Source organism: Humulus lupulus, chromosome 8, assembly GCF_963169125.1.
Source record: "Humulus lupulus chromosome 8, drHumLupu1.1, whole genome shotgun sequence".
Taxonomy (NCBI): Eukaryota; Viridiplantae; Streptophyta; class Magnoliopsida; order Rosales; family Cannabaceae; genus Humulus; species Humulus lupulus.
Genome location: NC_084800.1, coordinates 35,570,121 through 35,642,209, shown reverse-complemented (window position 1 = coordinate 35,642,209; position 72,089 = coordinate 35,570,121). Strand labels below are relative to the sequence as shown.

The following is a 72,089-nucleotide window of genomic DNA, read 5'->3' as shown; positions in this document are numbered from 1 at the left end:
GATAATAAGATGTTTAAAAAGGGTGCCACTGTTTTGATGAAGCAATCAAGTAAGTTCAGTAAAGAAGACGGAAGTCTATAAGACTTATAGTGGCTGCCCACTAGTGTGGGCTAGGTCAGAGTTGACCATTCAGATATGTTTTCCATGTTTCCGTCTTTCTCCTCCATATGTGTAATAAGTATGGCAGCTATGGCAACGATGAAATGAGTGTTATGATGAGCCTAGCTGAGATGATGGCTAGCCGGAGGAGAACCCATGGGATTCTATATGATATGTGTAACAAGCCCTGCAGGCATTGGCTGAATCAAACAGTGTGCACAAGAGATATTGGGCCCATAAAAATGTGAAACTAAAAGAAAGAGCATAAAAGTAAAGTTTGAAAGTGCATGAGCAATAAATGAAATGCATAAGTATATAAGTCAGCATATTAGTATATGTGCACTACAAACTCACGACATTCATGTGTATGTGTATGCATGAGATTTTCTTACTGAGCGTTAGCTCATTATGTTATTTTCCAACATTTTTCCAGGTGTGGCTTTAGCTGTTGAGCAACTTGTGGAGCACGGACTCAGTAGCAATGCAATAATGGTTTAGAGTTTTCATATGGCTGCCTTAAATTTAAAGTATTCATACGTGTAATAATTTCTTCTAATAAGTTTATATAAAAGTTTTAAATTTTTCTGTATTTCTTCGTATCATTTTATTTAATTCTTTTGGTCAAGTGCCTTACATACTCGTAAACCCTAGAATTACGAGTATGTGGCAGACGTACCCTACCTTAGGGACGTTACAAATGGTATCAGAGCTTTGAGTTTGTAGATGTCGTATACTCGTTATGTTATTAGATTTTGGGATCTGAAATGCTACTGAGTTCCGCCACAAGACAAGCCACACGTTAATGGTTAGTATAATTTATCCATATTTTAGTTAATGTATGTTAATGATGTTGTATAATTGTATTAGAAACTCATTGTGTGTTTGAGTTTCCATGATATAAGTATGAGTTTGGATTAAATGAATATTTTCATGCACGGTAGAGAAATTGAAGTTTGTTATTTATCTGAATGCATGCCTTTATTATTGATGTGATAAATAATTGATGATTTATCGATGTCGATGTTTGGATTGTTAATTGATATTCTCAAGCTTTGAAAGTGACCTATCAGTCCAGTTAGTGTGTTAAGGGTTAATATGTCAGGTTAGTGTTTTGGAGAGCAAAGTTTTAGGTTGTTGCTGAGAGCACACACAATAAGAGACTTTAGTGAAACAGTAGTAATATATAGAAAAAAAAAAAAAAATACATAATACATTAAGGATTGGGGTTTTGGACACGTTCTACCTCGTCAATCAACTTTTGTTGTTCAACTCTAAGGGTCTCCCCAGTAGTTTGCAGTGTCTGAAATTTTTCCTTCATATCGACTGAGTAGTTAGCAAGAAGTGTAGTTAAAGTCCCATTCTCCTTAACCAACTTCTCCTTCTCTCGAGTCAATGCCTTGTTGGCATTTCTAATGGTTATCATCTCTTGTTTTTGTGTTTCTATATACCTTTTCAAGTGGTCAACCTCTTGTTCTCTTGCAAGAACCCGTTGGCCTAGGTTTGAGACCGATGCTGCCGCCTGAGTGGTAAGAACTAAGGAATCTTTTACAGCTTGTAGGTCTGACCTATGGGATAAAATTATTTGGTCTTTAGGGGTGAGTATGCTTTGACCTATACTAATGGCCACCTTTTTATCGAGCATAGCTGAATCCTCCACCGTGACAAGGCCAGTATCAGAATAAAATTTGGGAAGCCAAACTCTGGGAAATTGAGTATTTCGTTCTGGGATGTGTACCGTAGGATACACCATTAGCTGTGGTAGGGGTGCAGAAATTTGTGGTGAAGATTCAATAGTGGGAAGATTTGGCTCAGGTAAAGCTAAAGTTAGGTCTAAGTTCAGCTGAGATGATGAGGATGCCATGGGTTGCTTAGCTTGAGTAATGGACGGAAGTAATAATGATTTGGTTTTCAAAAGCTTGAGATTGATTGTGTTTTAGTGTGTATGTGATGAATTTTATTTATAGAAAAATGTGTTGAACTGTTGGGTCATTGGATCCTTGAATTTGTTTGTTTTCAAGATAGATATCACAGATTTTATCTTGTTCAATGTGTTACGCTATCCTCTCTGATGATGAAAGTCAAACTTATTAGATGTTGTCGACATGGAAATCACTTCTATTGATTTTGCGATCCTGATTTGAACATGGAAACAATTTGTAAATTGTTGAATGAATCGAGGTGATAAATGTTATTTACTGAATTACTCTGTAGTGTGAATTACTTTCGGCGATTAAATTATAGTATATTAGCTGTTTTATCCCGAAAGTAAGATAATGTATTACTTGTGTGAAGTGATGACTGAGTATTATTGGTATAGGTGTTGAAATGAGACATGTCTAACTTATTAGACATGTGAGAATTATTCGTTTTAGTAGATGAAGTGGTGGATTGGTCAGTCAAGACTTATCCCATGTTTTATTCAATGAAGGGATACTAAGCTAAGTGTGTGAATTTCCGAGTGGCCACGGTTATTTGCATTCTAGCATAGTATCAATATGCCCTTTATTATTTTATACATTTGGAAACAATTTTGATTTTTAAATGTTTTCTTAGAGAAAGAATGAGAGTCAGGCTTTTCTGAACTGGTACCTAATGAATGGCCTATCTCACTATTTCTCATTCAGGGCAAGAAGTCGGTTTTGACAACGAAAGGGTTTCACAGAGACTTGGTTTTAAAGAATAATCTTCATCGGCTATATAATTGTTTTCTAGTTATCCAATTTTTTTTATGCCGAAAAACTTTCTATTGAACAAACTTGTTGCTCAATTTAGCATCTATTATCAAGGTATAACCAGTCAATTGCATCTGCTTAAAAAAAAAAAAAAAAAAATTGACTGTAAGACATGAAGATCAAGGATGTTTTCATGATGATGGTCATTTTCTCTTCTTACGTTATGTGGTTTGTGTTCAAAAGTATGGATGATGAGGATTCGTTTGTATTTTCGTATACATTCATCGTAATTTATACTATTGTTATAGCTTATTTCCTTTCTATCTATATTGTAGTCCTCATGTGAGGTGTTTACACATCCTCGCCTTTTTATATATGATAAGGATTACAAGAAGTCAGGAATAAGTTTTGTTTTCGGAGTGAAAGTAAGTGTTGTGTATAAAATCTTATGCTGTGAAATGTTGTTCTGTTTATTTGTAATGGTAGTTCTTGTCTCCGATTATCAAATTTTAGTTTGAAATTTCGAGGACGAAATTATTTTAACGGGGGAAGGATTGTAATATCCAACATTTTCATAATACATTTATTTATAATAAATCAGAGTTTTAATACATAAAATGTACAACTTTACAAATTTAAGAAATAGTAATGGAAAAATAGTGTTTAAAATATGATTTTATGTTTTTAATGAGATTAAAGAAAGAGAAATTTGAGTAGTCAAGTATTGGACCCAAATGTCATATAATTTTAATTGGGGATTTTTATAAAAATTAAGAAAGTTTGGCTAAAGGGCTTATTTGAAAAGAATTTTAGTATTTTGGGTCCAAGTGTAATTTTTAAAAATAAATAAATAAATAAATAAATAAAATAAAATAAAATAAAAGGCTTCAGCCTTTCATTTTACCCGAGCCCCCCCTCTCTCTCTCTCTCCTCAGAAAACCTCTCTCTCTCTCCCTCTCTCTCTCTCTCTCTCTCTCCTCTGCGTATTACTGTTGCCGACGACGCAGGAGTACTTTCCGGCCACCATTTTTAGCCACGCGCCGGACCGTTGGATTCAGAGGCCTCCGAACTATCGACCCACGCGGGAATCTAGAGCTCACTCGCCGATTAAACGCCTCAACCACTCGATTTAAGTTCGGCCACCCCGCGACTTCAAAGTTGCGATTCGGCCACCTCGGGCATCCGTTTGCCGATCCGTCACCACCATCGTGCTCCTCGTGTTGTGGGCTTCAAAACCCAATAACTTGTTCCTACATCTACCATAGTTGGGTGGTGGGCCCACCACGAGCCACCGCGATCCACCGTAGACCGACGGTCGAAACTTAGTGTTCGAGGTTCCGAAGTACGTTTTGAGTCTCAGAAAATCATCGTTTGACTTATTGTGGAACCCGATCATTTTGGTATAATTTCTTTAACCTATATATTGTGATTTAATTGTGATTGATTAGAGTAATTGTTATTATGTGTATTTATGGTATATAATTATATATTATTGATATATGGAATATTTTCTGTAATTTACTGGCTGTCTGGGATTATATATATTTTTGATACAGGTTTTGATTTTGGAATTGTCCACTGTATAGCCGTTGTGCTGTCTAATTTTCTAGAAAATATTAGATATTAAATCAAGTATAAAAATACATATTTAATTGATTTTATATTAATATGGAAATTATTATGATTAAGTAATTTTAATTATTATTGTTATTATTTTGTTAAGTAAATCAAGAATACAGATTCATATATATATATATATATGAAAAGTATGATTTATAGTAAACCTATTATCTAACCATTATTATTGTATATTAATATTTGAATATTAAAACAATATCAAATATTAGTTTCCTACAGTTATTGATATTTGTAAGACCAGTGAAGTTTGGAGAAAGTATATTTATTATATCACTGGAATTGATATTATGACTAATTAATAATAATATAAATATTTATATTTATATTATTATCATTATATTGATTATTACAACTTTATGTTAAAAATATGATTTCTTTTATAAAATGACTATTTGAATATATACATCCATATACGTATTGCTATTGAAGTATTTTGTTATTAATATCGAAATAAGTTTAATTATAGACGATAATTATTATTTTTGTTGGGATTATTATTATTATTATCATAAAGGTACATTATCTTATGAGCAAGGTTTAAAGCATGGTTTTATATGAAGAGTTATTTGCATTACGTTGATAATAATTTATTATTATCATTTATATAGTTTCTGGTATTATTAATATACACTATCAATAGTGTATATTTATGATTTTGATAGAATTTAATAAATGATGTGCCTTGAATAGGATTTGTATGGATTTGATTGATTGACTCTTGGTGAGGAATTTTAAAATAAGCTAAGGACCTAAGGTAAGTAAATCTCACCTTTTGTGCTTAAGTGTAAGATGCATGACTACATTGATTGTGTACATCTGACGAGTTAAGTATGGTATGATGATGATGCATATGATAAGTATGTGAAAAATGGTTATATGAACACCATAAGGGTGTTGTGTGATATGTAATTGATGAATTATGTGATATGTGAAAGATGTCTTACTTGGTTAAGAATGATATGAATTATGTGCAAGTATGTGTTCTTATGTTGATGGATATGTGGATTACTCTATGTTCATGATTTGTTATATGTTATGATATATGAAGCGTTTAAGTTTTTAGGCTGGAAACCTTAGACCTGAGCCATAGCTCTACGTTAAGGTATAACAACGCCACCAACCCAAAGCTTCATGTATTATGACTAAAGATGTTTTGAGTTATATGAGATGTGATACAATGCCTTGATTGAATACCATCAACACGAATCATGAACATGAACATTGGCATTTCAGCATCAGCATGTATGCATGGCATGTACAGTTATGTGATACATTATTATGTGATATAAGACCATGCATATGAATATGAGAAAAGTTATGAAATGCCTTGAAAAGTCTTATGTAAAGTTAAACATTTTAATGACACAAGGCTTAAGCAAAATGATAATAAGATGTTTAAAAAGGGTGCCACTGTTGTGATGAAGCAATCAAGTAAGTTCAGTAAAGAAGACGGAAGTCTATAAGACTTATAGTGGCTGCCCACTAGTGTGGGCTAGGTCAGAGTTGACCATTCAGATATGTTTTCCATGTTTCCGTCTTTCTCCTCCATATGTGTAATAAGTATGGCAGCTATGGCAACGATGAAATGAGTGTTATGATGAGCCTAGCTGAGATGATGGCTAGCCGGAGGAGAACCCATGGGATTCTATATGATATGTGTAACAAGCCCTGCAGGCATTGGCTGAATCAAACAGTGTGCACAAGAGATATTGGGCCCATAAAAATGTGAAACTAAAAGAAAGAGCATAAAAGTAAAGTTTGAAAGTGCATGAGCAATAAATGAAATGCATAAGTATATAAGTCAGCATATTAGTATATGTGCACTACAAACTCACGACATTCATGTGTATGTGTATGCATGAGATTTTCTTACTGAGCGTTAGCTCATTATGTTATTTTCCAACATTTTTCCAGGTGTGGCTTTAGCTGTTGAGCAACTTGTGGAGCACGGACTCAGTAGCAATGCAATAATGGTTTAGAGTTTTCATATGGCTGCCTTAAATTTAAAGTATTCATACGTGTAATAATTTCTTCTAATAAGTTTATATAAAAGTTTTAAATTTTTCTGTATTTCTTCGTATCATTTTATTTAATTCTTTTGGTCAAGTGCCTTACATACTCGTAAACCCTAGAATTACGAGTATGTGGCAGACGTACCCTACCTTAGGGACGTTACACTTTTGGTGGCCTGGCATGAAGAAAGATGTAGCCTAATATGTAGCTCGATGCCTTACATGCCAAAGGATTAAGGTAGAACATCAATGACCTGGAGGAGAACTGCAGCCCTTGGAAATACCAGAATGGAAATGGGAGCATATTGCAATGGACTTCGTTATTAGACTTCCACGAATAAGCAAAGGATATGATTCGATATGGGTCATCATCGATCGATTAACAAAGTCTGCTTATTTCCTTCCGGTAAAGGTAACGTACACAGGGGACCAGTTAGCGGAAGCCAATGTGCAAGAGATAGTACGATTGCATGGAATTCCAATTTCCATAGTGTCAGATAGAGACTCAAAATTTACTTCAAAGTTCTGGCAAAGCTTGCACAAGGCTATGGGGACAAGATTGAAATTTAGTACAGCTTTCCACCCACAAACAGATGGTCAAACAGAAAGGACTATACAAACTCTTGAAGATATGCTAAGAGCGTGTGTCCTGGACTTTGAAGGATTGTGGAGTAAATATTTACCGCTGATTGAATTTTCCTATAACAACAGTTATCAGGAAACTATAGGGATGGCACCCTATGAAGCATTATATGGGTGGAAATGTCGATCTCCTATCCATTGGTATGAGGTGGGTGAAAGAAAGTACATAGAGCAACAAACAGGACCAGATATTGTGACGTCGACAACGGAAGTCGTTCGAAAAATTCAACAGAGGATAGCAGCAGCCCAAAGTCGACAAAAGTGCTATGCTGACAAACGAAGAAGACCATTAGAGTTCCAAGTCGGAGAAAAAGTATTTCTACAGATAACACCAATGAAAGGTGTTATGAGATTTGGACAAAAAGAAAAGTTGAATCCAAGGTTCATTGGACCTTTTGAAATATTAGACCGAATTGGAAAAGTGGCCTATAAATTAGCACTACCACCAGAGTTGTCGGATGTGCATGATGTCTTCCATGTGTCTATGCTGAAGAAATATATTCCTGATTCCAGTCACGTGTTGCAACATGAAGTTATCCAGGTGGACAAAGACCTTACCTATGAGGAAAAACCTGTCCAAATCTTGGATCGAAAGAATAAGGTCTTAAGAAATAAAGAAATACCTTTGGTCAAGGTATTGTGGAGAAGCCAGACAATAGAAGAGGCTATGTGGGAGCGTGAAGATGAGATGAAAGCTAAATATCCCGATTTACTCTAGATTTTCGTGGACGAAAATTTGTGAGGGTAGATTGTAACTCCCACTTCTTTCTACAAATGCATTATAAAAATTATGAAAAATAAGAGAATATATTTTTATTCATACTTTTGAGTGCATTGCAATGTTAATCGAAGGCTAGATCTATTAAGTAAAGTGGAAGAATAACTAATGAATACGCAACTATAATATTCATGGGCATTTCATTAGTATAATACCCATAGAATGATGCTAAATACAAGCAAATAATCACTAAAGTTATGAACAATAAAGAGAAATTCATGATTTAATGATGAATTTTATCTAGAAGGTTAAGAGATGAAGAAGTTGTGCAAGTAAATGGTTGAAGGAACAAGTATTTATAGGACAAAAACTAGCCGTTATAACTGTTGGTGAATAGTGATATGACTGTTGGAAACAATAACCTGACCGTTGGGGATATAGTTGTATTCTATTGTGGGATTTTAACAATTCTAAGTTGTTGAAGTAACTAACACATGAGAATAATTAATTTATGGATGTTAGAGAAACTTTTAAGAAAAATTTGTGAGCAAAAAATGTTGGACTAAGTAATATAAGAAAATTGAGAAGTTTTCATTTTTTTGGTTACTATTCACCGGGTACTATTCATAGTGGGTCTCACAGTAGGGTCCACATGGGTCCCACAATGGGGTCCACCCCATGGTTCCCACATGATGATGCAGTAGTGATACAATGATGACTTTAGCAAACCACCATGCTTAATATTTTGAATTTTTTATTATTCCACTATGCTTGATATTTTAAATATTTTATTAGCATAGTATCTCAAGTTTTTCCTATAAATAGCTCTTCCAAAACTCATTTTGAATCACGAAACCTCATTTTATTTCTCTCACTCCACCCAAAAATCTTCTTAACACCATTCTAAAGTTCTAAACCTCGAAGATCTAGGCGAAATTCTGTCTGTAACGCTAGTCTACGAAAACCTTTTAGGAAAGCTCTTTCTCGAGCCTTTCATTTCAGTTATTTAGTTATTATATGTACATATTATTTTACTATGTTGTTATAATGCCAAAATTTATACATAGATTATTTTACTATGCCGTTATAATGCCAAAATTTATATATAGATTATTTTACTATGCCGTTATAATGCCAAAATTTATATATAGATTATGTTACTATGTCGTTATATATATAGATTATGCCAAAATTTATATAAATAGATTATGTTCCCATGCCGTTAAAATGCCAAAATTTATATATAGATTATTTTACCATGTCGTTTAGGGTGATTTTTTTTATTTTGGGTATTTTTTTCAAGATCTACACGTTTGACATGCTCATATGCACATTTGGGAAGTTTAGAACTTGAAAATATACCAAAAGATGTCTTAAACATGAGCTATGTTTGCACTTTTTTATTTTTTACAAGTGTTACACTTCACAAATGTGCATATGAACATGTCAAACGTGTAGATATTAAAATAATACCCAAAATCAAAAAATAAATCACCTCAAACGGACACCAGAGTGAAAAATTATGTCTCTTGCAAGAATTGCATCAAGCACCATCGAACCACCATCGAGCAAAGTCATTTTTCCATGAAAAATCATGTTTTTGAAGGTCCCATCGAGCACCATCGAACCACCATCAAGCAAGGTCAATTTTTTACAAATTTTAGAGTTTCAGATCTTAAAAAAAATAATCGCAAAAAAACTCAAATCATGCACAGATCTGTTCGAAATGCAGTATTTAGTGTCTTAAGTGAAAGAAACATCATTATATTTGAGAAACAATTAATTACCCATAAATTTCTACTCAAAGAATCATCAAAATGTATGTTTCTTGGGTATATTGTGTTTATCTCTACAAGGTGGCCGAAGTTATGAAGGTTTTTTTGGTGTTGGTGGTGGCGTTGTTGTTGCCGTGGGTGGTGGTGTCGTGAGGTGAGACAGAATGAAGGAAGAGAGAAGAGAGAAGTGAGGGGAAAATGACAAGGGTATTTTGGGTAGAGTGTCAAAGAGTGGCATTATTTTGAAATATTTATTATGCCTAGTGTATTTTTTAATTAGCACCATCTATGATGCATAGAATGTGAAATTTCCCTTTTTTTTAATCTTTTTGTTCATTAAGTCAATTTATTACCTTGCAAACAAATCTTCTCAGGTAAGATAAAAAAACTCAAAACCTTTAACAAAAGAGCATTCTTGTACGACATCCCTAGTGTAAAAGTGTAATTATTTGAATTATGTGAGTTATATTATGATATGACTATTATAGCATGTTTATGTGTATTAAGCATGTATATTGTAATGACCCAACTATTTGTAAGACCTTGGACCATTAGATCTACTATACATAACTACTATTTTGGGAAAGATACATAAGAAATAATATAACTAACTTTATTAAATCTTGAAATATTGTATCAAATACATAATAATAGAAAATATGGCATGGGTACCCATTGTTTAAAACATAAAACATAATTTTAAACTAAAGAAAATTGTTTACAAAACTAAATTCGGAAAAAACATGATTTAAAAGACTAAAAATAAATAAATAACTTCATCCTCGATCGACACGCAGTCCACACATTCCATCCATCCTCAACACACAAGCCAAGCTACCAAGAATCCTTCCACCTTCCATATTCATTTTCCTGCATCACACTAAAAATAAAGGAATGAGCCTAATGCCCAGCAAGGAAAACCTACTAAAAACATATATCATATATCATAAGCATAAAACTACATCATATACTATAAAACATAATACTATCTAAAACATACATAATAAATCATAAGCATACACTAAAAACATATGACTATAAAAACGTATATCATATAGGACTACAATATTAATGGCCATTAACTCATTAACATGGCATGTGATAAACCATCTAGGTCCCCTGTCTAATATCTGAGGTAGGTTAGATCACATGGTAGTATATGATAACCCATCTAGGATCGGCTCCACATTTCTGAGCCATTCTTCTGCCTTAAAGGGTTCTGTTGTCCCTTCAAAGTTTGGAGCGTGTTGCTTACGAAACCGCTCATAGATTGGCTCCATGTGTTGAGCTGGGTATGGCGCATAGTTTGCCATTGGCCATCCCCCATAAGAACCTACTTGATGGGGTACTTGAGCCATCTACTAAGGTTGTGGTTGCGGCTAAGGTGGAGGCTGAGTCTGAGTTTGCTGTCGTTGTTGCTGAATTACCTCAGCCCTTAATTCTCTTTTTCTTTCAGCACAAACTAAATTGCCCAAGTGAAATAACGTGAATGATCTTTCCCTTAGCTGAAGTAACCTAAATCCTTGCCAAAAGACCACTTTTCCCTTCCATCTATTTCCCCTTCTAACTAAACCTCAAGGCCCTGTCTGTCATTCCTACTTTCTTACAATTCTACCACTTATTTCATCTAAACTTGTTACTCTCAGTAGTTACTAATGGTTACTCAGGTTACTCAATCTCCAATAACCATTAACCACTAATTCACAACTCAACTTACAAAATTCCCAAAGTACCCCTAGGCTCCTCCCGAGTCGGGTATAAAATCTCGTTGTGACTTTTGAACTAATTAGCTCCCTAGGACCGTCTCGGCACGTGCATCACATTAATATCACCACAAACACGTGGTACTAATCACATAATACAATTATCATATTTATGCCCTCAGCGGGCCAAAATTACCAATTTACCCCAAACATACAAACATGGTCCACATGCTTATTTATTCCACCTAAACATGCATTCTAATCACATATTCATTCAAATTCATATATTATCATGTTAATTCACTTATTGCCCTCCAGGCACGCTAATCAAGGTCCTAAACCTTATTAGCAACTTGGGGTGTTACAATTATCCCCTCGTTACAAGAATTTCATCCTCGAAATTACCTGAACAACTCGGGATGCCGCTCCCGCATATGAGACTCAAGTTCCCATGTCGCCTCTTCAACCTTGTTGTTCCTCCATAGTACTTTAACCAAGGCGATGGTCTTGCTCCGCAAGACTTTGTCCTTCCTATCAAGGATCTGATACATATTTTCGAAGCATGGACACATGAAACACATCATGAACCCCTGATAGAGCTGGAGGCATCACTAATCTGTAAGCTAGCTCTCCAACTCGTTCCAGAACCTTAAAGGGGCCAACAAACCTGACACTCAGCTTGCCCCGAACACTGAATCGTTTCACTCCTCTCAGGGGTGAAACCCTGAGGAATACATGATCGCCGACCTGAAACTCTACACTCCTGCGTCTCAGATCTGAGTAACTCTTTTGGCGAATCTGGGAGGCGAGCATACGAGCTCTAATCTTCTCAATTGCCTCATTGGTCCTCTGAACCATCTCAGGACCTAAATATCTTCTCTCACCTATGTCATCCCAGTGTATCGGTAATCTGCACTTTCTCCCATATAACATCTCATACGGAGCCACTCTGTTGACGCCGTTTTTCGTCAACAGATAAAAGAAGAGCACAAAAACAATGAAAAACGATGGCCAAACGGTACAAACAAATCAAACACACGGTTTTTTTACGTGGTTCAGCAGTTAAATCTGCCTAGTCCACGAGTCTCTGTTATTAATCTTAAGATTATCTCTGAAAAATTCTTTAGCCTGAATTCTCCAGAGTTTTCTGTCAAGGATCAGAATTTCGGTCCTTTACAATGGTGCATGGCTTCTCTATTTATAGAGAAGGATGTAGAATACTATCCTACATATTTTGGGTAGTTACTCTTTTGTGAATAAAATAAATGGTGTTAAATGCCTATAATCAGATAAAAAAGGAAACGTCCCTGAAGACCAGGAAACGCATAACTGATTAAATAATATCCCACGATTCTTGGGGATTTACATTAACAAATGAGGATTACATCTCATGTTTATAATACTTGTTGATATTCAAAGCGGCGATCGCGTATCTCTAAGGCTTTTGCCTTCCAAGTTTCCCATCATTGCCTGAGCCAGTGACATCTCCCGAGCTAACGTGGCTTTCAAGATAGTACGTCGAGCTCAAGACCCCTGCTCCGAAGTTGTTCCTAAAGAAGAGAGTGCTCTCAGAGCTCCCTTTCGAGCTCGAGATCATTTCGAGGTCACGATACTCGGGGTCGTGTATCGTACTCTGCAGGCTCGATTTACAATCCTAGAGCATACCCTAACCCTCACGAGACCATTTATTGCGAACTCGGCTTTCGAGGTCATATTTACTATAGCTCGAAATCTGGGTATAACACACTTCGATAGTCGCCTAGTAACTATTATTGTACGAGAACTCAATCAATGGGAGATACTTACTCTAAGATCCCCCAAAGTCCAACACACAGGCTCGTAACATATCCTCCAATATCTGAATCGTCCTCTCAGACTGCCCATTTGTTTGGGGATGGTAAGCGGTACTGAATCGTAGCTGTGTGCCCATTGCCTTTTGCAGGCTCTCCCAAAACTTGGAGGTGAAGGTGGGGTCTCTGTCGGATACTATCGACCTCGGAGCCCCATGAAGTCGAATAATTTCCTTCACATAAAGCTCAGCATACTGCTCCACAGTATAAGTTGTTCTCACAGGTAAAAAGTGGGCGGACTTAGTATACCTGTCCACAATCACCCACACCGAATCATGCTGACTCACAGTCTTCGGCAATCCAACTACAAAGTCCATGGTAATATCCTCCCATTTCCACTCAAGAATCCCTAGAGGCTGCAATAACCCTGCTGGCCTCTGATGTTCAGCCTTGATCTGTTGACAAGTCAAGCACTTAGCCACATAGTCCACCACATCCATCTTCATGCCTCACCACCAATACAAAACTTTCAGGTCTTGGTACATCTTCGTAGTACCTGGGTGTAAATAGTAGGGAGTGGTATGAGACTCATCTAGAATCTCTCACCGAATATCTGGATCAACCGAAACATAAATCCGTCCCTTGTACTTCAATAAGCCCATCTCTGAGATAGTGAAGTCCCTAATCATTCCAGCTAGGACATTCTCTCTACGCTCAACTAATTGGGGATCCTTTCCCTGTGCCTCCTTAATCCTTTCAAGGAGCGTGGACTGAAGAGTAATGCTGGCTAGCCTACCAACCACTAACTCTATACCTACTCTGGCCATCTCCTCGGCTAATCTGTCTGATACCTGCCTCGAACTATACAACTGACCTGGGCCCTTCCGGCTCAATGCATCAGCCACTACATTAGCCTTCCCAAGATGGTATAAAATGCCATAATCGTAATCCTTTACCAACTCTAGCCACCGCCTTTGGCGCATATTCAAATCTTTCTGAGTAAAGAAATGCTTTAAACTCTTGTGATCAGTGTATATCTCGCACCTTTCACCATACAGGTAATGTCTCCAAACCTTAAGTGTGAATACCACTGCAGCCAACTCCAGATCATGCGTGGGATATCTCTGCTCGTACTCCTTCAACTGCCTTGATGCATAAGTTATTACCTTCCCAACTTGCATCAACACACATCCCAAACCCTGTCTAGAAGCGTCACAATAAACCACGAACTTCTCATTGTATGTCAGCAGGCTCAACACTGGTGCAGTAATCAATCGTCGCTTTAATTCCTTGAAACTGTTCTCACACCGATCTGTTCACACATATTTAGTCTTCTTTCTTGTCAACTCTGTCAATGGAGTAGCAATTCTGGAAAACCCCTCTACAAATCGCCGGTAGTACCCCGCTAATCCGAGAAAACTTCTGACTTCAGGAACACTGCTCGATCTAGACCAATCTCTCACTGCCTCTATCTTACTTGGGTCAACCAGTATCCCCTCCTTACTAATGATATGGCCCAGAAATGTAACTTGCGGTAACCAGAACTCGCACTTGCTAAACTTAGCATATAACTTATGCTCTCTCAATCGCTGCAACACCAGGCACAGATGATGCTCATGCTCTGTCTCTGACTGGGAGTATACTAGTATATCATCGATAAATACAATCACAAACTTATCCAGGTAGTCCTTGAAAATTCTATTCATCATATCCATGAAAGCTGCTGGGGCATTGGTTAATCCAAAGGACATAACCAGAAATTCATAATGCCCGTACCTTGTCCGAAAAGCCGTCTTTGGTATGTCCTCCTCTTTAATTCTCAACTGATGATAGCCTGACTGAAGATCGATCTTTGAAAACACCATACTCCCCTGTAGCTGATCAAATAAATCATCAATCCTAGGCAGTGGATACTTATTCTTAATGGTTAGCTTATTCAACTCCCTGTAATCAATGCACATTCTAAGCGACCCATCCTTCTTCTTAAAAAATAGTACTGGAGCACCCCATGGTGAGAAACTCGGTCTAATGAACCCCAAATCCAGTAACTCCTGTAACTGAATCTTCAACTCCTTTAACTCTGCCGGAGCCATTCTATAGGGTGCCCTGGAAACTGGCTCCACCCCTGGTGCCAACTCTATGAGGAACTCAATCTCTCGCTGTGGCGGTAACCCCAGCAGGTCCGCTAGAAATAGGTCTGGAAACTCACATACCAATCTGGTTTCATTCGGTCCCACTGTTACCACCTTAGAGGTATCTACAACACTCTCTAGGAATCCTATGCAACCTTCATGCATCAGGTCTCTAGCCTTCAGTGCTGAGATCATGGGCACTCGCGGTCCATTCACCGTCCCCACAACACACAAAAGGTATCTCACCTTCTGGTTCAAAAATCACCATCTGCCGCTTGCAATCAATCGTTGCTCCATACCTCATTAGCCAATCAATCCCTAATATCATATCAAAATCATTCATGTCTAACTCAACCAGGTCAACAAACAATTCTCTACCATCTATCTCTACTGGTAATGCTCTAACCCATCTCCTAGAGACTACCAGTTCTCCTATTGGCAACAAAGTCTGAAAACCCCTAGCATACACAATACTAGGTCTACAAAGCTGGTCTATCACCCTAGCAGATACAAATGAGTGGGTAGCCCCTGAATCAATCAATGCAGTATATAAGGAACCAGTGCTAGAGATCAGACCTGTCACAATTATGGGACTAGCCTTCGCCTCAGTCTGAGTAAAAGAGAATACCCTGGCGGGAGCGATACTGTCTCCCTGCTTTGGCTCTTCCTTCTTAGCTTGTGGGCAGTCTTTCTTCAGATGGTTGGCACTCCCGCAGATAAAACATGCCCTAATCCGGCACTCACCCTGATGTCGTCGTCTGCACCGAGGACACACTGGGAAACTCCTCCAGTTGTCACCTCTGCCTTGACGGCCACCAACAGAACCTCGTACCCTCCTATCAAAACTAGGAGGAACAAACGAATCCGGAACCCTTCGTTTCTGCTCACTGGGGCCACTGCCCCGACTATACCCAACAAAAGGAGGCACCATCCTCCTAGCATCGTGCCTAACAGTGCTGTCCTTCCATATCTGATCCTCAGCCCTCTCTGTAGTAAGGGCCTTATCCACTGCTTGAGCATAAGTAGTAGTCTCTGGAATCAACGTAATATCCACATCACGGGCGATCATCACATTCAACCCCCGTATAAATCTATCTCTCCTGGCCGCATCCGTCGGCACTAAGTCTGGTGCAAACTTCGCTAGCCTGTCAAATCTCAGGGCATACTCAATAACTGATAACCTGTTCTGAGTCAGGTTGATAAATTCATCAACCTTCGCAGCTCGAACTGCTACACTGTAGTATTTCTCATTAAAGATACTCTTAAATTCCTCCCATGTCATAACCGTAACATTCCTCTGTTGGCTCACCACATCCCACCAGATGCGGGCATCCTCTCTAAGCATGTAGCTAGCACAAGCCACCCTTTCATTTCCTTCGACCCTCATAAAGTCTAAGATCAAGGAAATCATATTCATCCACTGTTCTGCCCGCAGTGGGTCCGATCCACCCTCAAAGGTAGGAGGTTGTTGCTTCCTGAATCTTTCGTACAAGGGTTCCCACCTGTTCTCAATCACAGGCTGAACCGGAACTGGCGCCACATTCTGCTGAATTGGAAACCCTGTAACCTGTGGAGGGGCCTATTGCCTCACCTGACGAAGTTCTTCCTTTGTTCTCTGCAATCTAGCCTCCATTTCGGCTAATATCTGTTGCCAGTTCTGTGGGGCAGGTGGAGGGTCCTTGTAATGCCCCGGATTCCCTAATATGGTTTAATGGCTGGTTTAGTAGGCGGGGGCCATAACTGTTTAATTATGCCATTAAATGTGTTTATGCATGTTCATGAGAATTATATTATAATATGATGTTAAATGCATACATGTGAGTCCACATTTGTTTACAGGGGTGTTTTGGTAATTTGGCCCGTTGAGGGTATAATTGTATACTTGTATGCATGTCAATGATATATTGTGAGACCACATTATAATGTGGATTGGTTTGAGTATTTCGGCATGAGACGATCTCTAAATATGATATATCGGTTTGGTCATAACAGGTTTGAGCTCGGGGCTCGGGGTGAGTCTCAGGGTGATTTTAATGATTAGAGCGTTACCGGGGATTTTAGGGTAACAGGATATGAAATATTGGTGCTTGAGAATATTGAGATTAGCGGGAATTGGGAAGCGTTAATTATGATTAACGATGTAAGTGGAAAGTACCAATTTTACCCTTAAAATGGTTTTAGAGGCTTTAAATGACTTAAGGGTATTTTAGTCATTTGGAAGGATTTATATTACCCTTTAGTTGGCTGTAGAAGGTTATTGATTAAAACATAACAAAAAACAGAGTTGTCTTCTTCCTTCCCGTACATCACTTCCCTTCATTATTCCTTTGGTATTTTTGAGCTCTAGGTGGGGTTTCAAGCTAGGAAATTCAAGGGCTGGGTTGGTGGACTTGGTTCAGCCATTGAAGAAGGTTCAAATCTAATTTTGAGGTGAGTTCTAGTCATTGAATTCAGGTTGTGCTCTGTTTTTCCCTTTAGTTTTTCAGCTTTTGATTCTTGTTGAAAGTTTGGATTTGAGGAGGTTTTGATTGATGTTTAGTTTGGGTTTTGATGAGAGGGAGTTGTGGGTGATGTTTAGAGGTTAAATTGAGTGTTTGGAGGAGGTTTTGGGTTGGTTTGAAGGGCTGGTTTCAGAGGAAAAACGCAGGGGAGGTTTGCTGGTGCGTTGCTGGTTTTTGGCTGAAATGGGTATTGAGCCGCGGCATGGCATAAGTGAGCCGCGACCCAAGGTGCCTGTCAGGGTTAGGCCACCTCTGTTTGGAGGCGCGGCACGGCCCTTAGGGAAATTTGGGCCAAAATGGAATTTTTAGCTTGGGGATTCAAACCTTAGGCCTCGGGGTTGAACCTAGTACCCGGTTAAATAGTATTTGATGTCCCGGAGGCTAGATTTTGGTTTGGGAACCCTCTGTTATCATTTTTGTTGATGAATCCTATATTTTGGTTATGACCAGGTGACCGTCAAGGAATTTAAAGGTTGATCGTTCTCAGGGGTCATTCATATAATAATTCTCACTCGAACCAGAGGTAAGAAAACAGTGTATGAATACAGTTGCACCCTGTATAGGTATATGGCATGCATGGGTTGTTATTGAAGCATGTTGGTTGATATATGTGGACATGGATTGCATATTAAATGCTAGTGAATATTGATTACCTGTTTATGGCACTGACTAGTCAGTGACCGACCCTAAGGTCGAGATACATGCATTGAATGGCTCTATGACATTAATGCTGGACCGACTCTAAGGTCGAAGAACTTATAAGCGCTTGCCTGGTCTAAGACCAGATGTTCATAGCCAAGGTATATGATCCCGGTGACTGTTTGTCACATGGCTAAGGGACGCTGTCCATAGTTACGACTCTAGAGTCGGGAGGAAGGTTATGTTGGTGACCAATCACCATGCACCTATCCTAATTAAACTTATGAGAGAACCACTTATCAATTAAGCCTTGGTGACCCTATCATCACATGGCTAGAGGGAGATGTACCCATCTTTTGTGACTTTGGCTATTGTCACCTATCTGTTATGGACTGATAGTCCTGAATGGCTATTATCATCGTTGTTGATATTATGTCATGCTTTATTGTGTTTTCTTGCTGGGCCTTGGCTCATGGGTGCTGTGTGGTGCAGGTAAAGGGAAAGAGAAGCTCACCCAACCTTGAGTGGAGAGCTTGGGCAATGTTGTGTACATATTGGGCTGCTTGACCACCACGATCAGGAAGTTCTCAGAGGGACTAGGAGTTTACCCTATTTTTGCCGCTTAGGCCGGCGGGGATTGTAAATTTGAAGCAGTAGCGACTCTTTTGTATTATGAACAGCTTGTAAACATTTGAAAGGCTCATGAGCAGTTTATTTACTTAATGAAATGTATCCTTTCCTTTTTACTAGTTTTTCACCTTAACCCGATAATAACACTTAGATCACGTTTTTAACCAAAGGACTCGGGTAGCGGGTCAAATTTCCGGTTCACTGTTCACCGTAACTGTTCTGGGGTAGCCAGGGCGTTACAGTCCTGACCCTGATTGTCATCCTCGGCCCGACTGCCGCGGAGTCTAGATGATTGCCGAGGCATTACAACTATATGCCTGCAATCAGTGACACTGCTCATCAGGCATGATAACAAGATCCAATTCCACCTCTCAATCTCAACAACAAACCAAGATCAACAACCCAAATAACATACAAATAGGATATAGCACACAACAGGCCTTGCCCTGACATCATGCATATGTTATCTCATTCATCATGCTCTATATAAACTAAGCAGGCAAACAGGGCATCATGCACATATTCAATCATAATAATCAACCATACCAATCAACCCTGAGTCGAGCTTTTCAATGGCAGCGAGCGTACATGTTCGGTCAATCTCCAGAACCAATAAACCTTGGCTCACTCTGATACCAAGTTGTAACGCCCTACCACCTTAGAGTCGTTACTAAGTGAGTTTAAAATGTGCAATTAGCTCGCTAGACGAGGTTTTAATAATAAAAGTGTGATTAAATAGGAATCTAGGCTGTAATCTATAAAAGTACTTTATTTCGTTAAAATTTTAAGAGATTAACATTCGGGATCCCAAAGCGAGGTTTGTAAAATATTTACAATTCAAAATCACTTCCCGGGACTAATCCCACACTCTCGGAATCCCCAAATTCCTAAAACAATACATCGGAAACATCCCCCGAACCCCCGGAGCAAAAGCCCAAAATTGCAAAATTCCTTGTTCTGAAAATAGCCTAGCGCCGCGGCGCTGCCCTTGAGGGCCGCGATGCCCAGCAAGTAGGGGTGAGCATCTAAACCGACAAACCGCGGTGACCGACCGCACCGCACCATACTACATCGCAAACCGCGGTGTCAAAAGTGTAATGGTTCGGTATGGTTTGTATTTGAGCTAAACCGTGCGGTGCGCGGTTTGGCGGTGTGAAATTTTGGTTTGCACCGCACCGCACCGCATACTTACAAATATATTAAAAATAAATAAACTTTACATATATACCATTTTTTATAGTTACCCAATATGGGAGACTTGTATATTTTTTTTGTGTTTCACTGAACTTAATTGATAACTTGTGATGTTGTTTATAACTTATTAAGGATTTGTTATGAACTAAGGATTTAGTATTTTTTAAAAAATTTAAATTTTGTTATGCATATTTTTTAACACAAACCGTGGAAAACCGCCCAAACCACACCGCAAAAAATGGTTTGGTTTGGTCGGTTTGGTGCAACCAAATCACACCGCATGGTGTGTTCTAGTTACTAAACCGCACTTGTGGCGTGGTGTATTAAAAAGTGTTCAAACCGCCCAAACCACACCATGCTCACCCCTACCAGCAAGTCAGAGAGCCCCAGCCCAGATGAAGGCTCGTGCCGCGGCGCCAAAGAACAGGGCCGCGGTGCCCCTTTGCGAACCCAGAAATCTGGGTTTTCCCCTGCGTTTTTCCCGAGCCAAAACACCTCCAACTCAACCCAAACACATATATAAACCCCAAAACCAATTTTAAACCCCAGATAAACCATCTAACAACCTTTAAACATCATCCATAAGTATAGATACATAATCACTTCCATAAATCACACTTGATTCCAAATTTCAATAGTTCAAACCAGTAAGTTTAGAAATTCAGACCAAAGCCTACAAAAACCTAAACCATACTTCAAATTCCTTAAGCCACAACAGAAACAAACTTCATAATTGCACAGAATCCTTACCTCAAGTAGAGAATTCAACCTTAAGCTCCCTTGATTCCTGCTCCAAGCTATGCCCTCTGATTTCACAAGCTGAATTCCCAAACAAGCCAGCCACAAACCATCTTTCAATTCCAACCTAAATTCTATAGAAACTTACTAAAAACACAGAGATTCCAAAGATGAAACTTACCTCTGATCAATCTTGATTCTTGTTTGGCTTCAATTGCTTCAAATCACCTTGATTCCTCTCCTAAATCTCATAATTCCCAACTCCCTTCCTTTCTTCCTTTTTGCCCTTAATTCTCTTTTTCTTTCAGCACAAACTAAATTGCCCAAGTGAAATAACGTGAATGATCTTTCCCTTAGCTGAAGTAATCTAAATCCCTGCCAAAAGACCACTTTGCCCTTCCATCTATTTCCCCTTCTAACTAAACCTCAAGGCCCTTTCTGTCATTCCTACTTTCTTACAATTCTACCACTTCTTTTATCTAAACTTGTTACTCTCAGCAGTTACTAATGATTACTCAGGTTACTCAATCTCCAATAACCATTAACCACTAATTCCCAAAGTACCCCTAGGCTTCTCCCGAGCCGGGTATAAAATCCCGTTGTGACTTTTAAACTAATTAGCTCCCTAGGACCGTCTCGGCACGTGCATCACATTAATATCACCACACACACGTGGTACTAATCACATAATACAATGATCACATTTATGCCCTCAGCGGACCAAAAATACCAATTTACCCCTAACATACAAACGGGGTCCACATGCTTATTTATTCCACCTAAACATGCATTCTAATCACATATTCATTCAAATTCATATATTATCATGTTAATTCACTTATTGCCCTCCAGGCACGCTAATCAAGGTCCTAAACCTTATTAGCAACTTGGGGTGTTACATAAAGTATGCATACGTGTAATAATTTCTATTAATAAGTTTATATAAAAGTTTTAAATTTTTGAGTATTTCTTAGTATAATTTTATTTAATTCATTTGGTCAAGTACTTAACATACTCGTAAACCTTGGAATTACGAGTATGTGGCAGACGTACCCTACCTTAGAGGCGTCACAATTTATCATTAGTAAACATAAATAAATATAACAAGATGAAGAAATAGAGATGAAAGAAAATAAATCACTTAAATATATAAACTCTAAGCACATGATGAATAAAAAATACCAAACAAAGTCATAGTGCATATAGGATCATCCAAACCATCCTAAGAAGGTTAACCTATTATGCTAGACATTCTCATGAAATTCTAGAGAGAAAATATGAGAAATGAGACTAAAATTTGGTAGAGTTTTGCTCCCTCAAAATTACATATCAAATGTGAAAGAAGAGTCACTGTTTATAGAGGGAGAAAATGACTAAAAAGAAATTAAACAACAAAATGAGGTTTACAAAATAAATCTGAAATACTAATAATAAAATATGATTTTGAAAAATCAAATCTTATTATTAATATTAACTTAGCTATTTTGGTGAATGGTCAATTTTCCCTTTTTCTAAAACACAAAAAAAAAAGTGAGCTTTAAAGCTCAAAATGGGAGGTCCAAGGCCCAAAGAGCACACAAAATGGGCTGGTGGCAACTGGAAATGTTGACCCAGCCGCAACCAATCAGAGGAGGACACATGTCACGACTGGGCTGGCATGGAGACAAAAAAGGCAGCTAGGTGTTGACATGGTGTTGCTTGGTTGGCTGGCAAGAAGGCTGGCAGGCGTTAGGCGTCAGGCGGCTCGGCTCAGCTCGGCTCCGGTGTGGCAGGCGGCTGCTGGCATGGCTCAGATCTAGCTGGCTTCAAGCGGTGGGCTTGGGGAGGAGATGGGCCTGGCTGGGTGGTTTGGGCTTGCTCCTTTTTCTTCAAAAGTGCCATCTTTTAGACTTTTTTTTTTAGTTTTAATTCCTTCTTTCTCTTTTCTTTTAATTGATGTCCAAATGTAATTTATTTCCTGAAAATTAACAAAATTAAATTAAAATTAATACTTTCAATTATAAAATATTTTACAATAAATCCATGAAAATATTAATTAAAACTTAATTAATTTTAAACTTTAAAACAAATAAAATGATATTTTTGAGCATTAATCACAACCCACAACTAGCTTATTGCTAGTCCCTAGCAATTCATAAACTGTGTAGACCATGTGATTATTATGCTGTGGAGTTTAGGACCTTATTACCCACTAGGGAGTTAGTAGTATCTAGAAGATGGATCAGATCACTGCCAGTGACAGTAGAGGGCTGAGTTATCAGTTGATTTGATAGAGTTGGTTATAACTGACTTTGACATGATTCTGGGTATGGATTGGTTAGTGAAGTATGGGGCAACCATAGATTGCAGGAAGAAGATGAAAATCTTTGAGCTTGAAGGGGAGGATCCTTTTATATTTGTTGGCACTATGCATGGACCCCGTATACCGATGATATCTGTTTTGAGGTTGCATAGGATTCTTAATCAGTGTGGTTGATACCACTCAGATCATGCCAGTGGGACCTGATGGACCCAAAACGGATATGTTTTAAATATTTATATCGCAAGCGCACGAATCGTTCATATAGAATAGTGATCGTGTAAGCAAGGATGTCGAACTCAAAGGAGTTGTCTAAAATCGAAAAGAAAACTATTTTAAACCAAAATTAATAAATTCTAACCTAGTTCCAAAGATTGATGAGATTTTTGTATAATGAAAATAAAATAAAAGATAATAATAAAGAAATTAAAGACAATAAATAAAAATAAATTAATATTAGAAATCAAGATGGCACTAGAAGATTATTAAGGTATTAGAATCCACAAAATATAAGTTCAATAATATTTATAAGTACATTGATTCCCAAGTTTTAGTGATAGTTAAAATAAGTCAAACTATCATTTTCCAACTATATTTATAATTTCAAGCACAAATTACTTCTAAAAAGATAGGATTTTTCTTCACTTTTTCAAAGTATTTAATGTAAATCAATCTAATGAAATAACAAATAAATCAATGAATATTATTTATAAGGAAAAGCATAATATTTTTGTTCTAAGCATTGGATGTGTATAATTTAATGACACATCTTACACAAAGAATATTATGTTTTGCAAAATGAAGAACAAAGTGTAAATATGTTCTAATATTTAAGATGAAAGAAAATATTTGAAGAAGAAAATCCATAAACTTTATTGCACTAAATGGGAAATCAACATACAACACAAATACTATCTAGTTACATATTGTTTCATCATCACCTTAATAATCTTAAAAAGATTAAAAACTCATAACTATAATAGAAACTACAAACATAAATAGGAAAATTTGGAGGAGGAACCCCCAAATTTTTTCTCTAAAAACTCATAGAAAAATGACTAAAAAGAAGAAAAAGATGAAGAGAATGGAGGGTCTTGAAAGTGTAGAAATTGTAGTGTAACCTCTCCTAAAATAAGCACACCCAAATGGTCTTGAAAATCTCTATTTATAGCCAAAATGAGAGTATTAAAATAATCAATTTAAATTAATTAAATTAATAATAATATGGAAAATAGGGGTAAATTATAGGGTGTAATGATGATGTTTTGGGGTAAAATGTGTAGAAAAGTTTGGGTAAAAAATTGTATTTTTGGACATAAGGGGACAAGGGGACAAAATGATTTGTTGGGCTCAAAAAGGGGAAAAAGCAACTGAGGAAGGTGGGCTGGGCGCAGAGAGGGAAGAGGCAGGCTGCTGGGTGCAGCTGGACGGACTGGGTCGTGGGTACAGCTGGGCCCAAAGCTGATGGAGCATGGCTGTTGAATGGAGGCACTGTTGGATGGCTTGGCTGCAGGCGTGGGGCAGCTGCTGGGTGAGGGGGTCTTCGGTTGGGCCTTTGCTGAGGAGTGGGCTGCTGGGCACACACATGGGCTTGCTGGAGGTGCTACGGAGCAAGGGAGGCACGGGCCTGGAGGATCACTGGCGCGGGCTTGGGCTGGAGGAAGGCTGAGGAGACTTGGACCGAGTGGGACTTCAGGAGGCAGGCAGGCCATGGCCTAGGCCGAATGGAGGTGACATCCATTTTGCTCTTTCTTTTCTTTGATTTATTTTCAAATATACCACTTTTTATTCTTTTTCTGAATTTTCAAACATCAAATTGCCACAAAATTTCTGCAAAATTATCATAAATTATATTAAAACTAATATTTTCATTAATAAAATATACAACATAAATCTCATGAAAATATTTATTAAAACTTAATTTACTTTGACATTTACTTTCAATAAAATAACATTTTTACCTCAAATTAAACAACAATAATTCAAATAATTAGCAACAACAAAATAACTATAAAAACACACAAAAATCTATAAAATCAAAATAAACCCCATAAATTCACAATTACTTAAAAACTTAATAAATCAATTAAAAACTCAAGAACTAAGCAACAATTAGCATATAAAATGTGGTAAAATAACTCTAATTTGTAGAGTTATCAGGACCATAGGAGACCAGATTAGTGTGTGAGTTTCTGGATGTGTTTCCAGAAGATTTACCAGGGTTGCCACCACACAGAGAGATTGAATTTGTGATTGAATTGGCACCAAGGATGGAGCCAGTATCTAGAGCACCTTACAGAATGGCCCCAGCAGAATCAAAAGAACTGAAAGTACCTACAGGAGCTGTTGGACTTAGGTTTTATCAGACCTAGCTTCTCACTGTGGGGTGCACTAGTTCTGTTTGTGAAGAAGAATGATGGTTCTCTGAGGATGTGCATTGATTACAGAGAACTGAATAAGTTAACAATCAAGAACAAGTATCCTCTGCCAAGGATAAATGATTTGTTTGACCAGTTGCAAGGTAAAAGGGTATTCTCTAAGATAGACCTTCCATCTTGTTATCATCAGTGGAGGGTCAAGGAGGGAGATATACCGAAGACTGATTTTTGCACTAGATATGGGCATTATGAGTTCTTAGATATGTCATTTGGATTAACTAATGCCCCAGCTGCTTTTATGGATTTGATGAACAGAGTGTTCAAGGATTATTTGGACCAGTTTGTGATTGTCTTCATCGATGGTATTCTGGTTTATTCTCAGTCAGAGTCAGAACATGAGCAACATCTGAGGTTGGTTCTATAAAGACTGAGGGAACACAGACTATTTGCAAAATTCAAGAAGTGTGAATTCTGGTTATCTCAAGTAACTTTCCTTGGGCACATTGTCAGTAAGGAGGGGATTAAGGTGGACCCAATCAAGATTGAGGCGGTTAGAGATTGGCCATGGCCAAAGAATGCTTCAGGGGTTAGAAGTTTCCTTGGATTGGTAAGTTATTACAGACGTTTCGTGGAAGGATTCTCAAAGATTGACACTTCATTGACTGAATTGACGCGCAAGAATCAGAAGTTTTTGTGGTCAAATAAGTGTGAGAACAACTTCCAGGAACTAAAGCAAAGATTGATTACAGCTCCGATTCTAAGTCTTCCAACAGATCAGGAGAAGTTTGTGATATACTGTGATGCCTCACATTAGGGTTTAGGTTGTGTTCTGATGCAGTAAGGGAAGGTGATTGATTATGCCTCACGTCAGCTGAAAGAGTATGAACAGAGATACCCCACTCATGATTTAGAATTGGCAGTTGTGGTCTTTACAGTAAAGGTATGGAGACATTACCTTTATGGGGAGAAGTATGAGATTTACACTGACCACAAGAGCCTGTAGTACTTCTTCACACAGTAAGACTTGAATGTGAGGCAAAGGCATTGGCTAGAGTTAGTAAAAGATTATGATTGTGAAATTCTGTATCATCTAGAAAAGGCCAACGTGGTAGAAGATACTTTAAGCCGGAAGGGTCTGGGACAGATTTTCAGTGCGAGACTGATATCCAAAGAATTAGCAGAGGATATAACCAGAGCTGGCATAGAGTTGCTGGTAGGCCAGTTGGCCAGCATTACACTACAGTTTACGATGTTGGAGAGAATAAAGTAAGGTCAGTTGGGTGATCCACAGCTAATCAAGATCAGAGAGAATGTTCTAGCTGGAGTATCCAGAGATTATACAGTGTCAGAGATGGGCTTGTTGAGCTACAAAGGTCGAATGTGTGTTCCGATGGACACTGCTATGAGGCGGGAGGTTCTGGTTGAATACCATACTACTCCTTACTCTTTGCATCCAGGCACCACGAAGATGTATCAGGATGTGAGATCATTGTATTGGTGGCCTGTGATGAAGAGGGATGTGGTGGAATATGTGGCTAAGTGCTTGACATGTCAACAGGTCAAGGCTGAGCATCAGAGCCCAGCAGGGTTATTACAACCTCTGGACATCCCAGAGTGGAAATGGGAGGACATCACGATGGATTTTGTGGTGGAGTTACCCAGGATTGTTGGTTAACATGATTCAATATGAGTTATTGTGGATCGATATAACAAGTCAGCTCACTTCCTACCAGCGAGGACTACATATACAGTTGACAAGTATGCAGATCTCTATGTGAGACAGATTGTGTGCCTTCATGGGGCACAGAGGTCGATCGTGTTAGATTGGGACCCCACATTCACTTCCAAGTTTTGGGGAAGTTTTCGGAAGGCCATGGATACACAATTGAAGTTCAGTACTGTTTATCATCCTCAGACAGATGGACAATCTGAGAGGACGATCCATATATTAGAAGACATGATGCGTGCATGTGTGTTGGACTTTGATGAGTCTTGGAATAAGTATTTACCTTTGATAGAGTTTTCCTACAACAATAACTATCAGTCGACCATTGGGGTGGCTCCTTATGAGATGTTGTATGGTAGGAAATGTAGATCTCTCATTCATTGGGATGAGACATGAGAAATGAGATACTTGGGTCCTGAGGCAGTTCAGAGGACCAATGAGGCTATTGAAAAGATTAGAGCTCGGATGCTCGCTTCTCAAAGTAAACAGAAAGGTTATGCAGATCCCAAACGCAGGAACATGGAGTTCCAAGTGAAAGACTATGTCTTCCTTAGAGTTTCGCCATGGAAAGGGGTGAGAAGATTTGGGAAGAAGGGCAAGCTGAGCCCTAGATTTGTAGGTCCATTTGAGATCCTGGAGAGGATTGGTCAGGTGGCCTATAGGTGGGCCTTACCATCGGCATTGTCGGCCGTGCATAACGTATTTCATATCCCAGCTTTTTGGAGGTATGTATCAAATGTAACTCTTGTATTGAGTTACGAGGATGAGCTTAAGGCAGATCTCTCATATGAGGAACAACCAGTCTAGATACTAGACAGACAGGACAAGGTTCCAAGGAATAAAACTATACCTTTGGTTAAGGTATTATGGAGGAACAGCAAGGTCGAGGAAACGACGTGGAGGCTGGAGTCAGATATGCAGAGTCAGTATCCCGAGCTGTTCATATAAATTTCAAGGACGAAATTTCTGTAAGGAGGGGATAGTTGTAATGTCCCAAATTCCCTAATGTGGCTTAATGCTTGGATTAGGGGGCCAGGATGATCATAATTGATTTAATATCTAATTATTTTATTATATGCATGCATGTGGGCCTACTTTTTATTAGAATGACATTTTCGTAATTTTGGCTATTGAAAGCATAATTGTATATTTAGGTGCATGTTTGTGATATATGGGTGAGACCATATTATTATGTGGATATGTTTGAGCCATTCGACATGAGACGATCCTAGGATGCAAGTTAGCGGTTTGGTCATAACGGGGTTAATTGCCGGGCCCGGGGTGAGCCTGGGGGTAATTTAATGCTTAGTACATTATCGAGAATGAACAGGTAATGGGATATGATTTAATACTTATTTGAGGATATTGGGAGTAACGAGAATTGTAGGATGTTAACTATGATTAACGGGATAGGTGGAAAATGACAATTTTGCCCTTGGGTGGCTTCGGAGGTTTTAATGACCCTGGGGGTATTTTGGTCTTTTTAGCCATTAGATAGACATAAGCCAAGTAGGATGTAGAAGGAAATAAGCAGCAAAAAATAGATTCCTTTCTTTTTATCTCTCTCTCATCGTTTGGGGTTTTGAGCAAACTAGGAGATTGAAGCTTAAGGTTCTTGAGGTTTGAGACTGAGGATTGTATTGCAGTAATTGAGGGGTTCAATTATGGGTTGAGTTAAGGATTTTTCAGCTTAAATTTCAAGGTTTTACTCTGTTTTTACATTGTTTGAAGGCTTGAGAATCTTGGTTGTAGAATTGGGTATTTGGTGATGTTTCAAGTGGTATTAAGCTTGGGTTTTGATGTTAGGTTGGTGGGTATGTTGTATAGATGTTTGGTTGTGTTATTGGGGATTTATTGGTGAGGTTTAGCTGAGTTTGGATTGAGAAAAATGCAGGGGATCTGGGTTCGTGGGATTAAGTCGCGACCGATTTCATGCAAGTCGCGACTTGAATGCATCCCAGAGCCTCCTCTGGTCTCTATCAAGCAGGCGCGCCGCGACCCATAGGGGGTAAGTCGCAGCCCGCCCCTGGCACCCCAGACAAGGGGCTCTCTATCTTGGGGGCGCGCCGCGGCTCTTGGGGGCAGGTCGCGGCCCGCCTGTCCTTTTTGTGCCAGGATGAGTTTAATCACTTTTAAGCGCGGGTTTTCATTTCTCTAAGCTCGAAATCGAATCTACTAACCATTTTAGTAGGATTCGAGGTCCCGGCAGCGGGATTTTAGTCCATGAACCTTTTATTACTTATTTTATTGATGTAATTTCTTACTTGGTTATGATTAGGTGACCGCTAAGGGGCCTAAGGGCAGATCATTTTCAAGGGTCGTTCTTTTATTATTTATGGACATTGGTTGCATTGTAAATGCCTGGTAGCTTTGCTTACTTGTGAATGGCACTGACTTATTAGTCAGAAACGAAATTGTGGTGTTTAGTATTAGTCGTGAAATTCTGACTTATCAGTCATGATCAGTATTAGTACTGAGCACTGGTCGTATGGTATTGGCTTATGATTCAAGAGCGACATTAGCGTGTTTAACGCATGCCGAAATGATTAGATCTAATCAACATGAGCATTAAATGCTTGACCGACCATTGGTCGAAGAAAACTAAAGCGCTTGTCTAGTCTAAAGGCTAGTTACTTAGAGCCAGGGCTAAAATGCTCAGGTGACTGAAACGTCACATGGCTTGGGGCGCAAGACCCTAGAGAGACTTATTAGTCATCTATTCAGGGAGACTTATTAGTCATCTATTCAGAGAGACTTATTAGTCATTTACCCATAAAGACTTATTAGTCATCATCTGATTAGGGCTACAAGCCCCATAATCATTTATTTATATTGTATACATGCAGTAATAAATTTTCTTGCTGAGCCTTGGCTCACGGGTGCTATGTGGTGCAGGTAAAGGGAAAGAAAAGCTCACCCAACCTTAAGTGGAGATCTTAGGTGGCGATGTGTACATATGCGGCCGCTTGACCACCACGACCAAGGTGTTTCTCAGGGGAACTAGGGTTTAACCCTATTTTTGCCGATTAGGTCGGCGGGTTGTTGTTGGGAATTGTGCCCTGAAAGCATACGTAATAGACATTGTTTTAAGAAATAAATAAATAAATTGAATTTGTTATGCATATATTTTATGGACTATATTATTCTGTGATAATATTATGTAAATATAAAAAAAAATCATAAGTTCATATATGTGATCTCAAACACGTATTGGTATGGGAGGATTGCGTTTGAGATAAATGAACTTGAATAGTTCGCAGTAAAATAAAGTTAATGAATGTTTAGATTAATTACTGCAAGTACGGTCCACTAGTATTATGAATATATGTGATCTAGATCCGGATTACTAGTGTAGTAGGACACTTTAGTGAGGTACTTTATATATTAGAGAATATATAGAACTGGACCAGATATGTTTATCAATACTTAATTAAATACCGTTTCGAAGTATTAATTGAATATATCAACTGATGATCATATACAAATAGATCTTAATCCTGAAGTTACTATGAACTCTTGTTTATGTTAGATGGGTTCTTTGATTCACTCGTTAGGGTTTGTCAGAATGATCAGGCTAGAAACTTTTGTTTTGGGAACTCATTAATGTAAATGGCTGGGGACATGGTAAACAGATATGGAATCTATACATTCTCATAAGAGATTGAATAATGGTTCTTTTAAGGGTTGACTTTTGGGACTGAAAGGTTATTGAGCTCAAATTCATAATTTAGTTATGAATTAACCTTCACTAGTAAAGTCAATGGTACTTAAGAAAACAAGAAATAATTAAAAGGGTAAAACAGTAATTTTATTCTCAGTTAATTATGAACCATTATTAGAGGGTTAATTTGTATGTAATTATTATATCAATGGACGCTTTATTTTATAAAGTACCCAGTAAATGAAATGTCTATAATTACAAGAGTGTAGTCTCATATTTATAGTAGAGTAATCATAGGATTAATAAATTAAGATTATTTAATTAAAACATTTAATTAATAATCTCAAATTTATTGAAGTTTGGAATTATAGGTCCACAAGTCCCCACAGCGGCTCTATCAACATTATTAAGGGCAAGAGTTGATATAAAGGGAAAAATGGTTGAAAGACATATTTAAGAATAAATTTGTTCTTCGGGTCAAATATGGAATTATGTGATAATCGTGATTATTTAATAAATTACAAATTAGTTGTAATTAACAAAATTAATTAATATTTAATTATTAAGTAATTTTCTAAATTATATCAAATAATTAATTAATTATAATTTTTGAAATTATAATAAATGAAATATTTAATTTGAAAATTATTATTTAATTTAAATTGGTAGAATTAATTTGATAAGTTAAAGTTAGATTTGAATTTAAAAGATTGATATTTATTCAAATAATTAATTATATTTGTTAATTAGTTAAAAAGATAATTAATTCAAATTTGAATTAATTATTAGCTTGTTGAATTTTTATTTTATAAGGTAGTTTGAAATAATTATGGAAAAATCAAATATCCCTAAAATATAAAATATAGGGTGGTACACGACAAACACATGTACTGTGTGTGTGACGTGTACTACACATTTTTTTAGGGATAAATTTTTCAATTTTATTTATTTGATTAATTAATTCAAAAGTTAGTTTTTGGATATTTTCATTAATAAGATAATTAATTAATTAAAAGATAAATTGTAAATTGGTTACAAATTTACTTTTTAAATTTAAATATTTTCTATTTAAGTTAGACTTATCAGAAAATAAAAAGACACTCTATTATTAGCTTTAAAGAAAAAAAGATATTTTTCTATCTCTCCCTGAAAAAGACCAATCTCAGGGCTATTGGCCTATTCTTTTGATATTATGTGTTGAGTACATAAAGTAGAATCAGAAATTAACTATCATTTATTCTCTAAGTGCCCACACACTTATTGAGGTGTAGAGAATGTTGTGGAAGATCTTGGTGTGAGTTCCTAGGAGCAGCTTGGATATGAAGTTCGTTGAAATTATGAAAAGATAGCAATGACACTTGATAAGCATCAAGATGTATGTTTTCTATTCTTTTCTTACTTATGATTAATGTATGTATATTAATGGATCCGCACATTTAAATGTAGTTTAAATATGTTATAAATTTTTTTTGTTGTACACTGGGCCAACCCACCACCATTCCGCTGTCGCTGCGTATTAGGAAACTCATTCCTAACAGTTGTAACTTTTATACTGTAATGACCATTTTAGATTGTAAATAACTTTGTAAATATTTTTATGGGCCCATGTACAGAATAACATTTTAAATAAAATATATATCCATTCATTTTGACCGAGATTTTCACCTGACCTGTTAATAACACCTAGATGCACGTTTACAACCTAATGACTTATTTAGTGAGTTAAGCACTGTTTAAAGTACACCATGTGACAATTTTGGACTAACCAGAGCATTACACATGTGCACCAATGTAATGCCCCAGATTCCCTATTATGGTTAATGGCTGGATTAGCAACCCGGGAGGGCCATAACTGTTTAATTATGCCATTAAATGTGTTTATGCATGTTTATGAGAATTATATTATAATATGATGTTAAATGCATGCATGTGAGCCCACATTTGTTTACAGGGGTGTTTTGGTAATTTGGCCCGTTGAGGGTATAATTGTATATTTATATGTGCGTTAATGATATATTGTGAGACCACATTATAATGTGGATTGGTTCGAGTATTTCGACATGAGACGATCTTTAAACATGATTTATCGATTTGGTCATAACAGGTTTGAGCTCGGGGCTCGGGGTGAGTCTCGGGGTGATATTAATGATTATAGCGTTATCGGGGATTTTAGGGTAACAGGATATGAGTTATTGATGTTTGAGGATATTGAGATTAGCGGGAATCGGGAAGCGTTAATTATGATTAACGGGATAGGCGGAAAGTACCAATTTTACCCCTAGAGTAGCTTGGAAGGCTTAGGGTGACACAAGGGTATTTTGGTCATTTTAGGGGTGGATATATGAGACTTAAGTGGCTGTAGAAGGAGGTGGAATAAACAGAACAAAAACAGGGGTTTGCCTCCTCCATTCCCGTACATCATCTTCTTCACTTCTCCTTTGAGGGTTTTGGGTTCTAAGTGGGGATTCAAGCTAGGAAACTCAAGGGCTGGCTTGGTGGACTTGATTCAACCATTGAAGAAGGTTCAAATATGAATTTGAGGTGAGTTTTAGTCACTGGTTTCAGGTGTTGCTCTGTTTTCGTTTTAGTTTTCAATTCATGGTTTTTGATGTGGGAAGTGAGAATCAAAGGGGGTTTTTGTGTTGTTTTGATTGGGGTTTGATGAGGGTGAGCTATGGGTGTTATTTGGGGGTTTAATTGAGTGTTTGGAGGAGGTTTGGAGTTGGTTCAAAGGGTTAGTTCCAAGGGAAAACGCAGGGGAGAGTTGGCTGGTGCGTGCTGGTTTCTTGGCTGGTTTGCGAAATGAGCCACGGCCTGTCTATGGTGTGCCGCGGCCTATGATGGCTTAAAATGTGAAAATGGCCCTGTCAGGAGGGTGAGCCGCGGCATGGCTCTGGTGAGCCGCGGCCCATCAGGGCAGATTTAGCCAAAAGCATGTTTTTAGCTTGGGGATTCAAATCTTAGGCCTCGGGGTTGAACCTAGTACCTAGTTGAGTTATGTTTGGTGTCCCGGAGGCTAGATCTTGGTTTGGGAACCCTCAGTTATCATTTTTATTGATGAATCCTATATTTTGGTTATGACCAGGTGACCGTCAAGGAATTTAAAGGTTGATCGTTCTCAGGGGTCGTTCATATTTTAATTCTCACTCGAACCAGAGGTAAGAAAACGGTGTATGAATACAGTTGCACCCTGTATAGGTATATGACATGCATGGTTTGATATTGGGGCATGTTGATTGATATATGTGGACATGGATTGCATATTAAATGCTAGTGAACGTTGATTACCTGTTTAAGACACTGACTAGTCAGGGACCGACTCTAAAGTCAAAAATTATGCATTGAATGGCTCTATGGCATTAATGCTAGACCGACCCTAGGGTCGAAGAACTTATAAGCGCTTGCCTGGTCTATGACCAGATGTCTATAGCCAAGGTATATGACCCCGGTGACCGTTAGTCACGTGGCTAAGGGACGTTGTCTATAGTTTCGACTCTAGAGTCGTGAGGAAGGTTATGTTGGTGACTAATCACCATACACCTGTCCTGACCAAGCTTATGAAAGAATCACTTATCAGTTAAGCCCTGGTGACCCTATCGTTACATGGCTAGAGGGAGCGATGCTCATTATTGTGACTTTTGGCTATTGTCACCTATTTGTTGGACTGATAGTCCTGAATGGTTATTATGATCGTTGTTGATATTATATCATGCTATATTGTGTTTTCTTGCTGGGCCTTGGCTCATGGGTGCTATGTGGTGCAGGTAAAGGAAAGGAAAAACTTGGCCAGCCTTGAGTGGAGAGCTTGGGCGATGTGATGTACATACAGGGCCGCTTGATCGCCACAGTCAAGGAGTTCTCGGAGGGACTAGGGGTTTACCCTATTTTTGCCGCTTAGGCCGGCGGGGATTGTAAATTTGAAACTGTAGCGACTCTTTTGTATTATGGACATCTTGTAAACATTTTAAAAGGCTCATGGGCAGTTTATTTACTTAATGAAATGTACCATTTCCTTTTTATTGGTTTTTCACCTTAACCTGTTAATGGTACCTAGATCACGTTTTTAACCAAAGGACTCGGGTAGCGAGTCAAATTTCCGGTTCACTGTTCACCGTAACTGTTCTGGGATAACCAGGGCGTTACAACCAATGTTGACGTTATGTTAAAGTAAGAGTCTTTTGAATTAGAAAAAACTAGGGACTTAAATGCTACTATATCAAAATATGAGAGACTTTTGTCTTAAAAAAATTAGGACTTAAATGCTACTTTTGCTTTAAAAAGAATTAGTACTTAAATGTTACTATATCAAAAGATCAAGAGTTTTTGCTGCTAATAACACTTTAATTTTTATTGAATAATTTCCTTTAAAAATAAACTTTTATTGAATAATAAGAAAGAGTAATGTTTTTTTTAGAAATAGAACTGTTATATTAACTTAGAGAAAATTACATAAAGTCATTAGTGGAGTAGGAATATCCTCCAACTAAATACAATCAGCATCCACCATATGAGCAAATATTAGCAGATCGTTTAATATAAGAGATCTGTACTCGTGGGAAATTGGATACTAGATGTTCAATGTCGTCTAGAAGAGAATGAAAAGCTGTTCGATGAAGGTGTGAAGATTCCAATCCCTGAACAACCAAAAGAGAATCTATTTCAATAAAATGCACCTGGATTTGCAAGTCCAAAAGCCACTGCAAACTCAAAGCTATTGCTAGTGCTTCCATTTCCTCTGGTTTGTAACAGCCAGTGATAGGCTTTGATAAAGCAGCCACCACTTCACCTGATGAATTCCGAAATACAACACTAATTCCAACAAGTTGCTAGGAAGAATCAGTAGCTGCATCTGTATTTAATTTCAATCGGCCTGATGGGAGAGCCAGCCAACGTTGAATGGTTCTAAAGGATGGTGAGGCAGAGCCCTGCAAAGTAGTTGAACCTAGCTGTTTACGTAGGAGTAGGAATAGCACTGGCCTTCGGAAAATCCACCAAGTATGAAAAGGCAAAGTCGAGTAATATATTCGCTGGCTTGGTGGGAGTTCTGTATTGCTCTCTGTCCATATGAGGATGAGCAGGCAGCCTGTGCTTCAATTTTGAACACATTATTGATAATTGGGACATACTCAAATTGTACACAATATTTAACACAATAAAAAGTGTGTAATTTAAATATGCGTGTAGTATTATTCAATAAAAAATGAGTAGGTGGCGGCTGTGCCTGCTCCATTCATAATCATAATTGTCAAGCATATAAATAGCGCTCAAAATGAACCCAACCCACACTCATTTGTCAGGAAAAATCTCTCTCGTACTAAAATGGCTTTCTTCACCGCTAGAGCTTCGCACCTAACTCGCAGTCGTGGGGCCACCTCTCTCTTCAATCGCTTTATGAGCAATGTTCCCGAGAACACAGTCTATGGCGGTCCCGCCGCCCAAACCTCCAACGAGAGAGTAACGCTCGCTTATCTAAGGCAGAAGCACAAAAAGGGTGAGCCTATTACCGTCGTCACCGCCTACGACTACCCTTCTGCCGTGCACTTGGACATGGCCGGAATCGACATATCCCTCGTCGGAGACTCCGCCGCCATGGTCGTCCATGGCCACGACACCACTCTCCCTATTTCCCTCGACGAAATGCTTGTTCACTGCCGAGCCGTCGCTCGAGGAGCTAAGCGCCCGCTTTTGGTTGGAGACCTTCCTTTTGGGTCTTACGAGTGTAGCACCAATCAGGTACGGGTTTTTTTTCCTCGCTGTTTAGCTTTCGGAAAGGAAAAAGGGTTGTTAAGTATTTTTGTATATTGTTTTGATCAGGCTGTAGATACGGCGGTGAGGATATTGAAGGAAGGAGGAATGGACGCCATAAAATTGGAAGGAGCTTCGCCAGCAAGAATCAATGCGGCGAAATCTATTGTGGAATCAGGTATTGCCGTGATGGGGCACGTTGGCCTTACTCCACAGGCCATTAGTGTTCTTGGGGGCTTTAGGCCTCAGGGAAGGAATGTTTCTAGTGCTTTAAAGGTCTGTGTTTTGAGTTTTGACATGAAACATTTTTGGTTTTTATGTAGTTTTTTAATCTTGGTTTTGTTGGTTTAGTTCATATTTGGGATTATTCTTGCAGATTGTGGAAACCGCATTGGCTTTGCAGGAAGTTGGGTGTTTTGCCGTGGTTTTGGAATGTGTGCCTGCACCAGTGGCGGCTGCAGTTACTTCTGCTCTTAAGATTCCCACAATTGGCATTGGAGCTGGGCCTTTCTGTAGTGGGCAGGTTAGTTAGCAATTACTTTTATCTTCCATTGTGGCTTGATTTGTTCAAAACATACGTCTTTTGTCATACAGATGCTTGACTTTTGTGTCTCTGTAACTTGAAGATGAAGCTTGTAAGTTTTCAAATTTAGAACATGTTAAATGTGAAAACTTCTGAAATTTAAAGAGTATTGCTTACTGTGAAGATCGTTAAAATTTATGATAACAAACCAGAAAAGAATGGTATAGTTATTAAATGGCTGACGATTCTGTTCTTCCTCGTGATGACTTGAGTAGAAGGCTTTAACTTGTTACTTTGCATTGGTTTGCTTTTAAAATTTGTTGTCTATGAATGGAGACTAGACCTTAAAGCATATATACCTGTTTATTCTCTTTCTTCACATGTAAAATTTTCACGGCTTTCAACTGTTGCAGTTTGATATGTTCATGTCCTGCAATCACTCTGTTCTTTCTAGTGGTTTCTTGCCAAGAAATCCAAGAATTGAACTCTTCTGGGTTACATATCCATTATATTGTTTAAAATGAAGTCAAATTGTTGATAGAGTTCCTTGTATTTCTTTTGGAAAAATATTTCACTATGTTCTGATAAAATGAATTGACATTAAGTTTTCCATCTACTTTCTAGCACTCATAGTCTCATACATGATGCAAAGAAAAAATCAACTTCGGTGATCATATGGCTCATCAGATTGCACTATGTTACCATGTTCGGAAGACTCAATTGTTCGATTATGGTGTACTTAATTTGTTTCACCACCATACAGGTGCTAGTTTACCACGATCTGCTTGGAATGCTACAACACCCGCATCATGCCAAAGTAAAATCTCAAACTACATGTTCATTGATTATAACTCGAATCTTTCACAAAGAATTTTACTGAAGCAGGAAGCTACTCGTTTTTTTGGCAGGTTACCCCTAAGTTTTGTAAGCAGTATGCGTGTGTTGGGGATGTCATAAACAAAGCTCTCTTGGAGTACAAAAATGAAGTGACACAGGGTTGCTTCCCTGGTCCTGCTCACACCCCATACAAAATCAATTCTACTTATGTTGATGATTTCTCTAATGAATTGCAAAAATTGGGTTTGAACAAGGCAGCATCGGCAGCAGCTGAAGCTGCTGAGGAGATTAGCAGACCTGAATCACCTAGTGAACGCAGCCCAAAAAGTGACTAAACTTGGGATGACTCGTAATGTCATCCTAGTAGGAAGTTGCATTATATATGTATCTACTATGGCTGCCCTTTTCAGTTTTGTTTCTGAGTGACGCTTAAGATTTTGAAAGGAGAGAGAAAAAGTATAAGAGTGGGAACGAAAGTTTTCAAAGTAAGGTAGCTGAAATTCTTTTGAGGCAAAAGTAGTTTATACTTAATAATAGTCTAGTCTAGAACTTGTTAGAACCCCCAATAATAAGGTTTATTTAAATGATTAATGGATTATATCAGTTTCCAGTCTTGCTGTGTTCATGGTCTTTATTTATGCTTCGTCTTGCAACTACTTTGGGTTTGACTTGGCTTTCTTAGACCCTCTTTGATTGGGATTTGAAAGCTGGATTTTTTTTTAAGCGTCCTTGCACTATTTTTTGTTCAGCCATTAATATTATCATAATAAAACTTCCACGTTATAACAAACTTTTGTTCAGCATAGATCTAAACTCAATCTTTAAAGCAACTGTGTATTGCATATCTTTAGTTTCATTTGAACAGAGCTCCAACCATTATTCCAAAAAATAATATAAATCATATAAAAAAAACATCACAAGTAAAAGAGTTTTTTCAGCTGCAAAATACTTAAAAGTAAAATAGCTCGAGTATTTTTATGGACCAAAAGAAAAACGGTTACAGCAATAGCCAACATATCTCTATTTAAGCATTTTCAATATATTTATATTTGCACATATTTTACCATTTTCAACCGGAAAAAAATATATAAATATGAATATATCCATAGAAATTAAAGTAAATGACCCAAAATATTAGAAAGAAGAAGCTAATGTACTCATTTTTAGAATTGTAGAGAAATAACTATTTAATATTATTGATTATTTAAGTTATTATTTTGCACTAAGTCCCAAGTGAATATTAAGATTTACCTAAAACTAAAGAGGTTAAAGAAGGTAAAGGTAAATGTAGAATTTCACTATATTAATTTATTATATTTGACCATTTGTTAATTTTTTTTAAAATTGAGATATTTATCTAAATAATAGTTGTTTTGAGGAATATTTTGCATTTATGTGCATTGGTTCCCTTATGGCCATCGGCCTAAGTAGCCCATAATAAACTTTTATCTCATAACTCACTACGACGTCGTCTCCTCGTAAAACATATTTATCCAATAAAGTCGCTGAAAATTAATTTCAAGGAATCCGTAACGTTACATGTGCTGATTTACTTGTCACAACTTTTTTTTTTTTTTGAACAATACTGTCAAAACTTTTGATTGAATGGCATAAGTTGGAAAAAAAAAAAGGACAAAAATTGAAAATGAAAAAAAGTAAATAGAGGATTGTTTTCCTCCTTCTCTTTTTTCTGCTCAAATACTTTTAGTTGTGTATTGCGACCAATAGAGCCAGGGCCCAAGGCCCAAAGGAGAAAGTTAAGCGGGCCCATCTAAGGGAGAAGCACAGATGGGGCGAGCCCCTTGCAATAATGATGGACTCGGTTGACTCGCCCATGCCAAGCAGTGGCTCGTAGGGTTAAGCGGCCTCTTTGGGTTGGGGCGTGACCGGTGACCTAATCTACTTTTTAGTCCCTTCCCTTCTAGTCCAGCTCTAGTCAGGTTAACCCAATGGAATGAGTAAAATAGTTTCAGCTTGATCTGATATGTTACGAGAAATTTACATACATGCATTATGGTTTTTTTATATATAAAATAATAATAATAATAATAATAACAATAATTTTTTACTGGTTTTGTTGAAAAATATATATTTTTTACATTTTTTTATTACATTTTACTTTAGACGTATACTTTTTAGAGATCGTATTTTTGTAATAAAAAACAATATTTTAAAAAAAAAACTTTAAAAAACTGTAATTTTTTTATAGAAACATACAAAATAGCCATTTTTTTAAAATATCTCATGTTTAAACTCTACTAACACAAGTGTTGTTGGTGCATAATTAGCGGCCTCATTTGATCCAAAAATCCACCACATACATATATATCAAGTTGAGAATATATTACCATTATTAAAAAATTAAGAACACTACATTACAACAACCAAATGGAAAAAAGAAAAATGACTTTACTCATTATAACTTGTGATAGTCGAACAGAGTAGTTAGAATCACTGCATCAAAAGCTATAATGGCTCAGAAAAAGAATGTTTCTAGTGCTGTAAAGGTCTGCATCAATGCACTCTCATTGTCACATCCCTTTTCAAAACAGTAACAATATCGTTACTAGCTTCCATTTATAAAAAACAAAAACTAAAGTCACTTTAAATTTTATTTGTTCATTTTTGTGGATGAGCCTATTCTATTAAATTACCATTTTTTTTAATGGTAAAAATTAGCTTTGTGTATGAATCCCTCTCTCTCTTACATATATATCTCTTTACTTTTGTCTTTCTCAATCTACCACGCAATATGTTAATGGAAAAGTTGAAACAAATGCTAAATTCTTCCTTCATTTTGAAGAATAAGTATATATGAAAGGGAAGCTCCACCTTTTTACTCGTTTCTTCTATATATGTAACTGCGAAGGAAGGTATATACTTATTTATTTATCTGAAATATGCAGCTGGAATGGAATTATAGATTAAAAAAATAAATAAAAGTAGGTTATTCTAGAGTAAAAAGTAGTGGTGTCCATTTGCGGTATGCCCTCATTTCAAAAAGGGGAAAAAGGGTGTCCACAACTTGAAAGCTTCATCTAAATAGCTAATCACTGGAAGTGGTTTGTGATCTCAGCTGAAAGTTGTATGTGTATATAAATATGCATAGAGAGAGAGAGATAGGGAAAGATGTGAAGTTTAGTGACTTAATTTAATTAAAGGGTATTCTTTTGTTCATATTCTGCATTTTGTTGGGACAAAGTAGTGGAATATTACCAATCATTGTATGATGTCATTGTCTGTCAGTATGAAGAATCGTGGCTTCTGTAATCTATATATGGATGTGTCTAAGCACCATATGCCGCATTCCCAAATTTATCTTATTGCTTGCGTGTGAACAGTGACTTGCCAAGCTAGTTAGAAGCTCAAAGTTGCCAAGTACTTGTATTTGTATGTGTGTAGTGTAGATAAGTAAATTCCAATACAAACTACATTAACACGTGAAAGGCGTGCGTGGCTCAAATGGATACTATATATTAGGATTTAGGAGTGGTAAAACTCATTTTAACGACAAAATGACTTGTGTATGTAATTTTAGGTTAAGGGTGTTTGTTTAACAAAATAATTATGTTAGAATTATTAAAGACTCTTAATTACATTTTCAAATTCTAAAAACATGAGCATTTTGAAAAATGTAAAGACTTAACTTATATTCGTCTTTCTTAGAATGTAAGGCGGACACGCGAGCGATCGGTTCAATCTATTTCTTTATCTCCCCACGAATCGTATGTTTGTAACAAGAAAAATAAGTGATTCAATAAGAACAAGTACAGCCAGAAGAGTTTTTGAGTTTAGAAAATTACAAGCTTTTTTGTTTTTCAAAATTTTAGGGAGTTTAATTAATTTTTTATTTTAAAATTCAATTTTATTAAAATAAAATTTTACTAAATATAAAGTGTTGAATTTATCTTTGTAATTTTAGAAATGGCTTATACATTTTTGTATTCTGTGTTTTTTACGATTATTTGTTTGGACTTTGTGTTTTAAAAAAATTATTTTTGGATTCTATATTTTGTAAAACAGTTCAAATAGACCCTAAACTCAATTTTGATGAAAAAAATAAATATAACAACACAATTTTTAAGCAGAATAATTTTATTTTTGTTCTAAATTGTTAGTTTGGTGAATTATTTGTGATTTCAGTTAAGAAAACTTTGACTTAAATCAAATTTAGGATTCTATTTGAACAATTTTTACAAAACATAGAATACAAAAAAGAATTTATTAAAATACAAATTTCAAAGAGATAAAATACTGGATCAAACAAATCATAAACTATTTTGGAAATAACAATAATATTTTATTAAGGGTAATTAGATGATGAGATAATATGAATTTATTAATTTCTTAAGTTAAAAAATTGATTAAATTATTGAAAATTAAAAAATAGTTTTTTTATCACAATAATCGAAAATTATTAATTTTTTTATTCAATATAATTTTACTTTAGGATTTCATAATATTACAAAAAAATCAATTATTATAGTATAAAATTTAAAATAAAAAATAACTTTCTTTTAATTTTAGACAATTTTCCTAAAAGTAAAAATTGAAAAATATTTTTTTAATCATCTTATGTTTTTTTTCCTCGTTCGTTCTCTTGTGCTGAATAATTATTCATGAAGTCGTCATTGAGTTGAGCTTGAATGCTGCGTAGTTTAGTCTGGCACTGAAAACAAAAATGAGAATCGTATCACCCTCTGTATCAAAGCAATCCAATCAATTGTTCAACCTTTTACGGCCCCAATCACTCAACCCTTTCTCGCCCTCCATTATCCGCCACCTATCACTCGAATCCAACCTTTATCAATACCACGAACCGTCGATAACCCAAGCAGTCGAACTTCTCCAAGCGCCGGAGAACAACTGGGACCTTGACCAGCTCCGACGTCTCCTCTACTCCGACTCCGACTCCGAAACCCCTTCACCGAAACGTTTCTTCCACATTGCACGCCGGTTAGACTCCTCGGCCAAAGCTCTCAAGTTCTTCGACTATGTCCGAGAAAATTCCAAGTGCCCAGAAGACTTGCCATTGCTGTCTTCCGTATTCCAGGCCGTTCTCGAGATTGCTAGCCGCGAACCCAGTTGGGAAAAAAAGGTTTTTGAGCTGTATACGTCGTCGCAGGAGCATAATGTTCCGCTCACCATTAATGCCGCGACCCTTCTCTTAGGTTGCTTGGGAAGGGCCGGAATGAAGGAGGAGTTACTTATTGTTTTTAAAGCACTCGACCCGGATAGTAAGAATACCCATGTTTGTAATCGGCTGGTTACTGTGCTGTTTAATTTGGGAGATGTAGATGAAGCACTCCATGTGCTCGACGAAATGCTTGAGCCAAATTCGATATCCTCTCCCAATGATATCACAGTTGATGTTGTGTTTTCCAAAATTTTGAGAAGAGATAGACCCGGGAGGCGATTCAAGGATGAGGAAATTGTTGGATTGGTGTCTAAATTTGGTGAGCATGGCGTGTTTCCTGACAAGTTCAAACTTACCCAGTTGATCACAAATTTTTGTAGAGATGGGAAGATTAATCGAGCTTGGGATGTTTTAGACAATGTGATCAAGTCTGGGGGTTCTGTTGTGGTGGCTTCTTGCAATGCCTTTTTGACGGGCTTAGGAAGGAATAATGATTTCAAGAAGATGAATGAGCTTATGGCGATTATGAAAGATAGTGATATTAAGCCTGATGTTATCACTTATGCAATTCTTATTAATCGCTTGTGCAAATCATGGAGAGTTGATGAGGCAATGGAAGTGTTTGAAAAAATGCGTGGAGAGGTAGGAAAATACACCGTTGAACCTGATGTGGTTATTTATAACAGTTTGATTGATGGGCTTTGTAAAGTTGGGAGGCAGGAAGAAGGATTGAAATTGATGGAACAAATGAGATCACAAAACTTTTGTGCACCTAATACTGTTACCTACAATTGTTTGATTGATGGGTTCAACAAAGTTGGGGAGATTGAGAGGTCTCTTGAGCTATTTGATCAAATGAAGAAGGATGCAGTGCCACCGAGTGTGATCACCCTTAACACTTTGGTTGATGGAATGTGCAGGCATGGAAGAATTAACAGTGCGGTTCAGTTGTTCAATGAAATGCAAAGAGACGGTGTTAAAGGCAATGCAGTTACCTACACAACTTTGGTCACTGCCTACTGTAGTGTCAACAATATTAACAAGGCGGTGGAATTGTTTGATCAGATGTTGAGCAGTGGACGTTCCACCGATGCCATTGTTCACTACAGCTTGATTAATGGTTTGAGTCAAGCTGGAAGGATGGATGATGCCAGCATGGTTGTATCAAAGCTGAAAGAGGCTGGGTTTGGCATGGATGTCGTTTCATACAATGTCCTAATTAGCGGGTTTTGCAAGAAGAACAAGCTGGATAGGGCTTATGAGATGCTTAAAGAAATGGAAGAGGCTAATATCAAGCCCGATACTGTCACATACAATACCTTGATATCTCATTTCAGCAAAACTGGGAGCTTGGGAACTGCGCATAGATTGCTGAAGAAAATGTTACAGGAGGGTCTTCTGCCAACTGTTGTTACTTATGGAACCCTCATACATGGATATTGCTTGAATGACAACATTGAGGAAGCCATGACTATTTTCCGAAGTATGACTTCTGCTTTAGAGGTTCCTCCCAATACCGTTATATACAATATTCTTATAGATTCTCTCTGCAAGCGAAATGAGGTGGAGAAACTTCTGTCTCTGATGAATGATATGCAAGTTAAAGGAGTGAAGCCAAATACCACCACGTACAATGCCTTGTTCAAATGCCTTAGGGAGAATAATTTATTAAACAAGGCATTTGAATTTATGGATCAAATGGTTGAACAGGCTTGTAATCCTGATTACATAACTATGGAAGTTCTTACCGAGTGGCTTTCTGCAGTTGGCCAAGTAGATAAATTACGAAAGTTCTTGCAAGGCTACGAGGTTTCTGTTTTAGAAAAAGAAAAAGGCTCTGAGGTGTTGGCATCTGGTCAATAATTTTAGATAACAATACAAAGTTGGGAGTTTTGGAATTATGGTGTTGATCTGATCTCTTAATAGGCCACTGGCAGAGATAGCGAAGGCCAGAGAAACCTTCTGGCTTTATAACTGCTCTCTGCCTCTGGTGTTATCATTTGTGGTCTTATGCATGGCAGGGATTAGAGAAGACTCTATGTTACATGGGTTTCCCTTTTTTCTTTGTAGTCAAACAAGTAGGCATAAAATTAGGCGTGCTATTAATTTTTTTCGATAGTAATAGAGAAGATTGTACGAAAGTAAAATAAGGAACAATTTTGTACTTTGGAGCTTCTTTCTTTGGCTTTAAAGAGGTTTCAATGTAGCAGCATTTGATGATCTGCATGGTCTAGATTCAGATATCTTGTCAAAGTTTTTCTTCTTCTTCTTCTTCTGTTTCCCAAGCTAGAGACTTAAGTTTATGAGTTGAGAGCAAAATAATTAGAAAGAAAAAAACATTGCCTTTTCTATTTCATCTACTAGATTCGGAAAAGGTTATATTCTTTCTACAAGTTTCGTTGTCACCTGGGTTGACTTTGTTATAAATGAGCTAGTGGAAATGAGGAGTTTTAACTCGCCGCTGCAAGCTTTAAGTGGGAATTCTCAACTCAAGACTCCAGCAATAGCCTTGTTGTGTTGGAATCTTAGCTAGACAATGGCTTACGACATTTATTTGTTGATTCTTTTTATTATTATTATTATTTTAAGCTCAAGATGTAGCCCTATAGGTTATCTTTGAATCTTCGCTATCTCTTCTGTACTGTTTTTTTTCTTCTTCTTTAACTTCTCTGTCACATTTTGTTCCCTTCGATTAAATTAGACAATACACTATAGGTTATAAATTAAATAAAGACTACAACGTAGGAGTTCTTATAATAATAATAATAATAATAATAATAAAAAGAAGTCCAAGCTTAGGGTAGAATTGTTTATAAAAATCAATTTTTTTTTGTAAATAAAATATATAAATAAATAAAAGTATATGGTTAAATTTAGCCGAATTTAAAAGTGGAATTTTGTTATTTTGGCTAAAAGAAATTAAGGGAAGATATGTGTATTTGTCCCCTATAGGTGTAATTCTTTGGTCCTTGAGTTAGTGGTAGTTGCTGCAATTGTTCTTGTTCTCCCTCTCATTGTGAAGAGATTTCGACACTCCATCTCCCAAGTTAAACAAAAGATGTACTATCAGCTTTGGAGATCAAAGGTTAGATTTATAAGAAGGTTGTGCATTTATTGTGTGTTTCCTCTAGCGGGTTGTGTCAAGTTTGGAATTATTCTTGAAAATAAAAAAATGAATCATTAATTGACATATACTCTACATTAGATTGTTACATGTAATGTATTAAAAAAAATTGGGGGAGATGTATGCTAGTTTTGTTGTGATGATAAATCAATTTTGTCTACAGTTCAAAGGTACACTACAAAAACAAAAACGTCTGAATTCAATTAATGGCTGGTCAGAACTCTATCTATACAGTCGTAGAAACCAAGTTTTACCACATCGGTATTATTCTAAATATATATATTATATATTTTTCATTGATATTCAAGAAAATTGCAAGCAATATTTGTGGTGTGAGACAGTGAGTAACTAAAGTTACTGAAATGGAAGTTTCGTGGCCTCAAAAACCACAAAAGAAGATAGTGAAACGTGTTTGAGAATTGTTATTTTCACATTAACTTCTCTTCTCTCTGTTTAGTTTCTCAGAAGCTACAGTAATACCATAAAAGGGTTAGTAAACAGACACATAAAGCGAATGAATTTTCACACAGAAGGGCTATGCCAAATTCTTTTGCCCTAAATAGTCAAAATGCCATCAACTCAACTAACTTTAAAGTAAACCAAATTCGTCCCTTTAAAATTTAAAGAGAAATTCCACTATAATAAATTACATGCCACGAAAATGTTGTCAATGGTACCCAGTTTTTCTTCTTTAAAAATTTATTATGTTATATTACTACACATGAGATGAAAGGTTCCTTGCATTTTAGCTACATACACTTTATAGTTCTACCATATGTTATCTTATTTCAATTTTATACATAAATTGAATGGTTAAAAAGGAAATTGACCCTATAATTTACATAAAAACTAGCAATAGTTTCCACCAAAATGTCCTCTCAAAATAATGATGACTTCGTAACATATTTGATTCCAAATTTTACATAAAAGGTAATGAATAGAAAGTTTGAACAAGTGAAGTGATATTCTACCATCAGTAAATACATATAACCAAAAATAATGATTCTGAAAAATTAATATCTAGCTTTTATAACTATACTCAAAACCAAAAATAAATTAATTAACAAAAGAGATAATTAAATGACTAATTACAACTCTGTTTTTTGTTTTTTAAACTAATCTCACTAAACTTCATAGTTAGCCCAAGATTCCACTCCATTTAATCGTTTCTCATTCTCTTTGATACCCATATCGATCGTCAGCGAATGATCCGGCTACTTAGCGGCCGCCGGCAGCCGTGGCGGCGCTATTTGCAACCCACGGAAGGGAAAAACTTGTCGGGAAATTATCGGAAAAGAACTCCCCGGTGGTCGGACTTCCGAGACCCTCCAAACCCACGAAGAAATCGTCGCTCATGGCCACATCTGACAGCCCAAACTCGTCTTCATCGTCATCATCCATTAAAACACTCTCTGGTCCATCTTTGCTTTCAGTGGTTGTACTGTGTGTTTGAGGAACGAAGACCTCTTCTTCACCTGAGGTCGCCGGAGAGGAAGTCTTGGTAGCCGGATTGTTGAGGTCGCTGGTGCCGGAGATGGATTGGGGAGTAGAGGGCTTCTGGCGAGTGGAACCGGCAAGTGAGTTACGGTGAGTTGGAGCTGGGTGGTTGTGCTCGGCGGTGTAAGTGACTATAAACATTCCCGGGTCAGTCCGGTTCCGCTCCACTTGTTTCCGGGCCAAACAACCTTTTGAGCTACTACATCTATAATATCCCCTGAAATTAATATATACCAAAAAATAATGAAAACCCATCTTTAATAATTAACAACTAAACCAAACACAAATGATTTAATGACAAAAGAAAAGGGTTTTGTCGTTAAAAAGTACCTTGGATATGGGGAGCCTTTGATGGGTTTTTGGCCATATTTACGCCATGCCCAGATGTCTGAAGAGAGACTCTCAGCTGGTACTTGGCAAACTTTCTTTAGTTGATTCTTCCTGATATGGAAAAAGGTAACTAAGAATTAAGTAAACCATATAAACGACACTAATTGTAAACAGAATTACGAAGCAAACGACATGTTTAATTTCATATGAAAGACTACAACTTTTACTCTTTCCTTCTAAAACAAGATCTATAACCAATTTTTAACATACCTCTTTTTGGACCGTGGGGTGGTCGTGGAGCCATTATTATGAGATTGCTTAGTAGTGGGTTGGTGTTGGTGTTGGTGGTGAACTTGCTTTACTTGTCGTATTTGGTCATTTGACCTAATAGTAGTACTAGTGCTAGTACTGCTACATATTGAAGAAAGCGACGACAGAGGAGTCTGAATCTGAGCATGAGATTTAGGGAAGAAAGGCTTGTAAAGCTCATGAAGCTCTTCAACAACGAAGTTTCTGGGTCTCATACTATTGGGATCTGGAAGAAGAAAGAGTTGACCAGAGCTCTGGTGTTCACTAATACTACTGCTATTACAACTAGTACTACCGAATGGAGAAGGAGAAGAAGAAGAAGAAAATAAGAAGGAAGAGGAGCTCGCGGCTGTGGTTTGAAAATCCGCCATGAAAACAGGGGAGGTGGTGGTTGATGTGGCCGTAGTAGTAGTAGAAGCCCTGACACCTGCTCCGGCTGTGGAACAGCCTCTCACGACTGCCTGAAGATCCCAGTCGACCTCCATGGTGGTGCTCCGACAAGCTCTGTACCCCGTGTTGTCTCTAGCTCTGGCTCTGAGGACAGAGAGAGAAAGACAAAAGAAGGCGCTGACTTTTGATGAGGGAGAAAGATAAGGATGCAAATGAGTGGGAAAGGAATAATATATAACAACATGTATATATAGAAAGAGAAAGCGGGTTTTCACAAAAAATAAATAAATAAATGAAAAAAAGTTGAGAGAAAGATAGAGAGAGACACAAGTGGGCTTTTTTAGAGAGAGAGAAAGAGGTGGGGTTGGCATCTCTATGCAGAGTTTGCTTTTTTCTTTTTAATTTTTTTTTTAATTTAATATTATCTAATTAAGTGCATTGAAGAAATTGAAAACTGGTTTTTGGTTTTGGGGGTTGACTTTGGATAATGTCAAAGCCGGATTTGATGATGGGGAAAAATTCCACACGGTGTCTAGGGAGTGGAGCTCGTGAGATATACCGACAAAAAGAGAGATATAATTATAATAATAAAATAACATTAAAAATAAATGTGGAAACCGGTAGAATTTTTGGGTGCTCTTATAAATAAATTAATAAAAGATGGTTAAGATTTTGATTAATTTTGGTAAATTTTAATGGGTCGGTGAGACTCAAACAAAGCCGGTCTGGTCTCTCTCCAAATATCTTTGTTTTGTAACATTAAGAAAGAATTATGACCCTTAATTTAAGGATAATATAAGTCCAAATTTGATGATTATTTAAAAAAAAATTTGTTTTGGCTATATTTGTTTTTTGGAATGTGTGACTGATTATTTAAATTAAATGCCTATGTAAACTTGTGTTTTTTCAGATAGCTCATAGTATTATGAATAATGCTAAAAAACCTCATAAATTATGAAACCAAGTTATATGATTAACTTTAATTGACATTATTTATTCTTATCAACATTAAATGAAAAAAAAATATAGTAAATAGCAAAAAAATGGCATCAAGAAATTAATGTCTTCATTTTTAAAATTGTAAATAAATGACCATTTTACATTGTTGCTACTTAAATTGTCATTTTCAATAATTTTTTTTATATATTTAGGAACTTATAACTTTAATATAGTGATATATGTATATTAGTTTTTATTTTAAAGTTATATTGATTTTTTAAGTTTTTTATGGGTTGATTGTGACAGTCAGAATCCCGTGATCCGTAAGGGGAAAGACGAAGTAAGTTGTGCAATTCCACACCGCCTGGGGAAGATCAAGTGTAATGATTCTAAGACTATGTAGGTATGAGACTACACAATTGAAGATGACTTAAATTGATTGATTGGTACTACCTATGCCAACAAGATGCATCTTCTTTTCGGTAGTCCATCACTTGAGAATTCCAAAGTTGAGCGTGCTTGACCTGGAGCAATCTGATGATGGGTGACCCCCTGAGAAGTTTTCTTAGGAAGCGTGCGAGTGAGGACAAAGCACGGTAGAAAGACTATAGTTAGTTTGTAGGGTCAGTCGTCATTCCAAGAAGCAGTCATAGTGATGTAATGCGTTAAATTGATGATATATTATACTATGTTTTTTGTGGTATGGTATATTTTTTTTTTATGATATTTAGTTTCTATCTTTTTATGTATAATGTTATAATATAATTTTGTATCATGCTATATATTTCAATAGCAGTATATAATTTTGTTCGCATAGTGTATACATTTTTTAATATGATTTTGTAAGTTTTCTTGATATATTATTTTTTAACTTAGTAAATGCATTTTGTGGTGTGGTATATCATTCAACAACTCATAAAAAATAAAATAAAAAATCAAAATAACTTTGAAATAAAAACTAAAATAAACAAAATTAATATACATATACCATAATATTAAAATATTTTAAATAAAATAGCAATTTGTTAAATGTGATATTTGGTAGTACTTAATATTAAAAAGGTAGTTAGACAATTTTGCTACAAAATTAAAAATAATGATCATTTACTTACTTTAAAAAAAAAAGTAATGTTTTTTTTCACTTTTTACATTCCTTTCGATTAACCTTGTTTCAATTATAAAAGCAATCATGGTACGACTGAACAACTTGTAATAATATGAATCAATATATATAATGCACTATCTTTTTGCAATTATATGGACAAAATAATAAGATGTGCAGATAAATACTCATTTAGTTTTTAATTTTAAAAGATTGTAAACAAATATAAAATGATTAATGATTGCAACATATATTAAAAAAAATAATCAAAGTGAAATTATATTCATGTTTAAATTCTTAATTATATATAAAATTGATTTTATTAATAGTCACATGAATCAACAATCATATTTATATATATAAAAAAACTCGAGAGACATGTAATACTCCTATACTAGAAATTAAGGCTCTAGGATACAACTTTTTTTTTTTCTTTTTTTGAAACTAAATATATTATAACTTGTAAGTTGTAATATATTTATATATAGATATATTGATGGAATCATTAAAAAAAGTTTTTTTGGTACGAGCAGCATCTCATGTTACATTTATGATTTTCAAATCTAATACCAATTATGTCTCTCACGTTTCAATGTTCTCAAGGTTCAATATTTCTCATAAAAATTGCACCTCCTAACCCATTAAACACCACCAATAATAATCATCCAATAAGCCATTTGACTTATTTTTTTAAAAATAAATAAATAAAAAACAATTATCATGTATCATTATTGCTATCAAAAAGAAAATTTAAACTGATAATCATTTTTTCACTAGAAACTTAACTATTCATTTCTTTCTGGTGGAACCAACAATTATTATTACTCAAATTTGATCATAATTAAAAATAAAAAAGGAATAATAATAATAATTGAAAATAGTGATGTATTACCAAATTAAAAAAATATATCATATCTATTTATTTATGCCGTCTTTCACTTAATTTGACTAAGGGCACCCACCCAACCTTACTTGCGGCGCTCAAATCCGTAGAGCTCGTGACCGACACGTTGAGCCCAAAGCCACTTTGAGGTGCTGAACCAAATTACTGCCACGTGGTGTGATTAGGAGACAAGTGTGATGTTCTTTTCGTTATTCGAGCGCGTGTGAATCATTTCCTGTCTGTACATACTCGTGACTTGTGAGGCGGTAGTTTAACGGCTCATCCGTTAAAAAAAAGCTTAGAAAGAAAATAGTAAGTAGATCTGACGGCGAACATAGAGGATTCACACCACGGGATTGGATTCTTAGCGCGTGTGATTGACGGTGGGGAGAGATGATGTGAGGTGGCATGTTAGTGAAAATTGGTGGGGCCCACTTTAGAAAAAAGATTATTTAGTACAAAAGCTTGTAATTGAATTTAGCAGAGCAGAGTTTGGGTTGTGTGGCTTGGTGTTGATCCAACGGTTCCGATTTGTTGAATTATTTATGGTACAAATAGATCTATAAAGAATGAGATGTGGATATGATAGTGTCAAACTCGTTTCATACTAGCGTATATGAAGTGTTGTGTGGTGTAGCTCTGACTTTCTTTTGTCAACCTTGACTTTTTTTCTTTACCCTCACATGGCGTTTTACTCTTGTCATAATAACATCATTAATCTTGTCCTGGCTTGGGTTCAATTAGATGATTTTTTAATCAACTGTATTTATTTAGAAAAATTATAGGAAATGACTTCAAATAAAAGTATGTCTTTGTTTTTTAAATTACAGAAAAATTACTATTTTATATTGTTAATTATTTAAATTATTTTTTTAATAATTTATTTATTTATTTAAAAATTTTATTATTATTTTAAATGAATATTTTAGAATAATTTTAATGATTAAACAAGTAAAATAAAGCAACAGTCAAATAAAGTATTTATCTGTTACAACTAATAATAAAACAAAGTACTTAATCGGTGTGGGACTTGCATAAAACCCACGTGAGGGTGTCTAATGAGCTCTCTGTAATTTTGATGGTGCATGATTCACCTTTCATGGTTTGGTTGCTTCCATTTCAAAGGATCAAGTATTGAATTTTAGACATTTTGAAAAGAAAGAAAAATGTTGGATTTTAGACAAAATTAAATAAATATAGTACTCTATGAAGGACTGAAATTTGTAGGCCGGTAGACGTGGGTGGCACGAGGCTTTGCTTTTCAGATTGCAAACGTGTGGGGTCATTATTTAAAGGGTTTTAATTTTTTTATTATAAAATAATTATTTCTTTATTATCATGACTAAATTTTAGTAGTCAAAGTTGATATATTTAGAGAGAGAGAGAGCGAGAGAGTGGTACAGATTATACAAATACAATCATAAAATAAAATTAAAAAAAAAACCTTAAAAAAAAAGACAAAGGCAAGCTCCATCAAGCAACCTAAGAAGAGTAGAGCTTGCTATTTAATTTATTTCTAATACTTTTGGAGAGATGTGGCAACAAGTTAGAAATTTAATAAAAGGCCCAAATTAGATCAAGTGTGTAGAGTAGAGACTAGAGATAGAGAACCATGTTCTTGGCTTTGCTTGCCTCAAACTTAAAAACAAAATTATTTGTTAAAAGCAACTTTGAGTGTTTGACTAAATTGCTTATGTTATGGGTATATATGTTTAAAATAAATTATCTCACTTGATATGTGTTTTATATTATATATCATACACAGTAAGGTACCAACATCTGTTGTTGTGGTATTTTTGACTTTTATCTTTTCTTCCACTTTGATTTGAAATTAATCATTACCTAATAGACATATGATTCAATAGCATGCAGTAGTAGTGGTGGTAGTGACTTAAACCAATTCATATTAACAGGCAATAAGAAAGAAAGACAAGTATATTTAGGCAATTGGTTGAATAATATACATATCATGTATGAGCAGGAGAGTGTAAAAAAGATTGCAATAGAAATTTTTTTAACACTCTTCTTATGCTCGGTATTTTTTATCGCCTTTTATGTCAATAAATTCTCTAACTGTTTTTGTGCTTCAAGTGGGCTTCACTATTTGAATGTAGATCATATTCTTAATAATATGTATTGTATACATAACTTAATACATTCTTTTCCAATGGATCTATTTTTGTTTGTTCTCCATTAATGGCTAACTTTGACCAATAAAAAAATTCAACAATATGTAACGCGTTGAATTCCACACATTTCAATAGATTAAATGATATTTATGTCTTAAATATATATATATATATATATAGATATACGGTGAATTTATTTCCCTCTATTTGCAATATTAAAAAAAATGGTGGAATGGAATAAAAAATACTCTATTTTAATATATGTTTACTTTCAACATGAATGAAATGTTTACTAGAATCTAATTACTAATAAACCTTACGAATATATTTTGTATTTTTTAAATTAAAAAATTATCTTTAATATACAGTTCCTGGAGTTTAATTATTGATTTTTCCTAGAATTTTTAATGACAAATTTAACTATTTATAAAACCTTTAGTATGGATTAAATATATTATAATTTACTAGCAACCTTTTTTAAGAACCTTTTTATATAGGCTATCAACGTTTCTTTTTAAGTATAGTGTGGAATTGCAGATGTGACTTTTTCACATTTTAAATTTAATATACAAATTTTAAAAGGGTATAGGGTTTATATTTTTTTTAGACCCTGTGTTTTTTCTCATTACCTGTTTGGACTTTGTGTTTTGAAAAATTATTTTTTGTACCCTATATTTTGTAAAATGGTTAAAATAGAACTCTAAACCTGATTTTGGTCAATGTTTTCTCAACTAAAATTACAAATAATTTACCAAACTAACAATTTATAACAAAAATAAAATCATTCTGCTTAAAAACTGCGTTGTTATATTCAATTTTTTCTTCATCAAAATTGAGTTTATGGTTCTATTTTAACCATTTTACAAAACATAGAGTCCAAAAAGTAATTTTTCAAAACACAGGCTTCAAACAAATAATAAGACAAAATACAGGGTCCAAAAAAATATAAACCCATTTTAAAATGAATAGAATTTTATTTTAAAATAACAAAAAATAACAGTTAACAAATGAATAGGTTCTTTGGTGCACCCAAAAAAAAATAGGCACAACGGTACACCTCTCTAGTTTTTTGCCTTTAACATATTTTTGGTGATTTTTTTTTTTTTTTGACCGTGTACATTTTAGTTATTTAGAGCATCCGCAAATTTTTAGAAAATTCTGAATAATTTACAGTACTAAAAATAAGGTTCAAACAGGTTACTTTCCAACCACTTAAAAAAAATAGTCACGTGTGCAATAAACTATTTGAACTTTATTTTCTATGCCGTAAATTATTCAAAATTTATAAAAAAATTTGTGAGATACTCTAAATAACAACAATATACACGGTCATAAAAAAATTTGCCTAAAAAATACTTCCCGAACCAAAATTTAGGGGGTGTGCACCGGTGTGCCCCTTTTTGGGAGTGCACCAGAGAACTATATTATTTTTGGGTGCTGCTAGGGTGCACCCCCTCTTATTTTTAGTACCTGGATAATTTTCGGCGATTTTTTTTATGATCATGTATATTGTAGTTATTTAAAGCATCATGCAAATTTTTAGAAAATTCTGAATAATTTACAGTGCCGAAAATAAGACTCAAATAGTTTGTTGTATGCATTAGTGTTTGTTTTTTATGCATGTGGAAAGAACCATGTTTGAATTATATTTTCGGCACTGTAAATTATTCTGAATTGCCTGAAAATCTGAAAATTTGCAAGATGTTCTAAATAACTATAGTATACATGGCCATAAATAAAAAATTCACCGAAAATCATCCCGGTGCAAAAAATCAAGAAAATGGTGCCCTAGTGCTCCCAAAAATAGGAGTACACTCTAAAATTTCCCATTATTTTTAATTAAAACTAATGATATAGGGTCTTATTTTGAGCATAGGGTAGTTCTTCGGTGCACCTCTAAAAAGGGACACCACCCCTTTCCAATTTTTAACTCATATGTATTTTCGACGCAAATTTTTTTTATGGTCGTGTATATTGTAGTTATTTAGAGCATCCTATAAATTTTCAGAAAATATTGAATAATTTATAATACCAAAAATAATGTTCAAATAAGTTACTTTCCATCCGCATAAAAAAAGTCACACGTACAATAAACTATTTAAATCTAGTTTTTCGATATTGTAAATTATTCAGAATTTCTTGAAAATTTGCAGAATGTAACTACATATACACGGCCATAAAATTTTTGCTTCAAAAATACTTCCCAAGTCAAAACTAGAGAAATGGTGCACCGGTGTGTCATTTTTTAGAGGTGCACTCGAGATTTTCTCATAAATCAATTAAATAACAGAATTTTAATAAAATAATCAAATCAACGTGTAATTAAATAGGCTACCCACTCTATATACAACAATAAGAGTGATGAACCTAGACAGGAATAAATAAGTGGCAATAAATAAGTGCCATGAACTAGTTTTGGAGTACAAATGTCTTTTATTATTTTGTTTATGGAAAATTTCGAGCCTCAATAGGTGCACACCGGTGCACTCACTATCTAGATTTTTGCCATGGAAATATTTTTAGGTCAAATTTTTTTATAATAATTTATATTGTAGTTATTTAGAGTATTTTATAAATTTTTAATAAATTCTGAATAATTTACAGTACCGAAAAATAAGGTTAAAATAATTTGTTGTATGCGTAATTTTTTTTTTATGCGGGTAGAAAGTTGCTTATTTGAATATTATTTTCGGCACTTTAAATTATTTTAAATTTCTTAAAAATTTACAAATATTCTAAATAATAATAATATACATGGTCACATAAAAAATTTACGCAGAAAATATTTCTCAAACCAAAAAATGGAGAGGAGTACACCAATCTACTCCTAAAAGTTGCACCATAGAACTACCCAACATTATTTCCCTAAACAAAATTCTAATTTTTAGTCATATTCTTCCATCTCATTTTTTGTTCATTCAATAATATTTATGATTTTTTTAAAAAAAGTTCTGAATGGAGATAACCTTTCATATTATATCCTCTTATAAAAAAAACAATCCAACTTATAGTTCCCATAAAGACTACTACATGTGGATAGTATATATATTTATAATGTTTGTACTTCCCTTTCTTTCCTCTTTTTGCGAGATGGGTTGTCAAATAAATAAGGCCAATCCTGGCATTGAAACATTTTTTTCAAGCCGGAAAAAGAAGTGAAGAGGGGATTTAATAACATTCATGATAATCAATTCTGAATAAGAAGGAAAAGAAAGGAGAGTGACTGGAATTGGACCACCCGTGACATAAACTTGGCGCACACTTTAATTATTCTTTCTCTCACTTTCTTTTGCACTTCGTAACAAATCGATTTTGATAGAGAGTTGTAAAGCACTTTCTATGAGAAGAAACCAAAAAATTGAAGTCATTTTTTGAATGGGGTTTGGTTATGGCATGATAGAGATCTTATTGTGTTGTTTTGACATGTAATGTTCTATAGTTAGATTGAATAGTTGAGAATAACCGTTCTAGTTCAACTTCCATTTTGATTTGGTAAACCATACAACATAGATACATATGCACCCGCTGATAATGCCCTCGAGTCAATCTAGTTAGGAATTTAGATTGAGATGGCAAGGGAAAAAGAAAGAAATCTTTGGCCGTATGGGTCAACAGCGACTTGAAAAGATACGGGATATATTACAATCATGAATCAACCCCCAAAAAGACATATAGTAGCCATTGTGGGGTTTTAAATGTCTTAGCATTTGTTGATTCTTTTGGGTATGTTTATTTTTTTAGAGAGAGAAGATAGGAGTGTGTAGATAGGCCCATCCTACGAGAGAAGAAAGAGCATTATAATGGGTTTGGCACAATGACATGTAAGTGATGGGTAACTTTGCTATGGCCATCAATTAACAGCCAGATCCACTAAATTTCCTCTTCATCAATCATCCTTCTCTCCAACCCTACAGAGAGAGAGAGAAAGAGAGCTTTTTAAGGTAGGAGATGCCACCCTAAGAGGCACCCCCACCACAATCCACAAGGGCACGGTCGTGTGTCTCAATCAGCTTTGCTTTTTTTTTTTTTTCCTCTCCCTTTTTTCTTCCAACTTATGATTCATGGGCTACATGTAGAGTATAAAACTTCACTTGCATTTTGGACCTCCCTTTGTGCCTTCATTATTGGAACTAATTAGTAACCTTTGACAGCCCCCTTGAAAAGATGGAAAAAGCTTTGTTCGTAGGAAATTGCTCAAAATAGTAATAAGTTAGTTGTAAGACTGAACTTGATTGACTAAATAACTTTAATTTCATTCAAGGGAACGATTTAAATCTCATTGGAAGTGTTAAACTGCGTGTTCTGTAAAGACTCTAGAATCTACCAGGTCAAATGCTTCGGCCATTATTTTCATATAAGCAATCATGTTGGTATATTCAAAAGAAATTCGCAAACCTCCCATAATTTAAAATTTTCCTTGTCACTTGAGAAGTTTTGCAACACCACATAAAAGTGAAATAAAATATTTTTAAGCTATCTTTTTTCTTTTTGTTTTACAAATTTGCATTTTACATATTGAAAATGCAGTCATTGTAGTAACTTCAAATTATTTAAATCAGTGAGTTCCCTGCAATTTCAAATTTTCAATATTAAAGAGATTGTAATCAAGGAATAAGTCACTAAGCACAACTACTTTAATTGTCATCATTAATTGTCCAAAGAATCATTTACAAGGAGTATAAGGACACCAGAATATCATGTCTATGAATTGTCAGGCAAAGAATATTCGGCAGGACCTAAGAACATAAATAAAGATTTCAACGTTTAAGGCTATAAATCTATCATATCTTCCTACTTGTACCTCCACAAATATACACTCAACACAAAGAGAAGAAGAAGAAGAAATGAAGTAGGGAGTAAAGAAGTAATTGATCGCCTCCCGCCAGAAAATGAACTCTTAATTCTCAAGGAATTCTTCAAGCTTGGTCTTCAATTTTCAAACGATTCGAGATGAACTGCCAGCTTCCTCATCAAATGATCTACTTGATCTAAATCAGCACACTACTTCATCAGCTGGAACTTGGCCACAAGGAACTTAGTCTAGCAGCCAGTTTTGCACTTTTGTAGTCCTCTCTCAGCTGAATAAACCTGAGTGGCAGCCAAATTATAAGTTTATCATAATGTCAAGGAGAAAAAAATCCTCAAAATGCCACCACTAATACCTTTGTGCATCTTTCCGAATACTAGGGGTACCCTCGAATAGAGTTGAGAGACTTTCAGGAGCAACAATAAAGACATTGGCCATGCTGGACATAGAAAATTCATCAGTAAATTTGAGGAAATCTGAAAAGATGATTGAAAACGGAAGCTCTGGGTGAAATAGAGATACTTACATGCCCAGCAACTCGAACTTTTCATCAACAGAAGGAGCATTGAAACTACGTACGAATTCTCCATACTCTGTTATGTCACGCTTCAGCCGCAGTCCTCCACTTCAAAATTGAAAAACACAGACAAGTAAATAAATCAGCACTAAAATATAGCAAGACACTTATATGGCTCCATAGGTGGACATTAAAAAGTTAGTGAGAAAAAATGCCAACGTTTGACATATGTATTACCTGGGATTAAAAGTGAACTTTTGCCAATGATTAAGCAGCCCTTTATGCAAGCGGTTTCCCTGAACAACAATTGCACATAAAATTCAATTCAAATGTGAAACACTCTAATACAACAGAAATCATTAAAATCCCTAATTCCTACACACCCTAATCCCCAAAGGAAAATAAAATAATAATGAAGTTTGCTGAGAACATCATTAAGTATGAAGTGCTCAGAGCATTTACATGGTATCAGGTTAAAAACTGATCAACGAAGCTATGAAGGATCAAGTGAAGTATTTTGACAGTGTTCTACAGGTGGTGTTAAAGGCATATAAACTTAAACGAAAGATCAAACATTATCATATCCTTAAAATATGAATGCTTCTTTGCATACAACCATGAATACCAAAGAAGTTATCTATCAGATGCACAAAGAACCAGCACGACTAATCACAACCAGCAAAATCAATAAATGACTCATTTTCCCTTGATAAATACGTACTTACTATAAGATTAAAGGATATATTGAATAAAAACCCATACCAGTTCAGTAAGAAATGCTTGTTTGTTAAGGCCTTCAAGAGCTGTGAATGCAGATTCTAGTACTCGGGAAAGATAAGCTACCACCCTAGCCAACAGAAGAGAGAACACATTATTCATTGTCCATAAACAATATTAACAGGTTCTTTTTCTGCTTGTAACATTTTGGAATTATAAATAAAGATTAGCTTCTTTTTTTCCTCGTGACTTTTATTTAAATGGTTCAAAATGCAACAAATCAACCACTAGTGTCTGACTGACAATTCATTAAAGGCTTTAACCCTACTTTTAGTAAGGAAAGAAAAATAGAAAGATAGAAAAAGTATGAGTGAATGAAAACAAGAGTGATAGAAAAAGAAAAAAAAATCCCCTTATGTTGTTTGGTAGTAAATAAGGTAAGAAAATAAGAATGAAAGTGAAACTGCAATTTAATAACACTATAAAAAATAATTTGATTTAAAGTGAATGATAAATATGTAATTTTAGTTTTAATGGAATGTTGAAATAAATTTCTCTCCAAATTGGGAAGGTTGTATTTTGGTGGGACCCACCAAATAATTTTTCCACTCCCTTTTCTCTTCCACCATCTTTTCTCTCTTCCCAAACATAATTTTTTTCTTTCCTCAACCATTTCTCCTCTACCAAACATAGAATTCTCTCTGTCTGTCTCTGTCTCTCTCTTTTCTTTTTATTTTTTAAGAAATTAAAATATAAGCTGAGGGGGGAGGATGTTTATGTTAGGTTAGCACTAACCACAACACTCAAAGTTCCTACAGTGAAAATTTTGGCATTAACTCATTATTCCCCAAATAAACTCAAAATGTAAGAGAGCATTAAGAAATCATTAGTCAAATGGTCAGTAAGAAAAAGGAAGGGGGCTGCAAACTATCCAGTTTATGGAAATCATGGAACAAACCAATTTCTGGTTTTGGTCCCTGATTCCAGAAAATGCAGGGATAACTCCTTGATTTGTACCTTGTGCATGCATTTGTTGGCCTATGATCAGGAGCAATTCCATCATCAGGTGACCGAAAATCTGTTGTCTTTTGTTCGGCTGAAAGTAACCGCTCCACCTGCACAGTGGGGGGTTTCACAAGGGAAAGACACATGGTTCAAGAAAAAAAAACAAACATAAAGAGCCAAATTAACGTAATGGGATCTAAATTTTGGAAGTCTGTTAAACTAGCAATAACAGAAACTCTTCATAAAGCAGCAGTTGGCAAAAGTTGACAGACCATCTTATATGTTATGACGATAAGAAGACATGGACCTGGTAATTCCTGACTAAATCTCAATAGCAGGTCCAAAGGGTGATACTAACCTCTGCCATTACAGTTTCGATGCATTGTTGAAGGCCTTTATAGGCAGCACCTTCTGCACTAGACATAGCTGTTGCCATTTCTTCACATGAAGCAGCATGCGCACCATCCACAGGTAGGAGAAGCCGAGATATAGAATTGGCAAAGAACTGTAGACAAAGTTCAGAACAAATTAATCTCAAATAATATCAAGCCACCCAATTTATGAGCCGAATTCAACACAATTGGGTACAGCTCAACATACTTGCTGAACTATAGCCACACTACTGCCACAACGTTGCACAGCAACCATGAAAGATCTGAAGCTGCTTTCCCCAGCAACAGCAGCAGCTTCTGCCTACATGCCAACAATAAAATAATCTGAAGTCAGCCAATTTGTGAGAAGTCTATGAATTGCTTCCAACAAAAGTAAATCATAAAGATATATGGTGCACAAAATTTAAAATACATGAGAAAGTTAGTGTTCGGATCATTACAACAGATGTGGCTGCAGCAGCCACCCTTCTACTAACACTAGTGCCCAGCACATATTTTTCCCTCAAGGCTGCAGCTTCTGTCAGACCATCTCTAGCTCGTTCAAGCCCCTCTGTTATATATTGACTGACCTGGAAAACAGAATGGGGAAGGGTAAAGTTGAGCAAATATGGCATGCCACACACATTTGGTGAATCTTTTTAATTTACACCGACTTACTTGGTCCAGCAGACAAGTGAACACTGCTTTAACATTGGTTGCAAGGGTAGCAGGCTGTACAAGAACACATACAAGATCATTTAAGTAAAGTTGAATAAGTATCTTAAATTCAAAACAAATCCAGCAAATTTAGAGCCAATTTTTAACCACCAAGAATGACTGACAGAAGTCTCACTAGAAATTCATGCTCTCCTGGGCCAATATTTAAGATTCTACATTCTAGAAAGACTTCATGAACTCACACTAATTCCATATTAGCTTCTCATTTGTTATACTAAATTATCTTTTTATGCCAAGAAATTGCATAAGTTTCTATCTTCTGAGACTCCTGGCGTAGTAGTAGGAGCCTTGAAGAGAGACTAGAAGTTTATTTTTCATTATTTATTTATTTAAGTTTTTGCACCCTAAATTCAACACCATGCAGGGCAATACATGATTCATTTTATCAAAACAATCACTCAACAGACCCAGGCAATCCACCTATAGTTTCCTCCTAAAAAAGAAGGCCATATTTTTTAAGGATAATGATTCAGCAAGTCTCCTTTAATCAAATATTTTTTAACTAACAAATCTAATCACATCACAATTAATTCCAATACACTCGCACTTTACCACCCCACCCCATTGCTGCAAAAACCATCATACAACGGCAAGTTTTATACACAATCATCTTTAATCTCTTACCATCCATTAGCCACAAACCACCTACCAATTCCACAAACCTTGCAACACTCCTTTACCCAACTTAACTGGTGTAAATTTGACTGAATTTTAGCTCTCCTATGTCACAATTATATTTGAGAATGTCCAAAAGAAACTTTTGAGGAAAAAAACTGCAACTTTTGTTGTTAATTCAAATTAGAAAAGGCTTAGGAAGAATTATAAATAAAAGTTAAAATATCGGTGGTAGAACAGACAAATATTACCTGAGTTGAAAACAAACTGCATCTGGAAATTGCTTCTTCATTCCACCGCACAAATTCTGTTACAACAGTAACAGATATTTGCCGGTGGGAAGACACTACTGCAGCTCCTCTTGAGCGCCCAATTGTTCCAGTTGAATCAGATGTCTGCTGGCTTTCAGCACGCAATTCTGCCATCTGAAAATTAGAATTATAATAATGCTTTTATCTCAAATAAAATTACATCAGAGTTGAAGCTTCCACAAGACAATTTAACAAACCTTTGCTTGATAAAGTTGTCTAAGTGAGGCCTGCTCGTGTTCAGGATATTCATCTTTGTAAGCAGAAAACAGAGATTCTGTGAGGCCTGAACCAAAAGACGAGTTTTTATTAGTCACAGAAAGAAAAATTCAATGAATAGCATGCATGATAATTTCACATGAGAACAAAAGATGGTGACATTATCTATTCATTCTTTTACTTGCAAGAAAAGGCCAAGATGCATTACAGTTATATAACAATATCCAAGTATCAGCCACCTAATAGGATTCATTGCAACAAAGCTAACCAAGTAACTGCAGAAGTTCCTTAGAATCAGCCATACTCATCTAATACCCCAATAGATGTAAAGAAAACACGGTGCTTCTCAGACTTCACAATAATCTATCCTATGGGATATGATCTCTACAATGCCAAGAACACTCACAAGCATAATCAGCATGATTACCCTTCATTTGCTACTACCCTTCATAAAAAAAATCCAAGAATGTATCCACAAAGAGAATAAACACTTCCTAAACTTAATTCATTACCCTCGACATCCAAGTCACCACATCCCACGGCACGTAGATCTCTAGCAAGTTCTTGAGTCTTTTCATAAGCCACTGCCAGCATTCTAAGATACTGAAGAATATCAAGTAATACACCAATTAGATTAAGAAGTATATTGGGGATAAGAAAGAGAGGAATTCAGAAAAGCTAGGTAGTAGAACTCACCAAAAGAAGTCCACCTTCTTCCATAGGAGGTAGGTTTACAAGAGAGGGTTTCACTAATAGTTTGTCCAGAAGGGCTGTAACTCTCTGCTCTAAAACTCGCTGCATGAAACATTAAAATCTACTTATAATCATGAAGTTGTTGACCAATAGTGCAGCAATTTAAAATACCATGCTGATAAGAGCAACTTTACAAGATTTACCTGAACTAAAATTGCCATGACATCATTAGGAGAAGGGAAAACAGCCATGATTGTTGCAGCCTCTTTACGTACAGTATCTGCAAGACAAACAAATGTAGTACTAAAATATGTATGTGTTTATTACAAAGATTCCAACCCCTTGCATGGGATTAATGAAAGTCTCAAAACCTGTGATTTCTTTGTACAAAGAAGCAAGCCCACGAGCAACATTGCTAGGAGTGGCCTGTGAACTATGGTCACCAAGAACCAATCTTGTATCTGCATTCATGACTTCCACATCGATAAACATGGGACGAGTTGCCACATAATGTTGCATGGCACTAGTACCCCTGTTAAACTGTATTGAAAATCAAACAGATATAAAGACAACAATGGAAGGAGATTCCTGAAATGCTAAACAATATACTTCATAGTAATATATGATATAACTTGAAATAGAGGTTCACCAGGTTCTAAGTTAAATGTTGAAGCACTAGGTCAATATCATAGAAACTAAATATAAAACAAGTAAAAGGTGAGTCCACAGCTACTATTTCCATTCCCCTCCTACCACCCCAGAAGATATGAAACATAAAGATGACCAGAAGGGAGGATATCAGAGAAAGGGAGCTTAATTGAAAGAAATGAAAAGAACTTTGGGGGAAGATTAAAAATAACAAAAAAAAAACAATAATGAGCAAAAATAAATCTAGATAAGATAGAACCAGCCATTAAAGACTTGGTTATGGGAAGCCACCAAAGAGAGCAAAAACCACAAATACCAATCAAGCATATCACAATATATATTTTTCATAAAGTTCAGAGTTATTCTAAAAGTATCATTTATAGGGACCAAGAACAACAGATACCTGAGATAAAATTTTAGCACATTCTGCCATAGTAGATAATTCTCTTCTCTGTGATGCAGCATCAAATCGAGACAACAATCTGTTCTCAAGTTCTACAAAGAAAATATTATAATATAAGATAAAACCAACTAAGTACATATGCTGTAGTCAATGAAAATTTTTCTCCACAAATATTAAATGCTAGGTTTCCAAATTACTCTGGATACAGAAAAATAAAAGTTTTCTTCTTGCGAGCACGAACAATGATCCAGATTATGTGCATATTTGCAAACAAGTTATATTGCATTATTCCCATTAGCAAATATTATGTGTATAAGTGTGTGTTATATATATCCTCCTCTTAATTCAGTCAATTTTATTATAGTCCACAAGCAACATCTCTTACATTAACTCTTTTCTTTTTTGAAAGTGATGCAGTTGGATAGCAAAAAAAATTATAAATGTAGCATTGGCAAGTGTTCATACTGGTGGCTTACCATTGCAATAGTCCTGAAGATTAGCAACTGCAACTTCCAGTCCTCTGCTAGCTGTTGCGTTGCCTGCAACTGACGGTCCAGTGATGCTTTGTCTTCCAATATCTTCCTCAGCAAATGACCCTATACCAACAGAAACCTAAAGTAAGCTAAAATTTGTTCATATCTCCTATAGATGGAGAATAGTTGATAGAATAAGTGGAATTTCGAGAGAAAAATAGTTTAACAGAGAGAAACAACTAAGAAATAGAAAGAGACAATCTGGACAAATTGTTATTTCATAAACAATTTGATAAATTATATTACACATAAATAGACAACTAACAAGTCCTAAATCAACCAGGAAACCAATTCTAGGAATTTAAAGCATGGTAAAACTCTTAAAGTGAAAATAAGATAAAACCTACTAATTTTATTAATCATAAATAATCTCTCATTCCTCATCAGAGTTATTTTATTTTTATACAAAATATACCCTTGTATTAAGAAGAGAAGGGAACATCGAAGAAGTAGAGAAAAACAATACAATAAAACCTAAACATCAGAATCCCCAAATGAGCTAGAAAAGAAGCTCATAATACATCCTTCCAATTGATGTAGTTCTTTTTAGATCTTGATTAGACTATGTTCCACAATAGTTGTACTCCAAAATCTAGTCCACTCAATCCATCAAGTTCTTGTCCCTCCATGTTTGCACTCCAATCTCTTAGGGCCCGTTTGGCCGCCTGGATTGGACGGACTGGACAACAGGACATGTTGCAAAACTGGATAAACAAGTCCAGTCCTTCAAAATAATCCCACCCAGCAGTGTGGGATAAATAATCCCCTGCATATGAGATTACTTTTTTATCTATCTTTTCTAATTTCTATTTTTATAAATATATTTTAAATTTAAAAATAATTAAAATGGAAGAATTAAAAAATTATTTATAAATTTCTTATCAAAATAAACTATTTATTAAAATTGGTTAAAATATACAATTTTGAATTGTTTTACCATACACAATGTATTAAAATGATATTAACTAAACAACAGATACTAAGTTGGTTCTAAGACAAACAATATGGTATTAAAATTGTATATTCTTTTAAATTATTAAAAATATTTATATCAAAATTTTACTAAAATAACATTTGTATTAAATCAAATAATTAATTTAAAATCTTATTTAATGTAAATATGTTTTTATTATCTGACTATGTTTATTTTATTATTTTGTATTAGATAAAAGTGTGATAAATTATGTTATTATGAATTTAGTCCTATACTGCACCAAATACAATGTAGGGAAAATAGCGGCAAAAGTACCCAATATTTTAAGAAACTAGTGATTTAGTACCTAATCTTTTTTTTTTGTGGCAATAGTACTCATTGTCCACTTTTGTTGGTTTCCGTCGGTACCCAGCCCATTAAGTCCGTTAAAAGCTGACCCTGGACCCACGTGTCAACTCTTTATTGGCCCATTTAAAAATATTTTTTAAAATTAAATTCAAAATAGAAAAAATTATTAAAAAATAATTTAATAAGTAAAAAAAAATTAAAATCAGTGTCGGTGGAGGTGGGAATGTCTGAGTTTATACGTGTGCACATGTGGCACGATATAATTGGTCCAATTCATAATATATTTTAAATTTTAAATAATTTTATTTAAAAACTAATTAATTTTTTTATAAAAAAAACCCATTATCCCCGAGGACCCGACTACCCATTCTTCTTCTTCTTACTTGTGCATGGATTCTTCTTCTCCCAATAACCCAAATCCATGGAGGTCGGAGATGGCTTTGATTCGCCTGAGTCGAGCTTCGCATGGATTCCAGCGAGCTGATTTCATCGCCTCCGGTGGTCTGCAACCCACATAGCTGAAAGATCCCAACTCCTCTCGGCGATGGAGCTCCAAAATTTCAGTCGTGGTTCACGACTCCCACTTGTGACGAACAGGACAAGTCAAGCCTCCAAACTTTGGGATGGAGTTCACGATGTTGAGAGGTGCACGGTGGTGGGGCGCGTGTAGCCGAGAGGTCTTGCACGTCAAGGCTGCCATGGCTGGCAGTGGGGAAAAAGCAGAGGCGGCACGAGAGAGAAGGAGAGGTCGGTAGAGAAAGGGTTGGCATGAGAGAGAAGATTTTAGTTTTAATATTATATATAATTTTAATATTTAATTTTTTTAAAAAAAATATTTTTCTATTTTAAATTACAATTTTAAATATATTATGAATTGCACCAATTATATCGTGCCACGTGTACACAAAATCAATTTTTAACAGTCATTAGGCTGGGTACCAACGGAAGTGGACAATGGGTACTATTGCCACCAAAAAAAAAGATTGAGTACTAAATCACTAGTTTCTTATAATATTGGGTACTTTTGCCGCTATTTCCCCTACAATGTAACACTTAAATAATCCAGTGTAATCCAATCCAATCTCAATTACGCCCAATAGTCCAATCCAATCCTATTGGCCAAACAAACCCTAAGTTCTTATACTAAAGTTTCCATTTCTCATAAAAATTTATAATGCAGCTTCATCCCGTAAACACCACCAAAATTTATAGATACCAAATAGGAAAGAGATAAATGATCTTAAATTTCTCCATCGCATTTGCATAATAAACATCAATACCAAGAAACAGAATAGAGGTCTCCTCTTTTGTCTGATATTACAATACCCCTAAATTACCATGAAAAAACCAGAAGGTCGTTCTCTACTATTGTTGACATTACCTATTGCTTGACATAAAATATGAAAATATTCCATTAAGAAATAAAACAATACTTATCATTATCACTAGCTCGAAACTAATTGGCAAAAGTAGTTAAAGAAAGAGACAAAGTTGATTGTAAAACCTACACTTCCTACACTATTCTCTAATAATATGATAAGCATTCCATGGATGTAATTGCACTTTGCAAAGTCTATTATGTTGCATAAATGGGTACATTAAAATATTAAAGTAATAAAGCAACCAAAAGAAAATGGCATAAGTGATATGAGACAACAATTACAAGAGCAACAACAAAATAAATATACATGTATTGTGTGTGAGTGAATGACAGATACTTATATCAAGTACCAACAAATCAGTCCATCACTAGCATACAATAACTTCTATTACTCTTGTGTGTGGAGACTAATAGCCATGCTAAAAGATAGAATAATTACGGGGTATTGTAGAGATATAAAGATAGTGAGATTTTCATCCTAACTTTCTTGATTCTTTTGTGAATATGGATATGTTGCAATAGCCTTTTTACAGGTTTTGTTGAGTTTTCCAGATTGTGTATTGTTATTCTTTTACTAATCATCCACCAAGTTGGGATGGTGATTTGAGTTCTTAAAAAAAGGAGTTAGACGAGGGCAAAATGGATTCTTCAAGATGTACGAAAAAAATTAGTTAAAATCGGTGCTTCCAAGGTTCTAATTCCAATAATATATATTTTGTGGCTTCAGCTATGAGTTCAATAAACGTATACAAAACAACAAAGTGTTATAGTGCAGATATTACAACGGCTTTACTATTACCATACAGAACAGTACTGCCTTACTTAATTTTTGAGCAATTGATGCAGCCTCAGCAACACGGCTATCATCAGAAAATAGTGGAGAAAGTTCCATCAGGTCACCCGGGCTGCCATTGAACTCCATCAAGTACTGAAGCATTGAATTACAAAAAAACGTTAATTTATTCCAAATAAAAAGTAACCCGCACTCAATTTCAAAAAAAAAAAAGTAACCCGCACTAAGTACAAATTAAGACTGAAAATACCTTTATTAGTTCTATTGTTTGACTAGCAGTGTCCCTCTGAGCATCTGCACTCTGACACAAGAAACACACAAAAGGAAAACATAAATAACAACAAATTTAACTGAAACAAACACTGCCAGGAAAAAAAACTATATGTACATAGTAATCAAACTCGTGACATATTTTACCTGCAAATGATCTCCAATTTTGGCAGCCGTCTGTCCAACACTTGAAATACGTGAATCTAACCTTGCAAAGCTATCAAACAAGCCATCTACACCTTTTTCAAGCTGATACATAATGTATAAGATTAGTGTACTAATATTTTGTAATTGAGTAATAGAAAAGAAGAATATGATTAATCATTCTTCAAAATATTTTATCAAATTTTATGCCCCTGTTATGAAAGATAATTGTAAATGCATCAAATAAGTACTTACAAAATGAAAGAAGAAATTTCAATATCAAACCTTAAATTCTTCCAATAAGACCTTAATTGAACAATGTTTGGAAATTTTATAGTCTGCCATTTTCACATACAATAACAAAAATCCCTCAACCCAAACCCCTACAAACCATACCAAATGCAGATATTTAAAACAATTAAATAAAATTGATCATTCAAATCTAAACCGTACAAATTCTATTTCAAACAATTATTGCTTCATCTTAAGCCCAATTTTTGGTTCAGATACTCTCCACATAGAATTAAATGTAAAATATGCCCCATAACTAACCTCGGTGAGTGTTTTGCGGTGCTTAGAATCTTGTGAAGACACATCCTTCTTAAGATTGTTAAGTCGTCCATCAATCTTTGGGGAAAAAAAATTATATATCAAGCTCAGCAAGATAACACCACAACTTTCTAATTCCACCACTTTGTGTAGTCTCAAAGTCATACCTGTTTCCGAAGATCAACCAACTCTTTACAAGAATCTTTGAACAAAGATAAGAGCTTATCCACTTCAGGAAATAGTGGGCCAGACAGTCCTTGTGCTGATTTGGATGCATCTGGTGGCCCTCGTAAATGACCATTTGCCAATACATCACTCCCACTGATGTTGCTATGTCCTTCAGATGGATCTGTGTCTTCTTCTTGAAAAGAGGGGAGGAGATCATTCACCAAGTTCCCAAACAATGCATCAAAAGAAAAGTCCCCCTACAATTGATTAAAAAATTGATCTTGAAGATTCTTTTGCGAGTAATTTTTTAAAAAATTCAAAATTCCCAAAACGGAAACAGATATCAAAGCAAAAAAGTAATCTAATTTTCAGTCCCTTTTACCTTGAAATCTTCTATGTCCAAAATGAGTGGCAGAGAGCTGACAGATGAAGATTTTGCGAGCTTATCACTCTTAAATCCATCATTGCTCTCTTTCATCTACTTCAACCAAAAACAATAAACAGAAACAATTACTGCAAAGAAACTTATGTATGTATAAGAGAAGGGAAAAAAAATAATGATTAACAAAACCACCATTGATTGGAAATTGTAAGCAAAAACATCAATCTGTGCATGTTTTCTAAACCCATAGGGTTTTTTCATTCCTATGTTTACATTTCATCTAAGACTAACAAATCATCCTTAAATGTTAATAGGTTCACTGAACAAACAATTCAGAGCCAATGCTGTACCTAAACCGTAATATTTCATTAATAAACTAAGAAATAAAACAAAATGTCATTAATTTGAGAGTAAAATTTCACTAATTTTTCAAAAATGTATTCTTTATTCCACAGATCAAACCAAATAACATAATGCAATTCAACAATATAAAGAGAGAAAGTTAGGATGGTATTAACCAGCTCAGTTGAGTTAAAAACTTAATTTTCAATTTCCTATTACTTTCGCCTATTTAAATGATAAATAAAAAACTCTCTTGGTTCTATCGTTCACTAAAAACATAGCTCGAATTCACACAAAAGTAACTATTTCAATTCAATCCACCTAAAATTCAATAAATTACAAACTCCACTCCATCCAAATTTTCTCAAACCTTAATCGAAATTCAAGAATAATATTAAGCAAAACACAAAACCAAATAGAACTTTTGAAATAAAATGCTTCGGAACCGATCTTGGGGAACAAAAATGGAAATAGGTATAAATGGAAACCAGACCTCTTTCTTCAAATTAATAAGGCAAGCGAACGGAGGAGGAGAAGCTAGAAAGAAGAAAGAGTATCAAAGTTTGCCTCTTTAATTTCTTCGTCTTCGGTTCGGTTGTGTTGGGTCAGATCGAAGTGGGAGAGAGATCTTCAACGAGGAATACAATGAAGGGCTTTTAGCATAGTTAGCCCTCGAATTTGTGGTAAATTGATAAACTGGTCCTTCAAATATTACTTTTGTTTTGTAATACATTTTTTAAATTTCGATAAATGCATTTTAGAATTTGTCACATTTTTTTATACATTATAATTATAATTGTGAGTTTAATGAAAATTATTAGTTTCATTTAGATTTAATCGTTTTCAAATACTGTTACCCTTAAAGTGATCTAAATAAGATAGATAAATTAAAAAAAATAAAACAATAATAAAGTAATAAATTAAAAATAATAAATAATAAACGAGTCATACTAATTTATCATCAAATATTAAAGTATTGAAATTACTACTCTATCAATTATGTTTTCAAAATTATAACAAAATAATATTTATCTATTTAAATTTATTATTTTCTTTCTTTTATTAATTATATATTTTGTCATTTATTATATTTTGTTTATCCAAACATATATGTAATAGTGTACATAAGACATAAATATCTCTTCTATATAAAAAGTATGTAGATAACAGAAATTTTTAGTTTTAACGGTTTTTTATTTTTTTCCGTTAACTTTAACAAAATATTCTTATATTTAACGATAGATTGTAAATATAACTTGAACTTAAATGAAATTAAATAAATAAATAGTTAAACAAATTAAAATATTATATT

General features: G+C 35.5%; 5 protein-coding genes and 1 long non-coding RNA gene across 7 annotated transcripts in view; 4 read left to right on the top strand and 2 right to left on the bottom strand.

Annotated features, from left to right (window-relative positions):
• LOC133796775 (uncharacterized) overlaps nucleotides 1-3,182 on the top strand; it is a 5,465-nt gene extending 2,283 nt beyond the window's left edge. The window contains exon 3 of the long non-coding RNA XR_009875534.1: nucleotides 2,724-3,182. This is a non-coding gene — a long non-coding RNA (uncharacterized LOC133796775). The remainder of the gene's footprint in view (nucleotides 1-2,723) is intronic.
• Nucleotides 3,183-7,151: 3,969 nt separating this feature from the next.
• LOC133795260 (uncharacterized) lies at nucleotides 7,152-7,781 on the top strand. Its single transcript, XM_062232716.1, has one exon. It carries the CDS (start codon nucleotides 7,152-7,154, stop codon nucleotides 7,779-7,781), a length of 630 nt encoding a protein of 209 aa, XP_062088700.1.
• Nucleotides 7,782-36,207: 28,426 nt separating this feature from the next.
• Nucleotides 36,208-38,662, top strand: LOC133796774 (3-methyl-2-oxobutanoate hydroxymethyltransferase 1, mitochondrial-like). The gene is made up of 5 exons (XM_062234424.1): nucleotides 36,208-36,680; nucleotides 36,762-36,968; nucleotides 37,069-37,215; nucleotides 37,979-38,032; nucleotides 38,124-38,662. The coding sequence occupies exons 1-5, from the start codon at nucleotides 36,267-36,269 to the stop codon at nucleotides 38,385-38,387; spliced, it is 1,086 nt and encodes a 361-aa protein (XP_062090408.1). The 5' UTR covers nucleotides 36,208-36,266; the 3' UTR covers nucleotides 38,388-38,662.
• A 3,996-nt stretch (nucleotides 38,663-42,658) lies between these two features.
• LOC133796772 (pentatricopeptide repeat-containing protein At3g61520, mitochondrial-like) lies at nucleotides 42,659-45,461 on the top strand. The gene has a single exon (XM_062234423.1). The coding sequence runs from the start codon at nucleotides 42,734-42,736 to the stop codon at nucleotides 45,050-45,052; it is 2,319 nt and encodes a 772-aa protein (XP_062090407.1). The 5' UTR covers nucleotides 42,659-42,733; the 3' UTR covers nucleotides 45,053-45,461.
• A 1,725-nt stretch (nucleotides 45,462-47,186) lies between these two features.
• On the bottom strand, nucleotides 47,187-49,072 carry LOC133796771 (WRKY transcription factor 22). The gene is made up of 3 exons (XM_062234422.1): nucleotides 48,411-49,072; nucleotides 48,141-48,251; nucleotides 47,187-48,027 (listed from the first exon to the last, which is right to left on the bottom strand). Exons 1-3 carry the CDS (start codon nucleotides 48,932-48,934, stop codon nucleotides 47,532-47,534), a joined length of 1,131 nt encoding a protein of 376 aa, XP_062090406.1. The 5' UTR covers nucleotides 48,935-49,072; the 3' UTR covers nucleotides 47,187-47,531.
• Nucleotides 49,073-58,512: 9,440 nt separating this feature from the next.
• Nucleotides 58,513-71,442, bottom strand: LOC133796770 (exocyst complex component SEC10b). 2 transcript variants are annotated; one of them, XM_062234421.1, is made up of 25 exons: nucleotides 71,271-71,442; nucleotides 70,436-70,566; nucleotides 70,053-70,310; nucleotides 69,889-69,963; nucleotides 69,340-69,441; nucleotides 69,173-69,223; nucleotides 68,952-69,057; nucleotides 65,410-65,529; nucleotides 64,934-65,025; nucleotides 64,254-64,422; nucleotides 64,086-64,162; nucleotides 63,886-63,984; nucleotides 63,702-63,792; nucleotides 63,171-63,256; nucleotides 62,914-63,087; nucleotides 61,988-62,041; nucleotides 61,771-61,899; nucleotides 61,539-61,631; nucleotides 61,297-61,443; nucleotides 60,951-61,048; nucleotides 59,979-60,063; nucleotides 59,454-59,512; nucleotides 59,226-59,324; nucleotides 59,055-59,138; nucleotides 58,513-58,980 (listed from the first exon to the last, which is right to left on the bottom strand). In XM_062234421.1, exons 2-25 carry the CDS (start codon nucleotides 70,529-70,531, stop codon nucleotides 58,902-58,904), a joined length of 2,523 nt encoding a protein of 840 aa, XP_062090405.1. In that variant the 5' UTR covers nucleotides 70,532-70,566; nucleotides 71,271-71,442; the 3' UTR covers nucleotides 58,513-58,901. The 2 variants fall into 2 exon arrangements, with proteins under 2 accessions (XP_062090405.1, XP_062090404.1); XM_062234420.1 differs by having other exon boundaries at nucleotides 70,436-70,531.
• Nucleotides 71,443-72,089: the final 647 nt, after the last annotated feature.

Excerpts from the sequence above, each read along its gene's own strand:
- LOC133796771 (XM_062234422.1), bottom strand. The coding sequence starts at position 48,934 with ATGGAGGTCGACTGGGATCTTCAGGCAGTCGTGAGAGGCTGTTCCACA. Across the intron at positions 48,252-48,410 it reads ACCCCACGGTCCAAAAAGAG|GAAGAATCAACTAAAGAAAG; the intron begins GTATGTTAAAAA and ends TTTCCATATCAG. Across the intron at positions 48,028-48,140 it reads AAAGGCTCCCCATATCCAAG|GGGATATTATAGATGTAGTA; the intron begins GTACTTTTTAAC and ends TATTAATTTCAG.
- LOC133796770 (XM_062234421.1), bottom strand. The coding sequence starts at position 70,531 with ATGAAAGAGAGCAATGATGGATTTAAGAGTGATAAGCTCGCAAAATCT. Across the intron at positions 70,311-70,435 it reads TGGACATAGAAGATTTCAAG|GGGGACTTTTCTTTTGATGC; the intron begins GTAAAAGGGACT and ends AATCAATTGTAG. Across the intron at positions 69,964-70,052 it reads TGGTTGATCTTCGGAAACAG|ATTGATGGACGACTTAACAA; the intron begins GTATGACTTTGA and ends TTTTCCCCAAAG.
- LOC133796772 (XM_062234423.1), top strand. The coding sequence starts at position 42,734 with ATGAGAATCGTATCACCCTCTGTATCAAAGCAATCCAATCAATTGTTC.
- LOC133795260 (XM_062232716.1), top strand. The coding sequence starts at position 7,152 with ATGGCACCCTATGAAGCATTATATGGGTGGAAATGTCGATCTCCTATC.
- LOC133796774 (XM_062234424.1), top strand. The coding sequence starts at position 36,267 with ATGGCTTTCTTCACCGCTAGAGCTTCGCACCTAACTCGCAGTCGTGGG. Across the intron at positions 36,681-36,761 it reads ACGAGTGTAGCACCAATCAG|GCTGTAGATACGGCGGTGAG; the intron begins GTACGGGTTTTT and ends TGTTTTGATCAG. Across the intron at positions 36,969-37,068 it reads ATGTTTCTAGTGCTTTAAAG|ATTGTGGAAACCGCATTGGC; the intron begins GTCTGTGTTTTG and ends TTATTCTTGCAG.